The sequence below is a fragment of the Symphalangus syndactylus genome, chromosome 12 (genome assembly GCF_028878055.3).
Source record: "Symphalangus syndactylus isolate Jambi chromosome 12, NHGRI_mSymSyn1-v2.1_pri, whole genome shotgun sequence".
NCBI lineage: Eukaryota > Metazoa > Chordata > Mammalia > Primates > Hylobatidae > Symphalangus > Symphalangus syndactylus.
Window position 1 is genome coordinate 85,976,650 of NC_072441.2, and position 61,675 is coordinate 86,038,324.

Consider the following 61,675-nt stretch of genomic DNA (forward strand, 5'->3'; position numbering starts at 1 on the left):
GAAAAAAATGTATATTCTGTTGATTTGGGGTGGAGAGTTCTGTAGATGTCTATTAGGTCCACTTTATGTAGAGCTGAGTTCAATTCCTGGATATCCTTGTTAACTTTCTGTCTCATTGATCTGTCTAATGCTGACAGTGGGGTGTTAAAATCTCCCATTATTATTGTGTGGGAGTTTAAGTCCCTTTGTAGGTCACTGAGGACTTGCTTTATGAATCTGGGTGCTCCTGTGTTGGGTGCATATATATTTAGGGTAGTTAGCTCTTCTTGTTGAATTGATCCCTTTACCATTATGTAATGGCCTTCTTTGTCTCTTTTGATCTTTGTTGGTTTAAAGTCTATTTTATCAGAGACTAGGATTGCAACCCCTGCCTTTTTTTGTTTTCCAGTTGCTTGATAGATCTTCCTCCATCCCTTTATTTTGAGTCTATGTGTGTCTCTGCACGTGAGATGGGTTTCCTGAATACAGCACACTGATGGGTCCTGACTCCTTATCCAGTTTGCCAGTCTGTGTCTTTTGATTGGAGCATTTAGCCCATTTACATTTAACGTTAATATTGTTATGTGTGAATCTGATCCTGTCATTATGATGTTAGTTGGTTATTTTGCTCATTAGTTGCTATAGTTTCTTCCTAGCCTCGATGGTCTTTACAATTTGGCATGTTTTTGCAGGGGCTGGTACCGGTTGTTCCTTTCCATGTTTAGTGCTTCCTTCAGGAGCTCTTTTAGGGCAGGCCTGGTGGTGACAAAATCACTCAGCGTTTGCTTGTCTGTAAAGTATTTTATTTCTTCTTCACTTATGAAGCTTAGTTTGGCGGGATAGGAAATTCTGGGTTGAAAATTCTTTTCTTTAAGAATGTTGAATATCGGCCCCCACTCTCTTCTGGCTTGTAGAGTTTCTGCTGAGAGATCAGCTGTTAGTCTGATGGGCTTCCCTTTTTGGGTAACCCGACCTTTCTCTCTGGCTGCCCTTAACATTTTTTCCTTCATTTCAACTTTGGTGAATCTGACAATTATGTGTCTTGGAGTTGCCCTTCTCGAGGAGTATCTTTGTGGCGTTCTCTGTATTTCCTGAATCTGAATGCTGGCCTGCCTTGCTAGATTGGGGAAGTTCTCCTGGATAATATCTTGCAGAGTGTTTTCCAACTTGGTTCCATTCTCCCCATCATTTTCAGGTACACCAATCAGACGTAGGTTTGGTCTTTTCACATAGTCCCAAATTTCTTGGAGGCTTTGTTCATTTCTTTTTATTCTTTTTTCTCTAAACTTCCCTTCTCTCTTCATTTCATTCATTTCATCTTCTATCAGCGATACCCTTTCTTCCAGTTGATCGCATCTGCTACTGAGGCTTCTGCATTCTTCGCGTAGTTCTCGAAACTTGGCTTTCAGCTCCATCATCTCCTTTAAGCCCTTCTCTCCATTGGTTATTCTAGTTATCCATTCTTCTAATTTTTTTTCAAAGTTTTTAACTTCTTTGCTATTGTTTTGAATTTCCTCTCGTAGCTCAGAGTAGTTTGATCGTCTGAAGCCTTCTTCTCTCAACTCATCAAAGTCATCCTCCATCCAGCTTTGTTCCGTTGCTGGTGAGGAACTGCGTTCCTTTGGAGGAGGAGAGGTGCTCTGTTTTTTAGAGTTTCCAGTTTTTTTGGTCTGTTTTTTCCCCATCTTTGTGGTTTTGTCTACTTTTTGTCTTCGATGATGGTGATGTACAGATGGGTTTTTGGTGTGGATGCCCTTTCTGTTTGTTAATTTTCCTTCTACCAGACAAGACCCTCAGCTGCAGGTCTGTTGGAGTTTACTAGAGGTCCACTCCAGACCCTGTTTGGCTGGGTGTCAGCAGCGGTGGCTGCAGAACAGCGGATTTTCGTGAGACCACAAATTCAGCTGTCTGATAGTTCCTCTGAAAGTTTTGTCTCAGAGGAGTACCCGGTTGAATGAGGTGTCAGTCTGTCCCACTGGGGGGGTGCCTCCCAGTTAGGCTGCTCAGGGGTGAGGGACCCACTTTAGGAGGCAGTCTGTCCGTTCTCAGATCGCCAGCTGCGTGCTGGGAGAACCACTACTCTCTTCAAAGCTGTCAGTCAGACAGGGACATTTAAGGCTGTGGAGGTTCTCGCTGAGTTTTTGGTTGTCTGTGCCCTGCCCCCACAGGTGGAGCCTACAGAGGCAGGCGGGCCTCCTTGAGCTGTGGTGGGCTCCACCCAGTTCGAGCTTCCTGGCTGCTTTGTTTACCTAAGCAAGCCTGGGCAATGGCGGGCGCCCCTCCCCCAGCCTCGTTGCCGCCTTGCAGCGTGATCTCAGACTGCTGTGCTAGCAATCAGCAAGACTCTGTGGGCATAGGACCCTCCGAGCCAGGTGCGGGACACAATCTCCTAGTGTGCCGTTTTCCAGGCCCGTTGGAAAAGCGCAGTATTAGGACGGGACTGACCCGATATTCCAGGTGCCGTCTGTTTTCCCTTTCTTTGACTAGGAAAGGGAACTCCCTGACCCCTTGCGCTTCCCGAGTGAGGCAATGCCTGGCCCTGCTTCGGCTCGCACACAGTGCGCTTCACCGACTGTCCTGAACCCACTGTTAGGCACTCCCTAGTGAGATGAAACCGGTACCTCAAGCAGAAATGCAGAAATCACCCGTCTTCTGTGTCGCTGGGGCTGGGAGCTGGAGACCGGAGCTGTTCCTATTCGGCCATCTTCATCTTCTGCAGTCTTACCCCTTTATCTTAGCTTTCTGGAACTGGGAATACTGAGTCAAAATGTACTTACGTTATTTCTTGTTAACTGGCTTTCTAAATGAGCTTTACCATGTCCACTGCCACAGCAATGTATAACTTATCCAACCTTCCTACACTGTACAGTATCCAGCATTTGGGGGTTGTTGTTGCTGCAAATTTAATGACTGCAAATTGTACCTCTCTTTGCGTTTTCTGAATGCATTTATTCATTAAGACATATTTATTGAATGGCAGCTATGTGCCAGGCACTCTGCTAGGTTTGGAGGATAAGCAATGGGTTTTATGAAGCTTGCAGGCAAGTAAGCAGCAGCTACAGGGAGTGTTTGTGTATTCTATAATTCTGATATTTGTCCATTTACCCAATAACATTTTCAAGTTTTTTTGGCCAATGAACATGAATTCTTTATATCATATCTCAATTATTTGCCTTACTTGCTGCAAATATCCTAATGCAACATTAGTTGCCATTAAGGTTATGTTATTATTGTAATACATAAGTTTTTAAGTTTTAGATTTAAAATCTCTAATCTTTCTACTACTTCAATGTTTAGGAAGAAATAATTTATATTAAAAAATAGTCTTAATTTTATTTTCTATCTTGTTTTTGATAATTAAAAAATATAATTATAATTATCTGAACTTTATTCTTAAATTTGTAGGAGAGTTGTAAATATCTATTGTATTATGATGTCTATTTTTTATGTATTAAATAACATGTAATTAGATATATTTCTGGGTTTGTATTATTTTCCATTGACCTATATTTATATGGAATCTATTCTTTAATATATATAATTAAATTTCCAACATTTCTGTTTTTTTAGAAAAGAATTTACCCTTTGGCATTCTTACCAACATATTTTTCAAGGTACACTTTTGAACATTTTACTGAGTTCCAAGGAAAATTCCACAGGTACTTTGAAATTATACAGAATCTACAAATTCACTTGTGGAGAACTGATCTCTTTATAACATCTTTACTTTAATATTTCTATCCAGGCTAATGATATGTCCTTATACATTGAAGTTTCCTTTGTACAGTTTTATATATTTCCTTTTCTAGGTTAAAAAACTCTAATTATTCTTATGTTTTCACTTTTATTGCTATTGTAGATGATATTTCTTTATTATAATCTCCAAATGGTAATTAATAATATTCACAGATTTCATAATTTTTGATGTTTATGGTTAATCTTCCCAATTCATGAATATTCATACACTTCTAACTATACCACATAGATGATATGATCAAGAGCAGGGGCTGTATATTTCATAGCAATAATAGCAAACAAGCTGGTGATAAATAAATGCACTGGGAATGAATAAAGAATAAATAATACTTTTTAAAATCTTGGCTTCCTATGTGTATGCTTCCTATTTTTGTTACTAATTTAGTGTGTTGGCCAGGATCTAAAAACTATGGCAAATATTGATGATTGCAGTCATCTTGGTTCTAGCTCCAATTTGAATGGCAATTTTAGTCTTGTTTTTAAGGTGTAATATTGACTGTCAGCCTAGAACACATTTTTTTTATCATGTTGAGTAAATATTCTTCTGGCTTAAGAATACTTATTTTTGGAATGGATATTGGTTTTTAATACTTATGTCAATACTTTTGACACCTGTTGTCATTATATAATTTCTTTTGTTTGTTTTTTGTTTTTATTTTGAGAGACAGGGTCTCAGTCTGTTGTCCAGACTGGAGTGCAGTGGTGTGATAAGAGCTGACTGCAGCCTCAACCTCCCAGGCTTAAGTGATCCTGCTACCTCAGCTTCCTGAGTAGCTGGGACTACAGGTACACAACACCACACCCGGCTAATTGTTTTTGTAGAGATGGGGTTTCGCCATGCTGCCTAGGCTGGTGGCAAACTCCCGAGCTCGAGCGATCTGCACATCTCAGCCTTCCAAAGTGCTAGGATTATGAGCCACTGGGCCTAACCAATATGGTTTCTTTTATTTAGCATTTTGATGTGTTTTTTCATATAATAACAGTGAATTTCCATATAGTCTTCAATTCTGATACAAATCCTACTTGGTAGTATTTAGTGTAAAGATTAAAATGGATTAAAACATATAAATTACTAGTGAGCACTCAACAAATACTAGCATTTCTGTTATCATCATTTTGGTTTTGATGTGTTGCTAAATTCTTATTTAAGAGGCCAGGGGCTTATAGTCCAAAAACGTTTGCCCAGTCCCCTCTCAGCCTAGAGACTGCCTTAGGACAAAGAACAACAGAAGCTTTTGGGAGCATCTGAGGTTAGTGCTCAGTACCCGCCCAATCCAGGTCTAGATTCATGGTGTCCACTCACCTAGAACCAGCATCAAAGGCCACAGCAACATGAGGACCTGTCCTGGAAAACCCAAAGGAAGTTTATCTTGGAGAATGACCACACAATTCAGGTCTGAGTGCAGATGCTCTCCACAGTGGCACCCATGAGCATTGCCTAGGAGATTTCGAAAAAGGGAAGCCAAGGATACTGCTGTTTGCTAATTGCCTTTCTTCTGCCGTGGGTCCTAAGGAAATGAAGTTGTTTTCTTGTTTTTAAGTCTTCTTAAATACAGGGGGACATTATGGCTGAAGTAGATAAGCAGCCATCCAGGGACTTTAAGACCTGCTATCCTGTTAGAAAGTTTCAAGTCTCCTTAGCTTCTGTGTCTGGGGGACTTCATTCACTCATTTAACAATTATCTACTGAGTATTCACTGTGTTTCACTGGTTGCACGTGTTGACAAAAGTGACATGATCCTTATCTTTATGTAATTTCTAGTCTAATAAGGGTAGAAAGACTTTATAGAGAATAACATGTCCTCTATTTCCTATTAGAATCTAAAAACTTGATATCTTTCAAGAGTACTTCTTATCTGCCACTTTCTATATACCATTTGGTTCCTTATAGATTCTATTTTGCCTACACCTTGCAAAAACTCCTATGCTCTAAAAGCTATTGGCTCTTTCCTTGGGCAAAAATCTCAACTTCTTCATCACTATTAAATGAGTTAATATGTGAAAGCTCTTCAAATAGTGCCTGGCATATATAATACATAAATAAATAAAAAAGAGATGACTATTTGTCTCAAACTTGGCATGCACTAAACTGCTCCAGTCCACTTCCAGAGTATATACTTCCCAGCTTTTTCTCACCCAGTGGGTCCTTAGTGCTCCATCGATTTTACAAGTATCCCAGGTTTTTTCTATGACAGTTCCACGGGTGAGTGTGTGGCCAGTGCTCTGAAGCTTGTGGGTGACAATGATACCATAAGAGTGTCCGGGAAACTTCTTTGGAAAGAATGTAAAATGGTCTTCCCGGTAGTGGATTCTACGGTTGAATGACCCTGGCACTTCCTGAGATATAGACAGGCTCTGAAAACAATGTCAGGGAGACACTGAGGAGCACTATCTGTTCAGGAGCAGATGACTACCGTCCTCCTTGACCCAAATCTTATTCTTCTTTCCTTTCCCCTCATTCTCATTCCAGGTCCATCCATTAGTGCTTTTGACTGCTGAACTCAAGACATTTATTTTCTTTTCCAAAGTAAAGATTAGTTGTCTATTAGGGAGCCCATAGAGGCTCCTAAAGAGCTATTTCTTCTAGAATTAAGGAGGGTTAAGTTCTTCAATCCCAAAGGCCTGTTTATCTTCTTGGAGGTGGAGGTCACTGTTCCCCGAGCCATTCTCCACACCCCTTCCCAGACTACAAGTTCACACAAACATATAGAATCAGTATGGAGCGAGGACACTTTCTTTTTTATTATTATTATTATTATACTTTAAGTTTTAGGGTACATGTGCACAATGTGCAGGTTTGTTACATATGTATCCATGTGCCATGTTGGTTTGCTGCACCCATTAACTCGTCATTTAGCATTAGGTATATCTCCTAATGCTGTCCCTCCCCCCTCCTCCCACCCCACAACAGTCACCGGAGTGTGATGTTCCCCTTCCTGTGTCCGTGTGTTCTCATTGTTCAATTCCCACCTATGAGTGAGAACATGCGGTGTTTGGTTTTTTGTCCTTGTGATAGTTTCTGTCACATTTTTGTTAAAAACCATAAAGCAGTCTAAGACTTTACTGGAACACATTGTTACATGTAAAATGACTCAGCACATAACAGCTGTTTGCACAGGTAGAACTGACTTGTTGAATTTGATATCTACTTTTTATGAAGAGCTATAGATACAATTACTTCTACCTCAGACATTATTTCTATTATTTTACTCCTCTGATTGCAGTATGTTGTAGTTGGGAGGTGGAGAAGGGAGGTTTTTGGAAATCTAAAAAGGCCTTTTCTATGCAGTCTTGCTTAAATTTCAAGTATAGTAGTAATAATAAACATAATTGTTATCATCATCATCGCTCATATTTATTAAGCACTTACTTAATGTCATGTGTTAAGCTAAGTAATTCATTTTCTTCTCAGGAAACCCCTATAAGTTAGATTATGCTGTTATCACATGTCAGAATGTCTTCAGAGTTAAAACAAATTGCTGCATCTTGCACCTTCTTATTACTAAAGAAGAGGCACAGTATCTGGTGGATATCTTTGGAATTTGGATGCAATATATCCTCGTTTAAGTGTACCACTCTTACCCGTTTGCCGAGGAGCCCATAACACTACTATTAGTTTTGACTGAGGCTCAGGGCAAGAGAAGGCTCTGCAATAATTCCAGATTGCCTTGAAAGCTGCTTGACCACTTGAGACTTGTGGTGTGGTAGATCCGATGTAGCCTGAAATGACTGTAGCAAATATGGATGTTGTATGGTGCTTCTAAGGAGTCAGAAAAGGAAAATTAGAGCACAGACTTCTAGAATTTTAGATAAAAGTTATACTCTCTTCTGGAGATAAATGTTCTTTTAGGATATGGCATCAAGTTTGCCTAGACCTTACTAAAAACTTAATACTTAACATGGGACATCAAGTGACCACGCAATCTGCAATTCGAACTGCTCATCATGAGTGGGGTTTTATGTAGCCACAAGATTGTACACGCACAGCAGCAATACATCCTTAAATATATCGATATATATACGATGTATATATGACTGGGTTTAACCAGGCATAAGTAAGTTTTATGAGCAGGTGGCTCAGACCGCTAAGGTACCAGCTTTTACTGCATTCCCTCCTCTCCTGCATTTCACATCTATAGCCTCATATGGAATTCCTTTTAACTAGATAACTACAGAAGGAAAACCAGGGCTTGCTTCACAGATGATTTTGTATAATATGTTAGCAAAACTGGAAGTGGACTGTAGTATTACTGCAACCACAATTAGTATTGTTCTTGAAAGAAAGTGATGAAGGAAATCCTTCAAAGGGGGCAGAACTTAAAGTAGTAGCAGTAGTAATGGTCATCTACTCAGTCTGGCTTGAAACTATATTAATCTTGATTGATTCAGCCTTATAGTTGAGGTTCACTGAGCTCCCCTCCTTGGGCTAGGAAGTCTAGCTTTTGGCTAAGGAGATAAAAACAGCCCCGGGAATGAGAGACAGTTACAACTTTCAGAGCAGAGGTACTCAGAGGACTGGGTCAGAAACAGGCTGAAAGTTCTCCGCTCCAGCAAACAGGACATGTAGCAGAACACTCATTGCTTTCCCTCTACTGAAGGTGTGATAAACCTTAAATACTAGAGGAGAAGACCCATGCTTTACAAGTAAGCAATTAGGTAAATAAGACAATTTCAGAAAGTGGCAAATTATTCAAAAGAAACAAAATAGAAGTCAACATATGTGGGTAGAAAATATGAAACAACCAATAACCGTAACTAGTATTTGAGTGGCTAGCAAATTTCAGACCTAGATCCAATCTCTTTACTTGTGTTAATTCATTCAATCCTCACAAAAATCTTAAAAGATGGATATCATTGTTCCCATTTTACAGATGAGGAAACTGACGCATAGGAGGGTTGAGCAGTTTGTCCAAGGACACAGAGGGCAGGTAGAGGAGTCTGTCTGATTGCAGGGTCAAGGTAGTTCCAAGGATCCCAACAACCTCCCACTTTCTGATTCCAGCTTGTTTATGACCTTCCTGCTTAGCATTCTGACAGCTATCCATTTTCCTTTACCAGAAATTACCATTTTTACTTAAGGTTGCATAAGTTGGAGCATGTTCCCTGCTACCAAAAGAGTCCTATCAGTATTTATAAATAAAAGAGCAATTTCCACTTTCAGTAGACTTAAACCTGCACGGAGAGGAAGGCTCTTTTCTTTTCCGTATTAGCATTGGAGGCCTTTCTTTCCAATAGGTCCTGAGGGACAAAAGGAGATTGTATGAAGAAATATTTGAAGGATCCGGTGGACCTGAAGCTGAAACTAAATGGCAGGGTTGGATATTGAAAGCAGATAATGATTATAATGATATTACTTTATTCTAGGCATGGAACATGGATTTATCTATAAAATTCCTTTTGTGCATATTTGTTTTCAGGGTCCATCTCAATGGAGTTATATCAACTACTGCACCCTGAGAAGATTTATAACACGGAATTTGGTCCATCAATAACCACTTACAAAATCTGCCCTTCTCTTTGAAGATCTCTTCTGTCTCCCTCGTTGGCATTTCTCAGCAGATATGTTTATTTTGTAGGGCAGGACCTGCTCACATAAAATGGAAAGCAGATGACTGGAGTGCAGATGAGTGTAACCATTGCGCTTCCTTGGCCTGAGGTGATGGAAGACCACACTCTTGCAGCTGTTAGAGAGAAAGGGCTTAGATAGATATTGATGAGTCTCCCGTGCACTGGTCAGAGAGTCAGTCTTGCCCGGAGGTCATGAAGAAGGTACAGAAGTCACAGATTATTTTTTCTTCTGCATGGAGCTGCCAAACAGGAGAAACCAGAGATTAGCACAGAACTGTTAATTTTTCAATCTTTTCAGTTTGTAACTTTGGAGAACTTTCTCAAGAACCCACTAACCACTACTTCCTTTTTTTGTGACTACTTCTCTCTGTTCTTTTTTGACTCCATATGCTGTATGTAAAGCAGCCCTCTCCTAGCAGAAGAGCTGAAGAAACAGTAGCTGCTAAAGAAGAATCACAGTGATTGCCCACGGACAGGAAAAAGGGTAAAGATCCATTTTAAGAGTAGTTTGTGTAGATAAGTTCATTCAACTTTCTTCAATCCAAGGAAGGGAGAGATAAGAATTTATAATTGTCAGAAGAGAAGAGTTTGTAACTATGATTTTACCACAAAAAGCAGATTAAACAGAGGAAACGGAGGCATCAAAGGAACCTGTAAGACGCTCCTACATTGTCAGCTACATTCTTATTTATTTATTTATTTATTTTTTAGTAGAGATGGGGTTTTGCCATGTTGCCCAGGGTGGTCTCGAAATTCTGGGCTCAAGCAATCTACTTGCCTCAGCTTCCCAAAGTGCTGGGTTTATAGGTGTGAGCCACCATGCCCGACCTGTTGTCAGTTATATTTTTGACACACATGTCTCTTCATTCATCAGCAAGGCACTGCTTTTGTCTTGGATATTAAGAGTTTTCTCCTGTAAATGTGTAACACAGAAAATAATTAATACTTTAATCTATATACCACCATATTCGCTTTTGCAAAAAAATGAAGCTGCTCTATAGACTGAGTGGCCCAAGGGCTATAGTTCTCTTGAACAGTAACCCTCAGTCCATGATTCTGAAATGGTCTTTTTCTGTTAGCAGTTCCTATTTCTAATTCTTTCTCTCCTGGACCTAATTTTAGGAGGTTTTGACCATCAAAACACCACACTTTAGAGAACATAATTGGAGAAGTGACTTGTCTCCACATTACCTGTGATAATTTCTTCTCTTAATCTCAAACTCAGATGAAGTCTTGGTTCCATATTTAGAGAAGTTTCAGTAGAAGTCCTCATGTCTTAACCTATGGCTAAGCAAGATATCTTGGTAAATTAGCACATGTTCATAATCTATTAAATAACCTTGGTAAGTTAAAGATACCATAAACAAAAGTAAAAGGCAAAAGACATACCATGGATATCTACATCACACATACTTAATAAAAGATTACTATCCTTAGTTCATTAAAAAAAACTCATATAATTTGTTAGGAAAAGAGTATCTTAACTTGTTGAAAATGTGAAAAATTTTTATCCTAAATGGACTATTGATTAAAAAAAGAACACTCCCCGAAACACATAAGATTATATTCTACTTCACTAATAGTCAAGTAAATTAAAATTTAAACAATAAAATGTAATTTCTGTTATCATTTTTGCAAAAACAATAAAGAAATTACAGCACCTAATGTTGGAACTCATAAACTATTTCCTGCTGGTACCATACAATGTAAAAACTTTCTGGATTATGAGACGCAAAGTTCTGTATACTACTTCTCACAATAAAAGTTTATTCTGAGGAAGAGAGGAAAGGATTTCATCTCAAAGTTTTTATGAAAGTAAAAAAACAAAAATATACAGAAGAATGGTAAATTAGGCTACATATATATGATGCAGCATTATAAAGTTATTAAACTCATGTCTTAGAAGAATATTTTTAAAGCATGAAAAGTGTTCAAATATGTAAAATAAGCATTTAATACAATTGCAGTCCAGGTACATAAAATGCATACACACACATATGTAGATACATCCTGAATAACGCAGACTTTACTGACCAATGAGTACAAATATGTCCATTCATAGTTAAGCTAGAATTTCACTTCTGGAATAATATTGTAAATTCCCTTCAGACAAGCCATCTAACTGGTAACAATCAGACAAGCCATCCAACTGGTAACAATTATACGCTACATAAAATACAGAAAATGACTACCTGAGAATTCCGAAGAGTAAAAGAGCAGCCAGGGTGTAGTGGGGAGATGAAATTTGCAGAAGTGACTGGCATAGCAGTTAGTTTTCCATTTTTATTGTAGATTTGATTTGTGGATTTGTTTTTTGTAGCAGAGAAGACATATTGTAGGTTGGTAAAATTTTGGTAGCTCATTGTCTTTCTGGCCAGAGGATCTAAAAAGGGAGTCTGATTAACTGCAGTTACTAGAAGGTGGAGGGAGAATTCCATAGAGGAGAGAGCCAGAGAAGGAAGTCCCTTAATTTTCTGTGTAGTCAAATACACAAGTTCAGATTGACACCTGAGCCATATAAGCACAGGACTGTCTCAAAGCAGTACACCAAAGAACTAAATAATTGAATTAAGATTTAAACCACCACCTACAGAAGGAAAGGCAGAGCTTACACATTGAGTCTAACTGGGTTAAATGCCTGCTAAGACAAAAAACAAAAACAGCATGATGGATGTCATGGAACACAGAATCTATAAAACATAACATTAAAATGTCCAAGATAAAGTGAAAAGTACTCAACATACAAAGAAGCAGGAAAATGAATTCAATTTTTCAGAATAAAGACAATCAATAGATGCTAGCTTCAGATGTATCTGATGTTGGAATTATTTGATGAGAATTTTTTTAGTAGGCAAAATAACTGTACTCAATGAGATTTTAAAAAATATATAAAATGAATAAAAAGGCAGGAAATCTCAGCAGAGATATATAAATAGAGAACCAAACAGAAATTTTTGAAATAAGTCTGTAATATATTTTAAAAATTTACCAAATGGACTTACAGTAGAATGAATAGGACAAAGGAAAGAATCAATAAAATTAAAACTATATCAATTAAATTATTCATCTAAAATATAGAAAGAAAGTTTGAAAAATAAACAGAAACTGGGGACATGTGGGACAATATCAAGTCTATCAAAAACTGTAACATACATATATTTGGAATCCCAGCAGAAAAGGAGAGAAATTGGACATAAAATAATATTTAAAGAAATTGCAGCTGAAATCTCCTCAGATTTGGTGAAAAACATACATTTACAGGTTTGAGAAGTTCAATGAACCCTACACAGCATAAATTCAAAGAAAACCATACCAAAAACATAATCAGATTGCTAAATATCCAAGATAAAGTCCAAATCTTGATTGTAGACAGAGAAAAAACAAATTTTTAAAGAAAGGGAAAACAATTATCAAACTTGGTTTTTATATTGAGCAAAAATATCCTTCAAAAATGCATGCAAAATTTTTTTTTCAAAAAATAAGTAAAGCAAAATGTAGAGACTAATTGTCAGAAAACACTACAAGAGATTCTAAAGAAGTCCCTGTCGGAGACCAGCCTGGCCAACATAGTGAAACCCCGTCTCTACTAAAAATAAAAAATTTGCTGGGCATGGTGGCACATGCCTGTAATCCCAGATACTCGGGATGCTGAGGCAGGAGAATTGCTTGAATCTGGGAGGTGGAGGTTGCAGTGAGCCAAAATCGCACCACTGCACTCCAGCCTGGGCGACAAGAGCAAAACTTTGTCTAAAAAAAAAAAAAAAAGAAGTCCTTAGGCTAAAGGGAAATGAAATTAGAAATAATGAGGATCATCCGAAAAAATTAACAGCATTGTAAGTGGTAAATATCTAGGGAAAAATAGAAAAGACGGCATTTTTCTGTTTAAGTTATCTAAAATATAAGTACTTAACAAATTATAACAATTTTTGTGGGATTTTAAAAACATACATTGATATAATGCCTATACATCCATCCTACAAATGATTGGACATCTATGGGATATAAATGAAAGGATAGGACAACCATCTTATAAATGATTGAAGGGGTGGACGTATATACACCTATCAATTTCAAGATTCTACATTTTCAGTGGAGAGGCAGAGTATCAATTTTAAGTAGGCCATGAAAGGTTAAGAATGTATATTGTAACCTCTAGATCAACCTTTGAAAACAATACAAGGATGTATTACTAAAAAGAAAACAGATACATTAAGATGGAATACTAAAAAATTTCAAATGATTCAAAAGAGAAAAAGGAGAAAAAAATGAACAAAAAATGGTGGAGCAAATGGAAAATAAAAAATTTTTAAATTCAACCATATTAATAATTACCTTAACTATGAATAGTATAAGAATTTTAACTGAAGGAAAAGATTATCTGAATAGATTTTAAAAAGTAAGGCCAAAGTATATGATGCTTACAAGAAGCTCACTTGAAAAATAAAAACACAAACAGATTGAAAGTAAAAAAGATGGAAAAAGATATGTTATTTAAACAGTAAACGTAAGAGAGCTGAAGAGGTTACATTACTACTGAATTAATAAACTTTAAGACAAACAATATTATTAGACAAAAATAAGGTGTTTATTATAACAAAAGGGACTATTTCAGGAAGACATTATTAACGTGTGTGCATTTCTTACTAGGGTCTCAAAATACATGAAGCAAAAATTTGTGATATAAAAACAGAAATAGAATAATTCCACAATCACGGTAAAAAATTTTTAACATTCCTTTCTCAGCCATTGTAAAATGAGATAAAAGCACAAAAAATTTGAACAACACTCTCAACTTTCTTGACTTAATTAATTGATATTTATAGAACACTCTATTCCAAAATTGTAGAATATACATTATTTTCAAGTGCACATGTATGTCACCAAGAGAGACCATATGCCAGGCCATAAAACAAGTGCTGATAAATCTGAAAGGATTGAAATAATATTATGTTCTGCAACCACAAAGTAATTAAATTATAAGTCAGTATCAATAAGATATTTAGGAAAATCTCAAATACTTGAGAATTAACAACATATTTTAAAACAGCAATGTGTTGAAGAAAAACTGAGTATTGGAAACTATTTGGCACTGAATGAAATACTAAATTATGTACAAGTAATCTAGAAGAATGCTGGAAGGGAAAAGAAAAAAAATAAAAATCAGAGAAAAACAAGAAACAAATAATAAGATGGAAGGCCTAAATCTAACCATATTGATGAGGACAATATTTGTGAGACACAGCTAAATCAGCATTAGGAGGAAAACTGATAGCTTTTAATGCTTATATGCAGAAGAATGAAACTAGACACCTATCTCTTACCATATACAAAAAACAACTCAAAATGATTAAGGACTTAAATGTAAGACCTGAAACTAAAACTACTGGGAAAAAAACAAAGGGAAAATACTTCAGGACATTTGTCCAGGCAAAAATTTTATGAATGAGGCATTAAAAGCAAAGGCCACAAAAGCGAAAATAGACAAATGAGATTTCATCAAACTAAAAAGCTTCTGCACAGCAAAGGAAACACTCAACAGAATAAAGAGACAAACTATTCGTCTGTCAAATGATCAATATACAGGATATACAAGGAATTCAAACAACTCAACAGCAAAAACCAAACAAACAAAAACAATCTGATTTAAAAATGGACAAAAATCTGAATACACATTTCTCAAAAGAAGACATGCACATGACCAAACCAGCATATGAAAAAATTCTCATCATCATTAATTATCAGAGAAATGCAGGCCAAAACCACAATGAGACATCAGGTCACTCCAGTTAGAATGGCTGTTATGAAAAGGACAAAAAATAACAAATGCTGGTGAGGATGCAAAGAAAAAGGAACTATTGGTGAGAATATAAATTAGTATATCCACTATTGAAAAGAGTATGAAGGTTTTTCAAAAGACTACAAATTGGCCGGGAGCGGTGGCTCATGCCTGTAATCCCAGCACTTTGGGAGGCCAAGGCTGGTGGATCACTGGTGGTCAGGAGTTTGAGACCAGCCTAGCCAACATGGTGAAACCCCGTCTCTACTAAAAATGTAAAAATTAGCCAGGCGGGATGGTGGATGCCTGTAATACCAGTGACTCGGGAGGCTGAGGCTGGAGAATCGCTTAAACCCAGGAGGCGGAGGTTGCAGAGAGCCAAGATTATGCCATTGCACTCCAGCCTGGGAAAGAAACATCTCTGAGTGGGTTCCCTGCTTTAGCATAAATGGAACAGAATAGTACAGAAGTAGACCCACACTTATATAGGCAATTGGTTGTTGACAACAATGACAAGGTAATTCAAAGGAAAAACAAAAAACAGGTAATCTTCAAAATAGAGTGCTAAGATCATTGGATATTTGTGTGGGAAAAAAATTAACATCAACCTTGACCTCATGCTATGATAAAAATTTACTTAGGATGCCTTACATAGCTAAACACAAGAGCTAAAAAATTTACATTTCATAAGAAAATCTTTATGACATTTGGTCAGAGAAATAGTTCTAAACAGGACACATAAGGCATGAACTACAAGAAAATAATGATAAATTCTATCAAACGAAAAAATTTGAAATTACAAATTACAGTTAAGAAACTGTAAAGGCAAGTCACAAAATGGGAGAAAATACTTGGTAGGCATTTATCTGACAAAGTTATATTGTATTGTATATTTTAAAACTTCATATTTTCTTGCTTCCTCAACAACCCACAAACAGGCTGAGAGCATCCTACCCAGACAACCAGGTGCAACAGTGTGGTAAGATTGGCCCCTGCCACAAGTTTCCTTTCCCAACCTCTCTTGACCATAACCTAGTAACAGTTCAACACACCAGTAAAATTTTTCTTGTGTATCCCTTTTCTTGTGTGTCTCAACCTGAGTTCCAATAAAGGCACTTACCCTCTGGTGTTTGCCCGCTCTCTGCTCCCCACTTGCTTGGCTGAGCCTTTTTCCTTGGTGCTCTTTTCCACATCACTCCCTCTCAGCATGCAGTGACTCTGTCCCTCTAGGACCTTGAGTATAAGAAACTTGTTTTTTCCTTTGCCTCCTCTGTGTCTCCCTTGTGGTTGACCAGACTGACCATCACCGAAAGTAACTCCCGCAAACGCATACTAAGAAGACAACCCAAATTAACAAGAGGCAAAATAAAGTTTACTCAGTAAATAGTGTTGGAACAGCAGGGTACTTATAATAAAAACAAACAAACACTTTTTTTCTCACTATACACAACATAAAAAAATCACTTTAAGTGGATTATAGATTTAAGTGTAAAAGTGAAAATATAATATCTCTAGAGAACAGAGAAAGGAATTTTTTGTATGTTTTAAATTAATACATCATAGTTGTACATTTTTGGGGGTATGTGTAATATTTGATACATGTATACATTGTGTAATAATCAAATAAGTGTGATTGGGATATCCATCACCTTAAACATTTATCTTGCTTCATGTTGGAAACATTATATTTCTTCTGGATGTTTTAAAATGTACAATATATTATTTTATTTTTAAATATATAATTTATTATTTATTTTAACTAAAATTTCCCTACTTTGTGATTGAATACTAGAATTTATTCTTTCTAGCTAACTGTATTTTTGTACACATTAACCAACTTCTCTTCATACCTCTCTCTCCCCTTCCCTTCCCAGCCTCTGGTAACTATCATTCCACTCTCTCTTCATAAAATCCAATTTTTGGCTCCCACATATGAGTGAGAACATGCAATAACTGTTTATCTGTGCCTGGATTATTTAACTTGATATGATGACCTCCACTTCCATCCATGTTGCTGCAGATGACAGGATTTCATTCTTTCTTATGGCTGTATAATATTCCATTGTGTATATTTACCACATTTTCTCCATTCATTTGTTGATGGGCACTTAGGTTGATTCTATATCTTTTCTATTGTTCATAGTGCTGTGATAAACATGAGAGTGTCAGTATCCCTTTAGTATATTGATTTCCTTTCTTTTGGATATACATAGTAGCAGGATTGCTGGATGGTAGAGCAGTTATATTTTTAGTTTTTTGAGGATTTCCATACTATTCTCCATTGTGACTTTACTAATTTATATTCCCACCAAAAGTGTATGAGGGTTCCCCTTTCTCCACATCATCACCAGCACCTGTTATTTCCTGTCATTTTGATAAAAGCAATTTTATCTGGAGTAAGATAATACCTCACTGTAGTTTTGATTTGCATTCTCCTGATGATTAGTGATGTTGAGCATATTTTTCATATATTTGTTGGCCATTGTATGTCTTCTTTTGAGAAATGTCTACTCAGGTCTTTTGTGCATTTTTTAATTAAATTATTTGCTGGTTTTTTTTTCTACTGAGTTGTTTGAGCTCCTTATAATCTCTGGTTTATTAATCCCTTGTCAGATTGGTAGTTTGCAAATATTTTCTCCTATTCTATAGGTTGTGTCTTCCTTCACTTGCTGATTGTTTCCTTTGCTGTGCAGAAGCTTTTTAGCTTGATGGAATAACATTTGTCTATTTCTTGCTTCGATGGACTGTGCTTGTGAGGTTTTACACAGAAAATTTTTGCCTAGACCAATGTCCTGGAGCATTTTCCCAATGCTTTCTTCTAGTAGTTTCACAATTTCAGGTCTTAGATTTAAGCCTTTAATCTATTTTTGTGTGTGGATGGTAAGAGATATAGATCTAAGGTTCATTCTTTTGATTATAGTTAACCAAATTTCCCAGCACCATCACACAACACATATCAATATTAACCTTAAATGTAAATAGGTTAAATGCACCAGTTAAAAGACACAGACTGGCAAATTGGATAGTCAAGGCCCATTGGTGTGCTGTATTCAAGAGACCCATCTCACGTGCAAAGACCACAAATAGGCTCAAAACAAAGGGATGGAGGAAAATTTACCAAGCAAATGGAAAGCAAAAAAAAAAAAAAAAAAAAAAAAAAAGCAAGAGTTGCAATCCTAATCTCTGACAAAACAGACTTTAAATCAACAAAGGTCAAAAAAGACAGAGAAGGGCATTACATAGTGGTAAAGGGATCAATACAACAAGAAGAGCTAACTATCCTAAATATATATGCACCCAATCCAGGAGCACCCAGATTCATAAAACAAGTTCTTAGAGACCTATAAAGAGACTTAGATTCCCACACAATAATGGTAGGAGACTTTAACACCCCACTGTCAATATTAGACAGACCAACGAGACAGAAAATTAACAAAGATATTCAGGACTTGAATTCAGCTCTGGACCAAGCGGACCTAATAGGCATCTACAGAACACTCCACTCCAAATTGACAGAATATACATTCTTCTCAGCACCACATCACACTTATTCCAAAATTGACCACTTAATTGGAAGTAAAACACTCCTCACCAAATGCAAAAGAATGGAAATCATAACAAACAGTCTCTCAGACCACAATGCAATCAAATTAGAACTCAGGATTAAGAAACTCACTCAAAACCACACAACTACATGGAAACTGAACCACCTGCTCCTTAATGACTATTGGGTAAATAATGAAATTAAGGCAGAAATAAATAAGTTCTTTGAAAACAATGAGAACAATGACACAACATACCAGAATCTCTGTCACTAAATGTCCACAGGAGAAAGTGAGAAAGATCTAAAATCAACACCCTAACATCATAATTAAAAGAACTAGAGAAGCAAGAGCAAACAAATTCAAAAGCTAGCCGAAGACAAGAAGTAACTAAGATCAGAGCAGAACTGAAGGAGATAGAAACATAAAAAACCCTTAAAAAAGCCAGGATCTGGCTTTTTTAAAAGATTAACAAAATAGATTGACTGCTAGCCAGACTAATAAAGAAGAAAACAGAGAAGAATCAAATAGACACAATAAAAAATGATAAAGGGGATATCACCACTGATCCTATGGATATACAAACTACCATCAGAGAATACTATAAACACCTCTATGCAAATGAACTAGAAAATCTAGAAGAAATGGATAAACTCCTGGACACATACACCCTCCCAAGACTAAACCAGGAAGAAGCCAAATCCCTGAATAGACCAATAACAAGCTCTGAAATTGAGGCAGTAATTAGTAGCCTACCAACCAAAAAAAGCTCAGGACCAGACGGATTCACAGCTGAATTCTACCAGAAGTGCAAAGGGGGGCTGGTACCTTCTGAAACTATTCCAAACAATAGAAAAAGAGGGACTCCTCCCTAACTCATTTTATGAGGCCAGCATCAACCTGATACCAAAACCTGGCAGAGACACAACAAAAAAGAAAATTTCTGGCCAATATCCCTGATGAACATGGATGCAAAAATCCTCAATAAAATATTTTTTAGTTTTCTTTGTATAGATCTTTTGCTTATTTGGCTAAATTGATTTTTATATGTTTTATATTCTTTGTACCTATTGTAAATTTGATTTCTTTTTCAGATTGTTTGCTGTTGGCATATAGCAATGCTACTTTTCTAATATTTTTGTGTTGGTTTTATATCCTGTAACTTTACTGAATTCATTTATCAGCTATAACAGCTTGCTTGCTCTTTCTTTCTTCTTTCTTTCTTTCTTTCTTTCTTTCTTTCTTTCTTTCTTTCTTTCCTTTCTTTTTCTTTCTTTCCTTCCTTCCTTCTTTTCTTTTCCCCTTCCTTCCTTCCTTTCTCTTTCTTTCTTTCTTTTCTCTTTCTTTCTTTCTTTCTTTCTTTCTTTCTTTCTTTCTTTCTTTCTTTCTTTCTTTCTTTCTTCTTTCCTTTCTCTCTTTCTTTCTCTTTCTTTCTTTCTTTCTTTCTTTCTTTCTTTCTTTCTTTCTTTCTTTCTTTCTTTCTTCTTTCCCTTCCTTCTTTCCTTCCTTCCTTCCTTCCTTCCTTCCTTCTTTCCTTCCTTTCTTTTTTTTCCTTTTTTTCTCTCGCCTAATTACTCCGACAGGACTTCCAGTACATGTTAAATAAAAGTGGTAAAAGTGGGCATTCTTGTCTTGTTCTAGATCTTAGACAAAAGCCTTTTAATTTTTCCCAGTTCAGTACAGTGTTAGTTGCTGGTTTGTCACATGTGGTCTTTATTAGTTTGAGATATGTTCTTCTATATTTTGTTTTATAAGAGCTTTTATAATAAAAGAATGTTGAATTTTTTCAAATCCTTTTTCTGCATCTTTTGAGATAATCTTACGGTTTTTGTTCTTGATTCTATTAATTTGATATCACATTTATTGATTTTTGTATGTTGAACCATCCTTGCATCTCTAGGACAAATCCAATTTAATGATGGTGAATTATCTTTCTAATGTGTTGTTGAATTCTGTTTGTTATTATTTTGTGGAGAATTTTTGCATCTATTTTCATCAGAGATATTGGCCTGTAGTTTTCTTTTTTGCTGTGTTCTTGTCTGGTTTTGGCATTGGGGTAATACTGGCCTTGTAGAATGAGTTTGAAAGTATTCTGTCTTCTTTAATTTTTTTAAAGAGTTTGAATAAAATTGACATTAGTTTTTCTTTAAGTATTTGGTAGAATTCAGCAATGAAGCCATCAGGTCCTGAGCTTTTCTTCGATGGGAGACTATTATGGCTTCAACCTCATTACTCATTATTGGTTTATTTGGTTTTCTATTTTTTCATGGTTCTGTATTTGTAGGTTGTATGTGTCCAGAAATTTGTCTGTTTTTTCTAGGTTTTCCAATTTGTTGATGTGTAGTTGTACATCATAGTCTCTAACAATACTTTGTATCTTTTGGTCTCAATTGTTATGTCTCCTTTTCAATTTCTGATTTTATTCTTTTGGGTATTTTCTCTTTTTTTATAGTCTAGGTAAAGGTTTATCTTTTTTTGTTTATCTTTTCAGAAAGGTGTCCAGGCATGGTGGTTCATACCTGTAATCCCAACACTTTGAGATGCTGAGGTGGTAGGATCACTAGAGCCCGGGAGTTTGAGACCAGCCTGGGCAACATATTGAGACCCCATCTCTAAAAGAAAAATAATAATAGCCAAGTGTGGTGGCCCATACCTCTGGTCTCAGCTACTTGGAAGGCCAAGGTGAGAGGCTCTTGAGCCCAGCAGATATAGGCAACAGTGAGCTGTGACTGGACCACTACACTTTGTTGCCTGGGCATCAAAGCAAGACCTTGTTTCAGAATAAAAAACAAAAAACAAACAAACAAACAAAAAAACCAAAAAGATAACTTTTCATTTTGTTAATCTTCTGTATTTTTTTAGTATCAATTTCATTTATTTCTCCTTTGATCTTTATTGTTTCTTTTCTTCACTAATTTTCTGTTTGGTTTGTTCTTGCTTTTCTGGTTTCTTTACATGCACTGTTAGTTGTTTATTTGAAGTCTTTCAAGTTTTTTGATTTAAGTATTTCTTTATATAAACTTCCTTCCTAATATAGCTTTTGCTGTATTCCATGGACTTTGGTATGTTGCATTTCCACTTTAATTTATTTCAAGAAATTTTAAAATTTTCTTCTTAATTTCTTCTTTGGTCATTGAAGAGCTTATTGTTTAATTTCCATGTGTTTGTGAAGTTTTCAAGGTTTCTCTTGTTATTGATTTCTAGTTTTATTCCATTGTGGTCATAAAATATGTTTGATATAATTTCTGCTTTTTTGAATTTGTTAAAACTTATTTTCTGGCCTAAGAAATGGTCTATTCTGGAGGATGTTCCAGGAACTGATGAAAAGAATGTGTATTCTGTAGCAGGTGGGTGAAATGTTCTGTAAATGTCAGTTGGTCCTATTATGGGCCTATTATTATGTCTAGTGTGTAGTTTTACTCTGGTGTTTCTTTGTTGATTTTCTGTTTGGATAATCTGTTCACTACTGAAATTGGAGCGTTAATGTCCTCTACTGCTAATATATTGAAGTCTATTTCTCCCTTTAGATCTATTGTTGTCTGCTTTATGTACTCGGGAGCTCCAGTGTTGGGTGCCTAGATGTTTATAATTTTTATATCCTCTTGTGGAATTGACCACTTTATCATTATATAGTGACCACCCTTTTCTCTTTTTACAGTATTTAAGTTAAAGTCTATTATATCTTGTATAAGTGTAACTACTCCTGCCTTTTTGTTTGTTTGTTTTCATTTGCATGGAATATCTTTTTACATCTTCTCACTTTCAATCTATAGGTGAAGTGAGTTTCTTGAAGGTCACATATAAATGTGAAGGTCACTTCCTTTTTAATCCACCCAGCCACTCTATGTCTTATAATTGGAGAATTTAGTTCACTTATATTTAATGTTAGTATTGATAGGTAAGGACTTATTACTGCCATGTTGTTACTTGTTTTCTAACTCCTCCCTTCCTTCTTTTCTTTTGTACAGTATTCCTTTGTGCTTAAATGATTTTCCATGGCAGCATGTTTTCATTCATTGCTTTTTATTTTTAATATATCTATTATAGGTTTTTCCTTTATGGTTACCATGGGGCTTGCAAAAAACATCCTACAGTTATGGCAAATATTTAAGACTGATATCAACTTAACTTTGATCACCAAAAAGATAAAAGAAAGAAACAAAAAAATCTATACACATTAACTCCCTTCTTGCCCCCCACAGTTTGGTTTTTTGATGTACATCTTACATTTTTTATATTGCATGTCTCGTATGATTTTTAAAGTTATTATTCTTAATGGTTTTGTCTTTTAGTCTCTTACTAAGTATACACGTTGTTCAAATACAACAATTGTATTAGCATAGCAATCACATTAGCATCCTTTTCTTTTGGTTTAAAGAATTCTCTTCAGCATTTTTTTTTGTAGACAGTTCTAATACTGATAATTTTCCTCAGTTTTTGTTTGAGAAAGTGTTGCACTTTCATTTCTTTTCTTTTCTATTGCTTTCTTTCTTTCTTTCTTTCTTTTTTTTTTGAGGTAGTGTCTCACTCTGTTGTCCAGGCTGGAGTGCAGTGGTGTGATCTTGGCTCACTGCAACTTCTGCCTCCCTAGTTCAAGCAATTCTCCTGCCTCAGCCTCTTGAGTAGCTGGGACTACAGGCGCACCCCACCATGCCCAGCTAATTTTTGTATTTTTATTAGAGACAGGGTTTCACTGCATTGGCCAGGCTGGTCTCGAACACCTGACCTTGTGATCTGCCCACCTTGGCCTCCCAAAGTGCTGGGATTACAGGTGTGAGCCACCGTGCTTGACCTTCTCTTTCATTTCTTATTGATAACTTTGCTGGGTACAGGATTCTTGGTTGGCAACTTTTTCTCTCAGCACTTTGACTATAATGTCCCACTTTCTCCTGTCCTGTATGATTTTTGCTGAGGAAGTCCCCTGCCAGACATATTGTTTCTCCCTCATATGCTATTTACTTCTTTTCTTTTACTGCTTTCAGGATTCTCTCTTTGTCTTTGACCTTTGAGAATTTGATTGTAATATGTCTTGGGGTATTCTTATTTGAGTTGAATCTGGTTGGTGATCTTTGAACTTCCCACACCTGATATTTATGTCTTTCTACAAGTTTGGAAAGTTTTCTGTTATTATTTATTTCAGTAAGCTTTCTGCTTCTTTGTTTTCTCAGTTCCCTCCTTCACTCCAATAACCTGAATATTTGCTTTTTTGATTTGGTCTCAAAGCTCCTTTAAGTTTTGGTCATTGTTTTTTTCTTTTTTCTCTTCTATTTTCAAATAGTCTGTTTTCAAGCTCACTAATTCTTTCTTCTGCTTGACTAATTCTGCTGTTGATGCTCCCTATAGCATTTTTTATTTAATTTGTTGTAGTTTTCAGCTCTATAATTTCTGTTTGATTTTTTAAAATTATTTCAATTTCTCTGTTAAATTTCTCTGATAAGTTACTGAGTCAATTCTCTGTTTTCCTGAAGTTTTTTGAGCTTTATTAAATGAGCTATTTTGAATTGTTTCTTTGAGAGATCACACATCTCCATCACTTTAGATCAGTCTCTGGCACCTTATTTTATCTATTTGGTGAGGTCATACTTCCCAGAAGGTTTTTTATCTTTGTGGAAGTGTGATGATATCTGCACATTGATATACTGGGTATTTATTTTAGTCTTTGCAGTGTGACTTTGTTTGTGCCTGTCCTTCAAAGGACCTTTCAGGGAGTCCACGTTGATGGGCTATTGTTATAAAATAGCTTTATCCTTCTTGGGGCCTCCAGGAGGAAAAAGTTTGGAACAAATTTGAAGCACATATAGACTCCCCTTGAATTCCTTAATCCTTCTAAAGGCCACACCCATATTTCTGGATTGTATTTTGCACCTTCCAATCTGGAAACAAGACATACTGGACCCTATTACAAAATTAAAATATATATCTATATTTTCCTTTTTAAGAAGAAGTAAATTTTTCCTCAGTGAATTAGTTTGCTAGTTGAATTCATTTGCCTAACATTAAAAACTGCAAAGTAGATTGCATTTTTATATGTGTTATACTTTCTGTTGTCTAAGCTATTGATACCAAATAGAAAAGCCATAAAATTTGAAATACACTTGATACTTCAATATTTGAGTAATTTTTAAGGCTTTCAAAGCATTCTAGTGTTGTTTACATAAAGTCATGAACAATGGCTGATGTAAAATGAGTGATGTTGATAAATTGTGTCAGTTGATGTTTATTGGTCATCAGTGAACTTATTTCTTAAGATTCATTTTTCTCAAAGCTAAAAAAGTTCATTGTAATATCAAGTGATACAGGCTAACAATTTCAGTTATTCCTTTCTACCTCAGAGGAAATTATAAATAAAAGTAATTCTGTCCATTTTCCCAAAACTTAAGCACAGAGGGGGGTTTTGTTTTATTTATCTTTTGAATGCTAGTTACTCAATGTATGTCAGTCAATTGAAGAATAGATGAGGAATCTTTTGAGCAATGGGAGGAATGTCTTTTTTGAGCCTACTGGTTGGTTGATGCTTTGCATCTGTACATCTACTGCCAGCTTAGTGCTGATGCTTCAGTAGCTTTCAAATAGTGAGTGCTGAAGTTAAGGAATAAAACTGAGATGGTACAGGTGGGGGGAAGTGATTGATCCTGTGACAGAGGAGGTATTTTGGAGACCACAACTTTTGTGCAGATCTACCTGTATGTATGTATGTATGTATGTATGTATCTATCTATCTATCTATCTATCTATCTATCTATCTATCTATCTATCATCTATCACCTATCATCTATCTATCATATCTATCATCATCATCTATCTTCTTTATCATTAATAATCTATCACCTACATATCTATGTGTTTATTTAATCAGACTATTTAGAAGCTCACTCTCCATTAAATAGAATGATTTTTTGAAAAGCTTGTTGGTTGTGATGTATATTTCATGAAGAAATAGTATATATGTTGATAAACAGAGACACAAATTACTGCAGAGACACAAATATTTCTACTAACATTGACATCTCAGGAAAGCAAACCTCTGAAAACAGATTTGATAAAGATTCTGTACTTTGAGCAATTTTAAACACAGTGAATAAGAATTTTTTTGCAGGTAACATTAAAATCCTGACAATGGAAAAGTCATTTTGATGCAAATTGCATACAAAATGATCACTGAGGGAAGAAATAAAAGATCAATGAACAATGCAAAACCAAGACAATGAAAGAAGAGAATCTGCATTTTGTTTATTGGGAAGGGTTAGAGGTTCATAATAGAACAATCTTGAATATCATTTACACATGCTTAAGCCAGTTGTTTAGTAAACTGCATAACATTCTCCTTCCATAAAATTGTTTGGTCCTTTTGAATTCTAGTATCATCCTTGTAACTAGAAGGCAATGTAGTGTGACAATGTAGAGCACAGATTTCAGAGTTGGTCAAATCTGGTTTTGGATTTTGCTTTACTTTGTATATGATAAACTATTGGATAAACTGTTTAAACTACCTGCGCCTCAGTCTCATCTTTAAATAGATATTATAATACTGAACTCTTGGAATCTTTTGTGAGTCTATGAGTCATGCACTATACTCACAGCACTTATGTACATAAAAACTCAATATAGTGCATGACTCATAGTGTGTGCTCAACTTTGGTAGGTTTGGGGCTTGGCTTTATCCATTCAGAGAAAAATGACCAGATTGTGTGGAGTAAAATTCATGATAGACTAATTTATAGAAAGGACTATTCTTTTTCTCTTCTTTTCTTTTCTTTTTTTTTTTTTTTTTTTGATGGAGTTTTGCTCTTGTTGCCCAGGCTGGAGTGCAGTGGCAATATCTTGACTCACTACAACCTCTGCCTCCCTGGTTCAAGCAATTCTCCTGCCTCAGCCTCCAGAGTAGCTGGGATTACAGGCAGCCACCACCACGCCCGGCTAATTTTTGTATTATTACAGAGACAGGGTTTCACTTTATTGGCCAGGCTGGTCTTGAACTCCTGACCTCAGGTGATCTGCCCAACTCGGCCTCCCAAAGTTCGGGGATTACAAATGTGAGCCACTGTGCCCAGCCAAAAGAGCTATTCTTTTCAAGTATAATTGAGAATTTTTTCCCAATGAACAGAGGAGTTGTGTTGGCAACTCTGGACACCCTCTTCTCAGTCAAGAGTCTTGGAAAAAATAGAAAGTCTTGGGAATATTGCTTGAATAACAGAATGGCTCTGATTATATGTTTATTTTCCTTTGAAATCTGATTTTATAATTTCTAATATCAATTTCAGCTATATTAAATATATGAGATGGAGACATTTTGTTATCATTAATTATCTCAGGTAAGAACCAGGATATATTTTGTTCTTTAAATTTTTTTAGTTTTATATTTTTTCTAACTTTTATTTCAGGTTCAGGGGTACATGCACAGGTCTGCTATATAGGTAAATTGCATGTCTTAGGGGTTTGGAATACAGATTATTTTGTCACTTAGGTGATAAACATAGTACCCAACAGGTTCTTTTTCAATCCTTAGCCTCCTCCCAACCTCCACCCTCAAGTAGGCCCTGGTGTCTGTTGTTCCCTTCTTTGTGTCCATATGTACTCAAAATTTAGCCCCCACTTATAAGTGAGAACAGGTGGTATTTGGTTTTCCCTTCCTATGTTTGTTTACCAAGGATAATGACCTCCAGCTCCATCCATGTTGCTACAAAGGACATGATCTCATTATTTTTTATGGGTGCATAGTATTCCATTATTATATGTACCACATTTTTATTTTTATCCAGTCTACTGTTGATGGGCATTTAGGTTGATTCCATGTCTTTGTTATTGTGTATAGTGCTGCAGTGAACATACATGTGCATGTGTCTTTCTGGTGGAATGATTTATATTCCTTTGGGTATATACTCAGTAATGGGACTGCTTGTTCAAATGGCAATTCTGTTTTAAGTTATTTGAGAAATTACCAAACTGCTTTCCACAATGGCTGAACTAATTTACATTTCCACCAGCAGTGTATAGGCATTTTCTTTTTTCCACAACCTCACCAGCATCTGTTATTTTTTGGTTTTTTAATAATAGCCATTCTGCCTAGGGTGAGATGGTATCTCATGGTGGTTTTGATTTGTATTTCTTTAATGATTAGTGATGTCTAACACCTTTATATGCTCATTGGCCATGTGTATGTCTTCTTTTTAAAATAACTGTGATATTTTTCTCTCTTAGTTCAAGGTTTCCCTTATTTCTTATTTTTGGATGTTATTATTTATTGTTTATTTTCTGTATGTGAACTTCTAGAAATGTAATCATCTTTATTATTGTCATAAATATTATCTCCTTTTTAAAAACAATTGAATTTCCGACAACTTACAACTGGCATGTATGGATATAATTAATTTTTATTAATTTATCGACACTTTTCAACACTGTATCCTTTTTGTTTGACTTTTTTGGACTTTCTAGTTATATAATTATATAGTGATAACAGTCTACATATTATGGATGTGCCATAATTTATTTAACCAATTTTCTGCTGATGTAATTTATACAGAACCAACTTTTTCTTATCAACAATCTTGTGTAGAATTAAAGGGCTAAAGGGATGCACATTTAAAAATATTGTTGCTGATTGCCAAAAAAGACTTAGTAATGACTCTTCCACCTGCAGAGTGAGGAATTGTCTGTTTCCCAAAACTTTTGTCAACATAGCACTATAAGAAATCAAAGTTTGAATAGATAAAGAATAATAAATACTGTTCATTATCAACCAGAAATAACCACTTTCAACAGTTTGATGAGTGTCTAAATTTATATTTATAGCCACATCTATATATTTATTCAAATCCCTTTTGATTGTTTTTACAAGAATGGATCAATTTATAGAAACTATTCCAGAACACACCTGTAAAAAATTATGTGATGCAAAACCATTGATATAGTTTTGTTCTCAAACTCAAATCTCATCTTGAATTGTAATCCCCATAATTCCCATGTGTCAAGGGAGGGACCTGTTGGGAGGTGATTGGATTATGGGGTCAGTTTCTCCCATGCTGTTCTCGTGATAGTGAGTGAGTTCTCACAAGATTTGATGGTTTTGTAAGGCAGTCTTCCCTGCTCTTGCTAACTCACTGTTTCCTGCTGCCATGTGAAGGTCTTTGCTTTTCTTACATCTTCTTCCACGATTGTAAGTTTCCTGAGGCCTTCCCAGCCACGTGGATCGGTAAATCTAGTAAGTCTCTTTTTTTAATAAATTACCCAGTCTTGGATATGTCTTCACAGCAGTGTGAAAATGGACTAATGTATTAAGTTGGTACTGGGAGTGGGGTACTGCTATAAAAATACCCAAAAATGTGGAAGCGACTTTGGAACTGAGTAATGGGCAGAGATTGGAACAGTTTGGAGGACTCAGAAGGAGACAAGAAGATGTGGGAAAGTTTGGAACTTTCTAGAGGATTGTTGAATGATTTTGACAAAAATGCTGTTAGTGATGTGGACAATGAATTCCAGGCTGAGGTGGTCTCAGATGAAGATGACGAACTTATTGGGTACTGGAGTAAAAGTCACTCTTTCTCTGCTTTAGCAAAAAGGCTAGTGGCATTTTGCCCCTGCTCTACAGATCTTGGGAACTTTAAACTTGAGAGAGTTGATTTAGGGTATGTGCTGGAAGAAATTTCTAAGCAGCAAAGTGTTCAAGAGGTGATAGAGCATAAAAGTTTGGAGAATTTGCCTTCTGACCATGTGATAAAAAAGACAAACTTGTTTTCTAGGGAGAAATTCAAGTCAGAGGCAGAAATTTGCACAAGTAATGAGGATCCAAATGTTAATTGCCAAGACAATGGGGAAAATGTCTCCAAGTCTGTCAGAGGTCTTCAGAGAAGCCCCTCTCATCACAGGCTGGTAGGCCTATGAGGAAAAGATGGTTTCATAGGCCAGGCCCAGGGCCTTGCTGATTTGTGCAGTCTCAGAACTTGGTGTCCTGCATCTCAGCTATGGCTAAAGGGCTAACATACAGCTTAGGTCATTGCTTCAAAGGGTGCAAGCCCCAACCCTTAGTGGCTTCCATGTGGTCTTGGGCCTGCAGGTGCACAGAAGTTAAGAATTGAGGTTTGGGAACCTCTCTCTAGATTTCAGAGGATGTATGGAAACTCCTGGATGTCCAGGCAGAAGTCTGCTGCAGGGATGAAGTACTCATGGAGAAGCTCTGCTAGTGCAGTGCAGAAGGGAAATGTGGGGTTGGAGCCCCCACACAGAATCCCTACTGGGGCACTGCCTAATGGAGCTGTGAGAAGAAGCCCAGCATCCTCTAGACCCCAGAATGGTAGGTCCACTGACAGCTTGCATCGTGCACCTGGAAAAGCTGCAGACACTCAATGACAGCCATGAAAGCAGCTGGGATGGGGGCTGTACCCTGCAAAGCCACAAAGGCAGAGCTGCGCAAGGCCATGGAAGCCCACTCTTTGCATCAGTGTGTCCTGGATGTGAGACATGGAGTCAAAGGGGATTATGTTGGAGCTTTAAGATGTAATGACTGCCCCACTGAATTTTGGACCTGCATGGGGCCTGTAGCCTCTTTGTTTTGGCCAATTTCTCCCATTTAAAATGGAAGCATTTATCCAATGCCTGTACCTCCATTGTATCTTGGAAGTAACTGACTTGCTTTTAATTTCACAGGTTCCTAGTTGGAAGGTACTTGCTTTGTCTCTGATGAGACTTTGGACTTGGCTTTTTGTATTAAGGCTGGAATGAGTTAGGACTTTAAGGGACTGTTGGGAAGGCATGATTGTATTTTGAAATGTGAAAACATGGGATTTGGAAGAGGTCAGGGGCAGAATGATATGGTTTCACTCTGTGTCCCCACCCAAATCTGATCTTCATAAAATTAAAATAATCTTTTTAATATGCGTTAGCCACAACACCTAAGCTTCTCATGTGGGTTTCCCTTTGGTAAACCATGAGTGAGAATAGGCTCTGATGTAAAGATATACTAAAAGGGTAAGTGTGAGAAAGACAGTGGAAACTGGTACTTTTTCCAATGGTCTTTTATTTTCAAAGGCTCCACTAAAATTACTGTTTTTTAGATTTCTGGGCTATGGGTTTTTTGTTGTGAATTCAAAGGGAAAAGTCAAGTACAGCAATGCATGAGAATAATTCATTTTGCAGGGCAATCAGAATTTGCACTTTTGTTATATCTGAGATGTACAGTTAGGACTCACTCCTCCTTCCACTCACATACACTGATTTGCACAAGGCTAAGTGTTACAAAGACATGGAAAATCTTGAACTTTGTCCTTTCCTGGGTTCAGAATCTAGAAAATGGATAAACAATGATAAGAGATGACAGGTCCCTTAGAGAAAGTTCACTATAAGGCACAAAGGGGCTTGGAAGGGAATTCCAAATCAGCAGCAGGGTTAGAAAGGAGGAGAGCCTCCATGTACAGCCTGGTGGTTGGTACCCAAAACCGGTTTACATATTTTTACCATAGAGAAAAAAACAGCAGAGCGTATCACATAGGAGACAGAGACATTTGCCTCCTACCTCTTCAAGGGACCTTAAAATTTTAATGCCAATATGAACTGGCAGAGATCAGCATCTCAGTATAGGCAGGACATAGTGCCCTGCTCTCAAAGGCCAGGATAAGGATAACAGAGGCCAGTGGGAGCAGTGTGGATTGATCATCACATTTTTTGAGGCCAGCAGCTGCAGCTTAGCTGGCTTTGCTGGTCGTCATGGAGGACAAAAGTGCCTTCTGGTGAAACTCAGCTTCCATAGTGATGGAACCTAAGGGTAGCAGGGTTTATGGTGACCCTGTAGTGTATCTCCAGAAATGGTGATTGTTTGAATGCATGTAAGACATTCCCTAGGGACTCCAAGAAATATTGATTAGAGGAAGATGTGGTGCTTTGAAAGGGACTTGGTGTTCCTACATGAACCAAGCAAAGGCCTAGAATTGGCAACATTCAGAGATTAATGTTAATATAATCTCAATTGTCTCTAAGACCTGAGGTGTTCAGAGATATTTGGAAACATCAGGATTTCAGAATGGAGGTGAAGTCACTAAAAATTGTTGGTATATTTTTATTTTTGTCATATTAAAAATTCAACACACTGTGGAAAGAGTTTTTGATAGTGATAGCTAGGAAAACATTAAGCCAGATATTTTACACAAGTAAATACTAAACAGCAATAAAAACAAATGAACTATAGCAACACGCAACAATATGGATGAATCTTAGAAATACAACATGAAAAGAAAATACTAAAAAAAATTATCTACAACAATATGGTCTTTAACTTGTAGTTAAAACTAATATAAAAACATATTTAAGGAAAACATATAGATACATTAATATGATAGAAATAGGAGAGCATGGGAATGAACATGAGATTTAGAATGGTTTTTTATCAGATGGAATGAGGTAGAGGAAGAGAATGGGAGAAGCCACATAGATACAGTAGGTTATTGTCTCGGGGTTAATGGGTGCTTGTAAGAATAAAATTGACTGACTAGAAATCTATCATGTATGGAAAATGATGAGACTATGTCATGAAGCAAAGATTACAATTAATGTGATTCTTTACACATAAGGTCTTTGCAGTGGGGATAGAGGTCACATATTAAACTAGCAGAGTCTTTAATGAAATGCTGAGGTTATTTTTCATCATAACTAGGGTAATTTGGTTGGGAATGTCACCCTGTAAGTACAAAAATACACTTCAGATAGAGTCACCTTAAAATCTTGTTCTATAACTTCTTTTGGCTGTTCCCAATACGGTAGCAAGGATACAGCATATACACCAAAACATCAGTAATGCCACTACCAGCCACAAAAAAAAAAGGAAACAAAATATTTGGAGCAAATTGTTTATACAGAGAGCACATTAACAGCTTTCCATCACACTTGGATCCAATGGTCATGATTGCGCCCTTGTAACCCTGGCTAGACCATTTCTCTCTCCTCCTCTATTCGACAGCCCTAGGAGCTGAGGGCAGTCCTGCCTTGCCACGTGTCTCCACTGTGAAAATAACACAGTGCTTGCTCAGAGGCTGCCCGCTTTTTTCCTGGGGAACACACAAACTCAGGCACAGAGGAGATTTGCAGACCTTTTGTGCAGCCTCACATCCCTTGCAGCCCAGCCTCATAGGAGGCAGAGTCTGGAGAGATGGATGATGTGTGGTTGGAGAGAACAGAAAATAAAAAATGGTGCAGGCTGTTTCCTGTGGGCCACTCTGGGTAAGGGGCTAGTGGTCTGAGGCCAGTAATACACGTGGTACATTCTCATAGTTTTCTTCATCATCTTCATGGGGCCTGCCTCTGCTGCTAGCCTCCCCTGCAGAGTCATCTGGGTGTGTCTTCTTCAATTCTGAATAGAGGGCTGTAAGTTCCTGGTAGAAAAAAACACAAAAGGTAAGTACCTAAATACAGGAGAGGAAGGCCAGAGAGGAAAGAAAGGCAAGAAATGTGACTCACCTCATGCTCTTGATGCATCGTTGGACAATTAGCTGTTGGGTAGGAGTAGCAAAGAAAAGTATTAAACTGTGGGCAGTATATTCCAACTTACAACCTATGCACACTGCGTTTCAAGCCAGTCTTCTTGATTTGCTTAATCTCTTGCTGTTTCCTCTGCTGGATTCTTCCAAACCCACATAGAAAAAGTACTCCAAGCCAATCTTTTTGATTTGCTTGATCTCTTGACTGTTTCCTCTGTTGGATTCTTCCAAACCCAAATAGAAAAAGTACTGCCCCAAGCACAAACACTAAAAAAGACTTTCCTCTGCCCACCAAATGCCCAGAACTATTTTCACGACAATTTCCTTCTTGCTCCTCTGCTCATTATAACCCCAGAGGGGCACCCACCCACAATCCATTGCAGACTTCTATGGCTGTATTGATCCTCTGGGAGAAGGAGGCAGATATGAGTCACTTCACGTGCACAGGGAAATTGGAAGAGGCCAGAGAGGAGATTGGCATTCTAAGGCCACATGACAATTTCCCAGGAAGCCAAAGAGTTGCATTGGAGCATTGAGAAAATTTAGTGTGTGTGTGTTTTCTACCTTTCCAAGGGGCTCTTTGTATCTCTTTTATTTATTTGTGCAGCCAATAAGCATTCATTAAGCAATGCCTTCTATTAGGCATTAGGTAAGGCATAAGGAGATAGAAATGACAGAAACTTCTGGACAACATAGTGAAACCCTGTCTCTACTAAAAATACAAAATTTAGCTGGGCATGGTCATGCATGCCTGTAATCCCGGCTACTTAGGAAGCTAAGGCAGGAGAATCCCTTGAACCCAGGAGGCAGAGGTTGAAATGAGCCAAGATCGCACTGCTGCACTCCAGCCTGGGTGACAGAAAGAGACCCCATCTCACAAAAAAAAAAAAAAAAAAAAAAAAAAAAGAAAAAGAAATGACAGAAACTCAGTTCATGTGATCAAGAATCCTATAATTTTGAAGAGGAGAAATGGACATAGAAATAAATGCAACAAGCATTATGGGCACCAAGACATAAATACATATTGAACTATGTTGTTGCCATAAAGAATAAATGGCTCCTCTCAGATTAGAATATGGAAAGGGTAGTTGGCATCAGTGTGAGTTTCACTGTGTTACCTGATCTATGTCTTGAAATATGAGTATGGATCACCAAGTAGACTAGAGGCAAGGACATTTCAGGACCAGTAAGAAACAAGAGCACCAAGCACGAAGATGCCAAGAGTTCAGTATGGCTAGAGGAAGAACATTAGGCAAAGCTTGCAGGAGGAGCCAGCATGCAGAAGGCAAAGATCATGCTTTGGAATGGGTGTCATTGAGGGCAGTTAATCTAGGCACTGATGTGAACAATAGAGCACCTTAAAGGGATCATGCTGGAAATAGATTGTGGGAAGGCTGGAGGAGAACAGTAGTAGAAATAAAGAGACCAGTTAAAAGAATGACAATTGTCTCCACATTTGATTATTCACTCATTAATTCAAACAATATTTTAGGGGGCCTATAGTTTTCCAAGCGTTGAGCTAAATGCTGTGAATACATTAGTGAAAAAGTCACAGTGTCTGTCCTCAAAGAATTTATGGGATCATGGTGGCAGTGTGTAAATGTAAGAAGAAATGATTAGATTCTACAACTGACAATATAGGAGGCAAGTAATGCCTTGCATGTTGGGCTTGTATTTGAAATAACTCTGATCAAAGACCCCTTGCCGGTTTCAACAAAACACTGCCACCTCACCTCTATTTGCCTGAAAGGCATCTCACCTGAGTTTTCTTTTGTATGCTGGATGCTCCAGATCTGGGAATAAATCAGGTTGCTATCTCCAGGATTTACTGTGAGAGAAGATACCATAGTTGGTTGCAGTCGAGAGCTCATAGACTCTACTTCCTAATCATCAAATTTATTACCAACTTCTATTCCCAGCGTAATGCTAGGAATGTCATTTTTAAATTTGTGACAGGGCCATGGGCTGTCGCTCAATCCCTCTTCCCTCCCTGGCTCCTCCCTGGAGCCTTCTGCCCCCTAGGGAGTCCTCACCATTGCTGTACATTGGCTCCAGCTCCATCGGGGCTAGTGGTTTAGAGTGAGTGGGCTCTTGAGGATCTATCCTGGAAGGCCTAGATGAGGAAGGCTCCTGACACTCACTAGGACTATGACTGTGACAGAGGGGGAGAGAAAATGGATTAAAAAGTATCTGTGGGTTACACAGAATTTCAGGGAAATCAGTATTCAGGAAGTCCTCCAGTCCAGCATGATTCAAGTAAAAATATTGTGTCTGCTTCTGCTTGGATCTTTTGATAAAGTATCAGAAGACGTATGGCACAAGATGAAGCCCAGGGAAGCATTACAAAACAGGACGGCCAAGGCAAGGCCAGAGGGCCAGTAGCCTCAGGGCCTCTTTGAAAGGCAAAAACTCATATTTGACTAATTTTAAATGTTATTTTTGAAGATGTAAATGATTAAACACTGATACGCAAAGACCTCTGCATTCTTACAGAACTTAAACCTTGTCTTTTTTAAAAGGTCCCTTTCATTTTTCCACCTCATATTACAATAATCTACCTTTCCTGCAAGATGCCATGCGAGCTCTTCAGGTAAAGTGGATTTTTTTCCAATTTCATTTCCTTCTGCAGTTAATATTGTGAATTGAACATTGCCAGCATTTAATAATAATTTCCCAAATGAGTGGAAGAATGAGGAAGAAGGAAATGAATGCACTGTAGCCCTATGAAAGGTAATGCCATTAAGACATTAGTGGTCAAGTCTCTGCTGGAACACATTTAAGGGAGTAGCTAAATTAACATAGATAGCCAATAACATGTATTGTGTTTAAGTAGAGACAGTGAATATCGTTCACAAATATAAGTGAAAGTGACATTCACTTATATCTACTTTTTTATTTTGTAAGAACATAAAAATGCTACTAGGAAATCCATCCAAATTAAAAAAAAACATAAACAAGTCTTGTGCATATAAATAAATCATGAAAATGTTGGCAGCACAAGAAGCAGAGACCTCACCTAGATGTTCCAGTGGCAGAAAGTCCTCCTGCAAAACAAACAAAGGAAGGTTGGTGGTAACTGAGCTGTGTAGATAATGAACTCTCTGTTAGAACATTTTTTTTCCTAGAAATCAGATTCATTCTAGATCTAAGCTGTGGCAAATCTCAAGGATTATCCAGCTCCACCCCCCTATGTTATGTTATAGGTGAGGAAGGTGGAGTCTTGAAAGGCATTTGCCCAGAATCACAGTTATTCTGAATCATTTTTCAATCAGTAATAGGTGAATAGCAATTCTAAGTAGTTGTGACTGAGTAGGTCACAACCTGGGTCGGGTGCTCCCCTCAAACCCACTTCTTCATCCTGACTGCAGCCCTACGAGGTGGAGAAAAGGAGAATGAGGCCTAGAGGGGCCAAGTGATGCTCAAAATTGATACAGAATTCCTTCACTAATATGAATCAATGGGACTACCATGATAAGCTCTACCTTCTCTTTCTCTAACTGTGACCCCTCACCCCTGCAAGTCTATTCCAGCAACACTGAACTGCAAATTGTTTGGGTATGTAATGGCTTTTCCACACCTCTTCTCTCCTTCTCTTTCACTTGGCTAACTCCAATTTATCTTTCTTCCAGAGCTGTCCCTGATGCCAACAGGCTGGATTAAGTAAACTGTCTCCATGCACATAAGACCATGTAATATTAAAATTACTATATTGTTTTGTAATTATTTATTTCTATTTGCCTCTAATTCTCTCTTTCATGAAAGGATGTGCTAGTTGAGGCTGTAAACCTCATCTTAAATTTTTTTTGTATTCCTAATATCATGCTTAGCAGTTAAAAATATTCAACAAAGATTTGTTAAACAACTGAACAAAGTATGTACTTTGAGGACTTAACAATAACAAATTGACAATTTTCTAATAGGTGATTACCTGTTAGAAGTCTATCCTTGAAGCCAAATCTATCAGACTTAAAAATATGGCAAGTTTCCATCATCACCGAAATATTGAATCTTTCAGGCTTGCCCCAGTACAAGCCTTATCCAGGTTCCCATCCTTGTCCTTTGCCTTTTTAAAATCTGTGGCTCTAATCGGTCTCATTGGCTTAGAGAACACAAGTCATTGCTCAAAATAAACATACCAGCCTTGACTCTCATGAAAAATAACTGAGTAAGTTATGCTTACTATCTGGGTGACAAGATCTGTACCCCAAATCTCAATATCATGCAGCATAACCATGTAACAAATCCACACATTTACCCCTTACATCTAAAATAAAAGTTGAAAATTTAAAAAAAATTATGGCTATTGTACTAACAAAGGAAATAAAGTAGAATTAAAACATCAATTATTCCAAAAATAAGTCAAAGTAAAGCAAAAAATAGATGTGACAAATAGAAAGCAAATAGCAAAATAGACATAAAACTTAATCATATCAATAATTACACTAGTGTAAATGGTCTAAACATCTCATTTTAAAGGCAGACTGTAATATTAAACTAAACAAAACCTGCAAGAATTAGCTGCATGCTATCTATTAAAAAATAACTTTAATTATAGGGGTACAAATAGGCTAAAAGCAAAATGATGGAAAAAAATCGCATGCTAACACTAATTATATTAATATATTAATATTAGACAAAGACTGTTTCACAGTAAGTGATTCAACCAGGGATACAGAGGGTCATTTCATAAGGATAAAGTGGATAATTCAACAAAAACATGAAAATTCCGAACACTTATCCACCTAATAATGAACAATTCCAAATTCCGGAAGCAAAACTTGATAGAATTGTAGAAGAAATGGATAAATTCACAATTACAGTTAAAGATTTTAATTCCCCTATCTCAATAATTGATAGATCAGGTAGACAAAAAATCAGTAAGGATATAGAGGAACTGAGAAACATTATCAATCAAATTCACTGGTAGACAGTCATACTGTAAGAAATGTTAAAAAAAAAAAAAAAGTCCTTCAGGCAGAACAAAATTGATACCAGGTGAAAATACGGCTATACAAAAAGGAATGAAAATTTCTGGAAGTGGTAACTAAGTGAGTATTCCTTTGAGACCAAATCATAAAAAGGCATTTCTAGAAATGAAAGCTAACAACTAATATTCCTCATAAACATGGATGTAAACATCCTTCACAAAATTTTAGTAAATCAAATCAACAATCATGACCAAGTTGGGTTGACCCCAGAAATATAAGGCTGCTTCGACATTCAAAATTCACCTTATCAATAGACTAAAAAAAATCTCATTATTATCTCAATAAATGTAGAAAAATCATTTTACAAAAATTTATTTGTGTAAAATCTTTCAGCAAATTAGGAATAGGAGGGACTTCCTCCACCAGATAAACAGCGTTGAAAAAAACCCATGGCTAAAGGAATCTGTAATGGGGAGAGATTGAATACTTTCCCCCTAAGATCTGGAATGTCATAAGAGTATTTTCTCTCACCACTTGCACTCAACATTGTACAGGAGGTTCTAACCAGTGCAATTAAGCAAGAACAAGAAGTAGAAGAAATTAAGATTGGAAAGGAAAGAGTTAAACTATCTTTCTTTGCAGACAACATGATCATCTATATAGAACATCTGATGAAATCTACCAAAGAGATACTGAACTAATAAGTGAGTCTAGCAAGATTTCAGGATATAAAATTAATATTAAAATTAGTTGTGTTTCTACATATTAGCAACAATTGGGAATTGAATTTTTAATCTCATTTTTGGCATTCTTTATTTATGTTGTCCAATTTCACTATATTTAGCTGGTATTCAAATATATCTCAGAGTTTATGGTCACCTCTATGATGATTTATTTATTTTTTGTTACAAATGAAGGACTTTCTTAGGGAGATAGAACATGAGTTAATTAATTTTTTAATTTTTAATTGGAAGCAAAACTCTGCTACCTAATATAATCTCAAATTAAACACGAGATAAAAATTTCATTGAGAAGTTTATTCTATTGTTTTTGCTACAACTGCCTACAGAGTGACAGTGAGTAGTGGAACTGAGGGCCTAGTACTTGGAAGGGAATGATTGACCTTTATAGGGTGCACCAGACAACTTCAAATTATTATAGCAATGGCAAAATCACATCACAAGGTAGGACCTAGCACCCACCTGGTTTCCTTCGGGCCCTGGCATAATGCAGCAGAGCAGCAGCAGCAGCAAGGCCGAGGATGCTGAGCACCAGCCCCGTGACTCCCACAGCAGTAAGGCCTGTTCTGCTCCCGGAAGTTCCTGAGTGGAGGGAGCTGTACTTGAGTTCCAGGGGCACAGGTTTTGGATACAGACAAAATCATGCAAGTAGGGTGGGTATGTTCCTGTTTCTGGTTCCTCCTGTAGCATCATTTGTAACTTTCAAAACTATGGCACAGGAAAGGTATTTGCCCGCATCTAAGATTAAAATGTATTTCCTTTCCCTCTCCCATATAAAATCAGTACCAATCTCCAGGAGTCCCAAGCCTTGGTGTGCATGTTTAAAACCTCCTTGGTGCTGGTAGAATTTGTACAATCCATCAGATAACTATTTTATTTACCATAATAGTGACCTCTAGCCCAGGTACTACTAACTCACCTGTAACATTGAGTGTCACCACTTTACTGTGCTGGGCCCCCAGGCCATTGTCAGCCTCACAGGAGTAGTTTCCAGAATGCTCTGTAGTCAGAGAGAGGTTGAAGGATGCCCCTCCTCCAGAGTGGGCCGAGCTGTTCGCCAAGGTGTCATCCTCGTGATAAAACCAGTACAGGATCGGGAGGGAACCTCTCAGGGACTCACAGTGAAGCTCTAGCAGGTCCCCCACCATAGCCTGGGCCCCGGGAGCCCTGAGGGTGAGGACGGGGCGAGACACCGGAACTGAGGGAGGAAAAATAGTTCACTGGCAGTTTTACTTAAGTAGGTATACAAGAGAACTTAATAAAGGAATATGCAGCATAGTTGAGTTGCGGGAACATGCACCTGGATTCTGGAGAACCTGGGCTTCAATCCTGTCTCTATCCTTTATTAGCTCTATAAGCTTGATTTTTAAAGAACTTTTAAATTTCTCTAAGTCTTAGTTTATTCCTCGGTAAAACTGAGCTAATGATACATTATATCTCAAGCTATTGAAATAAAAATCATATTGTATGTAAAGTACTATAAAAATTGGTTATTATTATTGATAAAAATATAACTAAAATCAAGCTTTCTAAAATTCCTGCATCTGAATCTTAGTTCTAAGACTGAGACTTCCATACCTATCTGAAGGCAGGACCCATTACTCTCTACCTAATCACCTTGCTTTATTTTTCTACATAGCATTTAGCACTACCTAACATCTGTCTATCTATGTATCTATGTATGTATGTATGTATGTATGTATGTGTGTATCTGTCTGCCTATCTATCTATCTATCTATCTATCTATCATCTATCTATCTATCTATATCATCTATCTATCATTGTTTTATATGATTCCCCAATAGGATGGAGAATTATCTGTTTGTTCGTTGCTGTATTTATAGCTCTTGGAACTTTGCCTGGCATATAAAATTTATGCTCAATAATTGATGATTGAATGGAAAACTGAAGTGAACCAAACTGTCACAAAAATATCCAGATATAGCTCTAGCAACAATGATTTCCATTTTAATGAACAATTAAAGAAATGGCATGTGGGAAGAATAGAAAGCCCTTAATGTGGAATGTTAACTGTAAGATTGCTGGTTCTGCAAAGTTGTGAGGAAAACTGGATGAACTAATCTGTGTGTAGTGCTTTAGATATAAGCTGTGTGCTTTATTGGCAATGGTAGCTTGATAAGGATCTTAAGCTCTGCTTTCCATCGCAGATTGGCTAAAGGGAATGAGTGTGAATGTGGAAACTATTCACTGAATGGCAATGATTACACTTGAAAATGAACCATCTGCTGGCTGCAAGAAAGATAGCACCAGCTGCCTCATCAGGATAGAGGTGCCAAGTGCTGATATTGGAAGTGTAGATTTCCTGCTAAATTGAAACCGACTGTTTGAATTTGTCCCTTCTGTATAGCCTCTAAATGTGAAGTGACCTGGACGGGATGCAGAGGGCCTCGGGGGTGAATCTTTTGTATGGTGCTTTGTGATCTCACTGTGCCTTTCACCCATGTCTCTGGGTGTTCGTATTCTGGGAAGAGAGATTTCCAACCTCTTGCATCCCCCCCTCTACAGATCATGGGACCTCTGGTTCTGAATGTATATTCCCCTAAAATCAAAGAATTTGAAGACTGAAAAAGACCATGGTTACTGTCAACTTAAGTGGTCTCCAAGATGAGCTATAAGACACCAGATTGAAGTGTAAGAATATGAGAATGTTTAAGAGTATTTCTTTTTGAGCTTGAAATTTAAAAAGATATTCAGCTTTACTAATATTCATGGTGGTGCTCTTGCTCAGGTAGATGTCACACTGTGTATTGGGATAGGACAGGGTTTCTTATGAAGGCAGGGCCACCCAGGCACAGAGGGTGGGACAGCAGTGCCTTGGCTTATTAGTTAACTTTCAGCATATGGAACATAATGCCCTTTTAATTGGCTACTTAAGTGTTTTTACAGATGATTTTAATTTAAACCATAAAATATATTTTTTAATTTTTTAATTTAATTTCTTTATTCTTTTTTTTTTTTTTTTTTGAGACAGGGTCTCACTCAGTTGCCCAGTCTGGAGTACAGTGGTGCAATCATGACTCACTGAAGCCTTGACCTCCTGGGCTCAAGTGATCCTGCTGCTTCAGCCTCCAGAGTAGCTGGGATTACTGGATCGTGCCACCACGCCTTGCTATTTTTTTGTATTTTTAGTAAAAACAGAGTTTCGCCATGTTGCCCAGGCTGGTCTAAACTCTTGGGCTCAAGCAATCCTTCCTTGGCCTCCCAAAGTGCTGGGATTACAGGCATGAGCCAACATGCCTGGCCAAATCATAAAAGATTTACAATGCTTTGTGATGAGATTGGGGAATGACCTCGAACTTTTTTGTATCACATGAAAGTTCACTTACTTTGTGGCAAAGTTCTAAAAATAGGAATTAAATGTGAAGATAAGTTATCTGTTTTTCCATGAAGAAAGATTAGTATTTAATTTTTGTTGACTTTTTGGTGATCAGTGGCTACTGACAATATTAATACTTAGCAAACACTTTAAAAAGTGACCTTTAACAGTACTCATATTGTTAATGCTTTTCTAAACTCATGCTGTGGAGATAATATTTTGGAAAATAGTTGCTTAAAAATATTTACATTTCTATGTGGTCTTATTACCAGAAAATGTAAGTATGTCAACTTTAAAAATTTATATCTGCACCTTTAAAAATCCATGGAAACAACATGGCAACCAAAGTTTAAACACGTTCGGTAGAAATTCAACATGCAGTGGCTGGGCGTGGTGGCTCATGCCTGTAATTCTAGCATTTTGGGAGGCTGTGGCAGGTAGATTCCCTGAGCTCAGAAGTTCGAGACCAGCCTGGGCAACATGACGAAAACCCGTCTCCACTAAAAATACAAAATTTGCAGGGCGTGGTGGCCTGCCTCTGTAATCCCAGCTACTGGAGAGGCTGAGGCAGGAGAATCGCTTGAACCTGGGAGGTGGAGGTTGCAGTGAGCTGAGATAGTGCAACTGCACTCCAGCCAGGGCAACAGAGTAAGACTCCACCTCAAAAAAAAAAAAAAGGAAATTCAACATGCAGCACTTCCCACTTACTTTACAAGAACAATTAATGAACATCAACAAAAACATAAACTTATTAACCACATTTCAATGAAAACCCTTGCATAATTAGACTATGGGATTGAAAAATGAGTATCATGGAATTGAAAGAGCAGCAGTGATGATCTGCTTCCACTTGGATGTAGATATATTGGTAAGATAAAGCTTTAAGCCGTAACAGACACTAAAACTAATAGGAATGAGGTCAAACTCAGAACCAAACCTCAAATAACTGTACCATCATAAGTAAACTAAGATTTTCAAAGTAAATGAAGCATATTCAATTATAATAATTTTAGTCAAATATTCTAAATCAAAGATTTTAAAGTATTGTTTATTTCATTTTCCCTTCCTTCCTTCCTTTCCTTCCTTCCTTTCCTTCCTTCCTTTCCTTCCTTCTTCCTTTCCCTTCCCTTCCCTTCCCTTCCCTTCCCTTCCCTTCCCTTCCCTTCCCTTCCCTTCCCTTCCCTTCCCTTCCCCCCTTTCTTTCTTTCTTTCTTTCTTTGTCTCTTTCTTCCTTTCGTTGACATGGTGTCATTCTGTTGCCCAGGCTGGAGTGCAGTTGGGCAATCTTGGCTCACTGCAGTCTCAACCTCTTCGGTTCAAGTGGTCCTCCCACCTCAGCCTCCCAAGTGTCTGAGAGTACAGGCACATGCCACCATGCCCAACTGAATTTTGTATTCTTTTGCAGAGACAAGGGTTTCTCCATGTTGCCCAGGCTGGTCTCAAACTCCTAAGCTCAAGTGATTTGCCCACCTCGGCCTCCCAAAATGCTAGGATTACAGGCATGAGCCACTGCACCCAGCCCCTTATTTAATTTCTATTTTTCTGTTTGTTTGGTAATGTGCCCATTACAGTTAATACAGTAGTACACGTATATAAATAATACACAAATATATGTTATTAATATACACATATGTGGGGTGTGTGTTAAATACTTTTGATGGAGAGTGGTGTGAGATCCAGAATTCTTGTACCCCCATGATTTGCTGACTCAATTACTTTATAAGGGAGGAAAATAAGCACAAGACTAGTAAGAAGACTTATTCAAGGTTAAACAAGTGATATTTTCTTGTTCAAGACTCGAGTCTCTGTTTCAGCACACTGTCTGGCATTCCCAGATTTTAATACCTCCTTAAATCATTACCCAAGTTTGGCCTATAGGAAGGATTATTAATAACCAAAATGTCATAAGTGTTCTAATAGTCTGGAATCACTGGAGAACAAGAGTCTATGGCAAAATCCAGAGAATGTACGGGTTTGTGTCACCGGGAATTATTACCATATCTCTCTTATTTTGCCACCTTCTCCTAGGTCCCAGTGCCCTCTCCCATCCTTGAAATGCTGAGCACTTTGGGATAACCATGACTTGACTGGAGGTTCCCTTCTAAATGATTGGGCACACTGCTAATTGTTCTTAGGGGCCGGACATGGGAAATACGAGATGCCCTGGTGCCTCTGCTGAAGGAAAATTTTGTTAGGGGATACTGAGAACATCAGATTAAATGAGACCCAATCAGAAGGCATTTGAAAAAAGTGAGAAGGTTAGCTAGGTCATTAGAATCTGGAGGCCATGAAGGAGGCCAGCTGCTGTGATCCTAGTGGCTGACAGAGAACCCACAGAAGTGGGTATCCATGAAGAGAGACACTTTAATGATCCAGGGAGCCAAGTGAGAACTTAGATTGAGATAGGGGCAGAAAACTGTGGCAAGGGATGATCCAGTCATTTTTTCCTGGGCAAAGGAATTCAGAAATAAAGGCTTTCTGTGCCATTTTCCTTTGTCAGTAATTGCTGACCCATCACATATTTGATATTCTGGTAAGCCTTCATGCCACTACCAGAAAAAAAAAATGAATGGGGTATATGGATGGCTGTTGATGACAATTACAGAGGAATAAAAAAAAAAGGAATGGTCTAAGTTACTAAATGTGTAATCACAAGGAAGAATCCCAGAACTCCCAGGTGGAGTCAGAAAGAGTAGGAAGTCTATTGGGATATCAACCAGCAAATAGCCCAGTGGAGCTATGTCTGAGAAGACATGATCTGTTGTATTGGCTGTTAACTGCTGTGGGTATATCTTGCTTACCTGTGACCCTGAGACTCACTCCATGACTGTGCTGGGCCCCCAGGCCATTGTCTGCATCACAGGAGTAGTTTCCAGAATGTTCTGCAGTCAGAGAGAGGTTGAAGGAGGCTCCTCCTCCAGAGGGGGCTGAGCTGTTCCCCAAGGTGACATCCTCATGATAAAATCGGTACAGGATCGGGGGAGAGCCTCTCAGGGACTCACAGTGAAGCTCCAGCAGGTCCCCCACTGCAGCCTGGGCCCTGGGAGCCCTGAAGGTGAGGACGGGGTGAGATACCGGAACTGAGGGAGACAAAAAGGCTGTCAGAGGATTCTGATGTTGTGACAGATGCACAACCTCTCTCAAGGAGCCTAGCAGTGGATACGTCCCTTGTCCCTTGATTGTTTCTGTTTCCCCACTGATCACATTTTTCTCATCTAACAATCAGAAGCATTTCCCCAAAACAGTGAGAGGTAATCCTGGGTAATTTTGTTTTCATCACCACTCAGTCTTCCCCACAAGAAGCAAGGTGCTTCAACTTATTTTGCCATCTTTCCATTTCTCAGATAGCTTTTAAATCTCTCTCTCTCTCTGTCTCTCTCTCCCCCTCTCTCCCCGCCCCCTTTGCCTCCCTCCCTCCCTATGCCTCTTTTAGGAGATCCTAGTGGCTGACAGAGAACCTAAACCCTGGCCTGCAACTCGAGGCTGTGTGAAAGGAATCGGAATTTACTTCTCACGGTGACTCGAACCCATGTGCTGAGGATGGGGCCGTGAACGTTATCAGCTGCACAGTAGTATCTCCCTGCATCACTCTCCGTCACTGTGAGAACATGCAGCTCTGCCAACAGGGAATGCTGGGTCTTTCTACCCAGGCTTCTTACTCTTCCTTCTTTGTGCCAGGAGAATGTGACAGTCCCTGAACCTTGGGCTACTGAGCAAATAAGGGCCATATTTTCTCCTTCAATCAGCTGCCCTCCGGTGGGCCGGATCTCTAGATTCACATCAGACACAGGGACTCCTGGGGGAACACAAGATGGCATGTGAAGGTCCTGATGGCAGGGACATCAAGGTCAAGGGGAAGGCTGGAACTACTATGAATAGGCCAATAGCAGCAGGTGCAGCAGGCAGAAGCCCAAAGTAGGAAATAAGAAATTAATTGTGTATACAATTATAAAGGAAGCAACATCCCTCTCACTCCCACGACAATTCCCATCCTTGAGAAATGTGGGCACCAAGTCTATAATCTCCATAAACCCAGTGTTTTCTGGTCACATTGTATATGCATTTATCTCTAAGGAATCTTTAATGCATCAATAAACCACAAACTAAAAGAGAACACTGGAGATCCTCTATTTTGAAGATCAAAATAGAATCCAAACCCTTCTCCTATTCTTCAAGACTTCTCCAGATTTACATCCATGTCTCCATATCTTTCTCTGACTATTACAGTTCTTCCCCTTTTCTGACTATTTCGTTGTGAGTTTAGGTCACCAAATGGAAGCACCACAGGGGCCTCCTAAAACTGCATGTGTTCAGCTGTGCTTCTAGTTGTCTCTTGATTCGTGAGAGAACCGATCTTGTACATCTCTGTAACCCCAAAGGGTTGGGCACTCAGTAACTGATCAATAATTACTATTACCTGACTCAAGTGGAAGAAAATGGTCTAACGCTGTTAGACCAACGTTGAGCTTAAAGAGAGAAGATTACCAGAATAGCTGGATACTCCTCTCTGTTATGTCCACCATCCTAGGGGTGCAGGAGATATCACTGGCCTTCCTCTCCCCAGCTCTGACTCTGGAAGAGCAGCCCCTTGGACACTCACTCTGTACATGTATCTGAGATCTCAGGCTCCTTTTTTTGATGCTGTGAGTCACTGACTCTGCCTCACACCAGTAAGACCCCGAGTCTTCAGTCCACATGGCAGGGATCTGGAGTTTGGGGGACATGCTCCAGCCCGATCCGAGGGTCTGGCTATCTCTGAAGAAGGAGAATTGCAGCTGGACATTTGGCCTCTGTGGAGAGAGCTGGGTCTCACAGGTCAGAGTCATGGGACTCCCCTCTATGGGCGTGGAAGAGCTGGCTGTCAGCACAGGATGTAGAAACAGCTCTAATGAAAAGAAACAACATAGTCCCCAGGGTGGTGAGGCTCAGAGTTCCTAGAGACATGCACTTGTGTTCTCAGCACCAGCCATCAGGAGATAGAGAAGCATGCAGAAGGAACCATCTCCCTCCCATGGCTGAGCCATAGGAACCTCTTTATGAAATTCCCAATGATAAACACCTTCCCTTTATCCTCAGTTTCCCTACCAAACCCAGTAATACACAGGAATCTAGCCATTACCTTGAACTCGGATATTTATGGGGCTTGAAGTTTCTTTTATGTCAAATATGTGAAACTTCCTATGAGTAGCAGTACAATGATATTTGCCATTATCCCTGGAGACTGAATTCACTGTGATCTCAGCTAAATTATAACTATTAGGAAGCTGTTTTCCATCCTTGTAGTAAACCTTTTGATGAGTGTTTTTGTCGTCTTTCCCCCGACATCTCAGAATGACATTGTCTCCTTCAAAGACAGGTTGTAAAGCCTGCAGGATCAGCCAGTCTGCAAAGAGCACAGGAGCACACTCAGTTTATCCCCTGCTGCTTCTGCCTTCACTCTCATTTCTGCCCATGAGGCAAGAGCCACAGTTCTATACACACCTGCAAATGGCCCCCACCCACATTGCCACGTGGCCCCAGTACCTGATTCTTCCTTGCTCTACAAGAGTGAACCAATTCCCAGAAAACGTTCTTGAGAAATCCTCATGTCTTTTCACAAAACAGGAATCCCAGACCTGAACCCCTTTTTGCCTGATGACTCCACACTTCTTTGGAGGGAGATGGATAGACAATCCAGCATCATGCTGCTGCCCTATCTCTTTATTTTCCCCACTGGGGTCAGCACATCAAATATCCCCATGTCTGCTTACAACTCTGCCTGGGATCCCTGCATAAACCCAGCCCTCAGACATTCTGCCTGGTGGCTTGACTTTAAACAATCCCCTTCCATTCCTCACCAGATGAAAATTCCACACGCATGGCATCACTGAGGGAGGATCCTTGGGTCTTACACTGGTAATTTCCAGACTCTGTAATTTGGATCTTGTTATGTTTTATTTTCAACAACTTCTCATCGCGATACCAAGACGTATCTCCCTGGGCTGGGGAATGTGATATTCCCCAGCATATGACAGCCACTTTTTCTCCTTTGAAGGCTGTGGACCATGGAGGATCGAGGAGAAGTACAGCTTTTGGAGCCACCCCTAAACAGGAAATAGAAAGATGAAGGCAGGGGAAGGTCAATGGGAGGTGGGCACAGCACAGGGGGAGCCCAACCTACAGTCAGGAGTTTTCCTGGACTAATTTCCAGTCAGGACCAGGGTGGAAAATGGAGCAGAAATAACCTAGGGAAATGCCTGGGAAAGAATCTGTTCTTCCTCATCCATTTCCTGGAGGTGGGCAGATGGGTATTATAGGGGAGAGGTCTCGGGTTCCTGGCATAGCCTCAGAAAAGCTCAGGAGATGTGATTTGCCATTGGGCAAACACTGCGAAGGCCTCAGAATGTGGCTGATTCTGAAATTCTCTTGTCCTATACATTTCTGTCCAGATAAAGGTGAACCTGGGATGTATATACCTCAGAAGTAGTTTCTAGACTCCAGAAAATTACTTCCTACTTGTTAACACTTAAAATGAATAAGATTTTCTCACTTGTATTACTTTTATATCTTTCTTAGTTTTGAAAGTCTATGGGGAAAGCAACTTTACTCTCCATTTAAGTTGGACAGAGTAAACAATGGAGGGATATAAAGAATTTAAATGGAGGAGGATGGGCTGCCTGAGAAGTCAGACTTGTGTATGGAATTGCAACTGACTGACAGGCATGGAAGTGAGGTGTGGCAGTGGCATGAGCTCTTTTTGGAGATTTATAAGGATTCTGCTGTAGCATCTTCCTCCGTCGATGGGAGCTATTTCTATGTCCTTTGATAGCAGCACTAGCTTGGACATTCAGAGGGAGATGTATTAGAGGATATGGAGACCAGATATGAGATTCCTTCATCATCAGCCTCTTGCCTCTGCCCTTTGCTCTGCAAATGTTTCCTTTCTCTACTCTGAGGAATCCTGGTAATGTAGGGAAAAAAAAAAAACCTGGAGACTGAAAAAGTCGGTGGAGGCTCTGTTCACCCAATATAGTAGCAGATGTGACCCCAGAGCATTAACATTGCTGATGGGATGCATCCCTGCAAGGGTTAGGGCAGGCTGTGTGGGCTGAGGGGACCAATATCCAGAGACCAGAGGGGCAGAGAGAAGGAGAAACTTACCTGATTGTTCTCTTCCAGGAGCTGTGAGGGAGCAGAAAATGACAATCAGACACTCTCTGAAACATTTTCTAACAACCTAACCACAACCGCTTCTTTTGTTTTTCCGTGTCGTTTCTTTGCTCCCTTTCTATATCATCCAGAGCCCCTAAGCCAACAAAAAAATGGCCTATAATTTGTTTTAAAACGTGATGGCTTGTGTCCAAGGCCTGACCTCATCTGTGCTATTATTTACTTGGCCACGGCACACTTTATTCTCTTCTTCTCTTCTCTGAGTGCAGAGGCAGACAAGGACTTACAGAAATGGTTTATCCTCCTTTCGTTCCTTGGGCTTCATATTGTTCCCCTCACTTTTTCAATCTCTGATTAAATTTTGGCTTAAAACTTCTAGAAAAGAGTGATGTTTCTCAGTAGACCTTCCTTCACATGCCTAGGTTTTTAGAAGTAACTGTTTATCCAAAAAATTATTTAGTCTGAGGCTTAAGAGGGAGGGTGGGATATAGAGTTGTGCAATGGCAGAAGGAAAAATCCAAGTTTCCTATGAGGTGAGAAAAGCAGTGGGTGAGAAACCAAGGGCAGGATATCTGGCTTGCTCTGATGGTTGCATTTGGAGCCTCTTGGTTGTCCTGGGAACCCAGCTCTGCTCACTTCCCATCCCTTGCTATCTGTCTCTGAACCGCAAGTAGAAGCAGAGACAGAAGCTCCTTGAGTTTTTCCCTGGTCACCTTTAGGAACTGAGGCCGTGGTCCCATTATAGCCCATCTACTCACTCAGGATCAGCAGGAGCAGCCACAGAAGCATGGGCACCGGCCGGGCAGAGGGTAGGGAAAGTCTGTCTCACCAAAAGCTTGACTTATCTCCAGGAAGGAGGGCAGGAAGCTACTACTCAGATGAGACCTGCAAGAATCAGAAAAGGGAAGAAGAGCTTAGTGTCATATCTTGCTTTGGGCTCTGAAAATGTGAACATGGCTACCTTCCTAAATGCTGTTTGTATCTCAATCCTGGTAGTGATACATTTTTAGAAGTTGGGGCTCATCTTCCAACAGCTACGGTCTCTCAGGAGTAATGTCTCCAAGGCTGTGCCTGGGTTCTCTAGAAATGTCAAGTTGTGGATTTGCTAGTATTCAAATAATTCTTTCTGTATTTTTCATATGGGAAACCCCTTCACTACCTTGTCTTCACACAGCCTTTAGTTCTGCATGTAGCTCCTAATGTAGGCAAGCTTAATGAGCGTGGGTGGTGTGAGTCACACAGTCAAGATGTCAAGCATACGCCTTTTTGACTTTCACATAAGTTGTTATGAGGCTTCTGAACAGGAAAATAATACAAATTTACAGATTAGGGACTGCCCGTAATCTCACCCAGATCTGCAAATTAGGAGATAAATCAGCAAGCGTACCATCGTTTTTAAAGCCAAAGCCCTTCTCAGAAAGGCCTTCCCTCACTTTGCAATTAAAGAGGTTCCACCCCATTATTTTGTTTCAGGTCCTTTGTGTTTTTTTCACAGTGTTTATAACAGTTTGCAATTATTTTCTGTATTTCCTTGTTTGCTTTTGTGTCTTCTTTCCCACTAACATTTAAGGGCCACTTTTCTTACCCCTTATGTCCCCTGCACCTCTAACTGTTCTTTCTTGAAAGCATGCCTTTAGTAAATATTGTTTGAGGGACTGTTGAATAAAAACTCTGAACCACTGTTTCTCAACCATTTTTTCATTATTGCTCCCCTAAGGATCTTTTTTAGACATTTTTGTTTTTAGCCATCCCCTTTTTCCATGAAAATTTAATACCACAAATATACTATTTATGTGTTTATGTGCTGCATGTATAGCTGTGTTTGATACATTAAAAAATTAGTTTTTTTTCATCTTCCCAAGAGTCAATTCTTGCCCCTTTGAGGGTGATATAACTTCTGTTAGGAATGCATGTTTTAGACTTAGAGGTAAGCCATTCTTGGGAGTCTACCTACCAGGATAAAGTTGTCATCATTCAGAGACCTTTATATTAGAAATGGAAGATGATCTCAGATCAAATGTCCCATCCTCAGGGTGCCCAACCTTGGCAGGTAATGGATAGAGGGTCCTCTTTTTTAACAAATATTATTATGTTCTTTCTCCCATAGAAGTCACCAAATTTTATCTTTCTCTATATGTTTATTGACTGTATAATACCTATTTTTCTCATTAGATAGTATTACAAGGTTTGGGAACAAGCCTGGTTTGTTCTTCATTTTGTTTCAATGCCTAACAGAGCACTTGTCACATACCAATTTGTCAATAAGGAGTTGCCGAATGAACAACCAACAAACAGTAAGGAACAGGAATGACAATGGAAGAGGATTGGATGTGTTTCAATGTGTTCTTAGTCACTCCTGGTTAGGGATTTCTCCAATATTCTCGAGAAGATATATTGGTTACATCAATTTATTTAAATTAAATTAAATTATTTATTAAAATTGTACCCAGTTAATCTATACTACAGGGTCTTTGTAAACTAATAACTGTAGAGTATGGTGCCACTTCTACTGAGAGATATTCTCTGACCTCCCATATTTGGGCTGGGTGTTCCTCTCATGTGCATCAATAACACTTGGATTTCCTTCACTCCAGAGCTGATTGCAGTGAACTGAAACATCCTGTCCCTTTGATGGTATTCCTCAATGATCTAAGTATCTTTAGGGAAGGGAGTGATTAGGGCTTGTTTTTTACTTCTCTGAGGACAGCATGATCATCAACAAAAGGAAGGCTCAGTGGGATATGGATAGTTTCGAGATTCAGTGTGTCAATTCAGACTAATTCAAAACATGAATAAGCCTCAAATTCACTTCTTGCTCAAGGGTGAAGATGTTGTTGATGACTCTGAAGTATTATTTCCTGTGGTTGGAAAGATATGCTCATAAAAGAGTATTTTGAATTTAATTGCTCATCTGTAGCCAAAAGTGTTACATTTTTCTACCTCTCTCTCTGAAGACAGGGACTATGTCATATTCACATTATTCTAGCACCTAGCACAGTGCCTGACACTCAGTAGAGGATTGCCAGATAAAATACAAGGTTCTCATTTAAATTTGTATTTCAAATAAAAAACAAATAATTTTTACTATAATTATGTCCCATACAATACTTGTGATATGTATGAGTTCATTTGCACGCTGCTGATAAAGACATAACAAGACTGGGCAATTTACAAAATAAAGAGGTTTATTGGACTTACAGTTCCACATGGCTGGGGAGGCCTCACAATCATGGCAGAAGGCAAGGAGGAGCAAGTCACATCTTACATGAATAGCAGCAGGCAAAGAGAGAGAATGAGAGCCAAGCAAAATGGGTTTCCCTTTATCAAACCATCAGATCTCGTGAAACTTACTCACTACCAGAAGAACAGTATGGAGAAAACTGTCCCCATGATTCAATTATTTCTCACTGGGTCCCTCCCACAACACATGGGAGTTATGGGAGTACAGTTCAAGATGAGATTTGGGTGGGGACACGGAGCCATATCAGGATATTTATATTTAATTACATTTAAAAAGTAGTCACTGTTTATCTGAAATACAAATGTAACTAGGAGTCCCATATTTTTATTTGCTAAATATGGCAAATCTAATTGAACAGAATAACTTTTCATTGGCATGAATACATTAATGAATGGTTGTGTTGGGGGGACATCTATTTTCTTCCATGTGCATGCAACTCCTACTCCTGTTCCTCCTTCTGCTCCTTAACTCACTCCACCCTGGAAGAAGTGACGTGCCTTATGTCATTGGTAAATTTGGCAAGAATAATTGAGTCATGCTAAACTGATTATTATTATTACTATTATTTTTTGAGAAAGAGTCTCACTTTGTTGCCCAGGCTGGAGTGCAGTGGCACGATCTCGGCTCACTGCAAACTCTGCATCCCGGGTTCAAGTGATTCTGGTGCCTCAGCCTCCCGAGTAGCTGGGAGTACAGGCACGTGCCACCACGCCCAGCTAATTTTTGTGTTCTTAGTAGAGACTGGGTTTCACCATGCTGGCCAGGATGGTCTTGATCTCCTGACCTCGTGATCCACCCACTCGGCCTCCCAAAGTGCAGGGATTACAGGCATGAGCCACTGCACCCGGCCCCATGCTAAACTTAACTCCATGCTCTTCCCCCTGGATGCAACTCTACTGGCAGAAGGGTTTATGAACAAGCATATGCCTTCCCCTGTATGGAGATTTAAGTGGGGAAGGAGTGGGGGAGTCTAAAGTTCCAGAGCAAATTTTCAGAGACACAAACAATTGGGGCATGGGTTTAGATGTAAAAGAACTAAAAACAAAAGAACAAATGTATGAGAGCTATATATTTACAAGGAGAGGCTTTTGGTGGGAACAAATCCTGTCGTTCTCAGCCTTGGTATTTGTTTAGTAAGAGAGAAGGGCATTTTCCAGATTGTAGAGGCCTATTCTGAGCCACCTTTTATACTTAACTACTGAGCCTGGGCAAGGTGCTTGCAGTCTTAGGGCATATGGTTTTGTGACACAACTTGTGGTAGCTTTGTTCATAGGTCAGTGGCTGTTTCTATAGAGGTGGGACTGTACCCATGAATGTCAATAAGCGAAAGGCACAAGAACCTTGTGAGGGCCTTCAAGATCGTTGCGAAGCCCTTGTAAGCAGGGACAGACAAGGCAAGGGCTTACATATGGGCAGTAAGTGCTTGGAAGGACACAAGTGCTGCCTGGCAACAGAACTTTGGGGGCTGCAAGATGGTTCAACAGAGGACCACAGTAGGCAGAGTCACATTTTCTAGGTAGTCATAGCTGAAGCAGATAGTCTTCTGTTTTGTTTTTTTGCGGGGGAGGAGGGGCAAAAATAGAAATCTCTAAAGCGTTTTTAGGCACTGGTGACTGGAATAATATTTTTGGCTCTAAGATTCCTTGTATGCTACAAAACACCAATAAGAATCTAGTTTTAAATTGCTAGAATGAAGCCTAGAAAAGCTTCCCATATCTCAGTCACCCCAAATCTCACCCTGCTTTCAGGTCCAAGCAGCAAACTGGATGGATCACTCTTGAATTCATGTGACATTCTCTAGGCTCAAGGGTGGAAAACATTTAAACAATTACTGACATAATTACATAGTTATTGTAGGTGGCTTAAATTTTTAATTCTTTCATATAGAGATGGGGCCATGCTCCCCAGACCGGTCCTGAACTCCTAGACTCAAACAATCCACCCACCTCCGCCTCCCAAAGTGCTGGGGCTACAGGTGTGAGGAAACACACCTGGTCAGTTATATTTTCTAACTGAACTAAATGTAAATACAAAGGGAAAATATTACCTAGGAGGCACTCTTCTTAGGCCAGTACAATTCCATATCAAGCAGAGGTTGGTCTGCTCACTTGAGAGGGTAGATGCTGTGTGACATAAGAGATCCCTCACTGAACTCAGAGCTGAGGTGTCAGAAGCACTTCACTCAAAGAGGAAGTGAAAATCAAGAAAGACACAAAATGTTATTTTAACGTAGGTTCCTTCAATGTCTAGTTTATTGAGAGTTTTTAACATGAAGAGATGTTGAATTTTTTTGAAGGCCTTTTCTGCATTTATTGAGATAATCATGTGGCTTTTGTCTTTAGTTCTGTTTATGGGATGAATCACATTTATTGATTTGCATATGTTGAACCTTGCATCTTAGGGCATAAGAAACCCACAGCCAATATCATACTGAATGAGCAAAAACTGGAAGCATTCCCCTTGAAAACCGGCCCAAGACAAGGATACCCTCTCTTACCACTGCTATTCAACATAGAATTGGAAGCTCTGGCCAGGGCAATCAGGCAAGAGAAAGAGCTAAAGGTATTCAAACAGGAAGAGAGGAAGTCACACTACGTTTGTTAGCAGATGACGTGATCCTATATCTAGATAACCCCATCATCTCAGCTCAAAAGCTTCTTAAGCTGATAAGCAACTTCAGCAAAGTATCAGGATACATAATCAAAGTGCAAAAATCATGAGAATTTCTATACACCAACAATAGACAAGCAGAGAGCCAAATCATAAATGAACTCCTACTCACAATTGCCACAAAAAGAATAAAATACCTAGGAATACAGCTAACAAGGGAAGTGAAGGACCTCTTCAAGGAAAACTACAAACCACTACTCAAGGATAGCAGAGATGACACGAAGAAATGGAAAAACATTCCATCCTCATGGATAGGAAGAATTGATATCACGAAAAAACAATTTATAGATTCAATGCTATGCCCATTAAATTACCATTGACATTCCTCATGGAATTAGAAAAAAAGATTTTAAAATGTGTATGGAACACAAAGAGTCAAATAGACAGGACAATCCTAAACAAAAAGAACAAACCTGGAGAAATCACACTACCCGACTTCAAATTATACTGCAAGACAACGGTGACAAAAAAGCACAGTACTGGTATAAAAACAGATACACAGACCAACGGAACAGAGTAGACAGCCCAGAAATAAGACCACACACCTAAAACCATCTGATCTTTGACAAACCTGACCAAAACAAGCAATGGGGAAAGGATTCACTATTTAATAAATGGTGCAGAGATCACTGGCTAGCCATATGCAGAAAATTGAAACTGGACCCCTCCTTACATCATATACAAAAATTAATTCAAGATGGATTAGTAACTTAAATGTAAAACCCAAAACTATAAAAATCCTAGAAGAAAATCTAGGCAATACCCTTCAGGACATAGGTGCGGGCAAAGATTTCATGACAAAGACACCAAAAGCAATTGCAACAAAAGCAAAAATTGACAAGTGAGATCTAATGAAACTAATGAGCTTCTGCTCAGCAAAAGAAACTGTCATCAGAGTGACCAGACAACCTACAGAATGGGAGAAAATATTTGCAATCTATCCATCTGACAAAGGTCTAACATCCAACATCTACAAGGTACTTAAACAAATTTACAAGGGAAAAAAATAAAAAACAACCTCATTAAAAAGTGGGCAAAGGACATGGACAGACACTTGTCAAAAGAAGACATATATGCAACCAACAAACATGAAAAAAAGCTCAACACTACTGATCATTAGAGAAATGCAACTCAAAGCTACAATGAGATACCATCTCACACCAGTCAGAATGGCTACTATCAAAAAGTCAAAAAACAACAGATACTGGCAAGGTTGTGGAGGGAAAGGAAAGCTTTTACCCTGCTGGTGAAAGTATATATTAGTTAAGTCGTTGTGGAAGACAGTGTGGTGATTCCTCCAAGACCTAGAGGCAGAAATATTATTTGATCCAGCAATCCCATTACTGGGTATATACCCAAAGGAACATAAATCATTTGATTATAAAGATACTTGCATGCATATGTTCATTGCAGCACTATTCACAATAGCAAAGACATGGAATCAACCTAAATGCCCATCAATGATAGACTGGATAAAGAAAATGTGGTACATATACACCATGGAATACTATGCAGCCATAAAAAGGAATGAGATTATGTCCTTTCCAGGTACATAGATAGATCTGGAAGCCATTATTCTCAACAAACTAATGCAAGAACAGCAAACCAAACACTGCATGTTCTTGCTTATAGGTGAGAGCTGAATGATGAGAACACATGGACACATAGAGGGAAACAGAACACACTGGGTCTTGTTGGAGGGTGGGGGGTGGGAAGAGAGAAAGCATCAGGAAAAATAACTAATTAATACTAGGCTTAATACCTGGGTGATGAAATCATCTGTACAACAAATTCCCATGACACATGTTTACCTATGTAACAAGCATGCACATCCTACACATGTACCCCTGGACTTCAAATGAAAGTTGGGGAACAAAGAAGCTACTCAATTACAAAGTAGGGCATCCTCAGAAAGCGGGAGAAGGAATGCTGCTACCTCATATGCGATGCTTGCTTATATAGGATATTAAAGCTAATAATAGTGTACTTTATTGTAAAGGCTTGTGATCAGCCTGTGACAGGCTATAAGTATTTTTGTGTTTCTGTGTAATTATTGATTTCAGTAAGAATTTATGAGTGTACTACTATCTTTGAAGTGAAACTTATTCTTAAACTAAAAATGCTTCCTGTTCTTAAAAAAAAGTCACAAAATGAATGGTTCCCACCCATCCTTAAAGTAGTAAATGCTTTTAGTGTCAACGTTAACCTTGCAGTGTGAATTTCCTCACAACTCAGTTTAAGTTTAAAGGCTCTGAGTCCACTGGCATCAGCTGGCACCAACTGACTGGCACTCTGCTGAAGCTAAACAATGAATTTCTTTATCTACTTTTCTTTCTTCATATGTGAATGAATCTCCATCAGGGTATGTAGAGACATTAAATAAGGGTTCTAAGAGCGTAAGCCTGCTTAGCATTATTGCTCTAGAGTTGGGGGTTGGCTTTCTAGAATTCAGTGGTTATGGGGCCTGTGCTGTGATAATCTTTTATCCCCTATTAATTCTTTGAACTTGTTAAAACTGTGGCTCATGAGAGTCTTGGCATTGAACCAACACAATCTCCAAGGTTCTGAAAGAAATGATTCAATTCAGCTGTGAGACGGTACAGACAGCAATTGCTAAAACAAACTTAGCTTAATCCAGACATTGAGAACTTACACTTAGTTGAGATTAAGCAGAATATAATAAATTGGGGGTCAGAGGTTACTTTAAATTCTTAAAGACAATTTGATTTAAGGCTTTAGTTAATTGGATTTTACTGTGTCTGGAATTTTTCCTACAAAAGGATTTAATCTTTGGACTTCAATTTCTTCCTAGGGATATTAACAAGGGGAAAAAAAGGCTTGTAGTAAAATTTGTGGCATCTCAACACTGTCATAATTTTGCTATTGGGGGATCTCATTATTTAATCTTATTGCAGAACCTCTGAACTGCTTATTGGACTTAATCTGGCATGAAAAATGTAGAGCAAAATTTTAGCCTTGGATTCCAATAGATTTTTGTGCTATATAGCTAACATATTTTTCTGAGTTTTCTTAAAAATTCTACACCACTGCTCACCAGTGGTCCCATGAGGATACCCACAAGGGCAGGGTTGGTCCTGGGGAGCAGCTTTGTGAGCATGGGTGACAACTTTCGGAAATTCTGATAGCTACTGTTAGCAACATAAAGAGAAATGAGATAAGATCCCTAAAAAAAGAAAGTATACAAGATTTTATGAAAAGTGATAGATATGATAAAGTTGTATACACAAATTTCTATGTGAAAGCCAAATATGAAAATAAGTACCTTATTAAACAAGGTAGTCACATGATATAAATATTTGTCAGTGAAAAGGTTCCACATGAGTGGAGAGACGAAAGAAAGTCATAGGCATTGCACGAACCCCAAGTCGTCAGAGTCGGAGTCATACTCCAAGTGGTCAACGAAGGTCTAGATCTGTGGGTAGAAGAAGGAGCTTTAGCATTTCCGCAAGCCGCGGGAGCCACACCCCCAGCCGCCGGAACCGTACCCCCAGCCGACGGAGCCGCACCCCCAGCCGCTGGAGAAGATCAAGGTCTGTGGTAGGAAGACGAAGCTTCAGTATCTCACCAGTCACATTAAGGCAATCAAGAACACCCTTGAGAAGATGGTTTAGCAGATCTCCCATCCGTCGTAAAAGATCCAGGTCTTCTGAACCAGGCAGACCATCTAAACGTCTGACAGATTTGGATAAGGCTCAATTACTTGAAATAGCCAAAGCTAATGCAGCTGCCATGTGTGCTAAAGCTGGTGTCCCTTTACTGCCAAACCTAAAGCCTGCACCTCCACATACTATAGAAGAGAAAGTTGCTAAAAAGTCAGGAGGAGCTACTATAGAAGAACTAACTGAGAAATGTAAACAGATCGCACAGAGTAAAGAAGATGATGATGTAATAGTGAATAAATCTCATGTTTCGGATGAAGAGGAAGAAGAACCTCCTTTTTATCATCATCCCTTTAAACTCAGTGAACCCAAACCCATTTTTTTCAATCTGAATATTGCTGCAGCAAAACCAACTCCACCAAAAAGCCAGGTAACATTAACAAAAGAATTCCCTGTATCATTTGGATCTCAATATTGGAAAAAAGAAGCGGATAGTGTTTATGGAGAATGGGTTCCTGTAGAGAAAAATGGTGAAGAAAACAAAGATGATGATAATGTTTTCAGCAGCAATTTGCCCTCAGAGCCTGTGGACATCTCTACAGCAATGAGTGAACAGGCACTTGCTCAGAAAAGACTCAGTGAGAATGCAATAACAATAAACTGGAATAAATGCATGAATAAATCTCTAGCATCTCTAGCTTAAGCATCTGAGTGAATGGTGATGGGGACACCTGAGGGAGTACATGTAGTTAAAAAAAAAAGAGGTCAGGTGCGTTGGCTCACACCTGTAATCCCAGCACTTTGGGAGGCCAAGGTGGGCAGATCATCAGGTCAGGAGATCGAGACCATCCTGGCCAACATGGTGAAACCCCATCTCTACTAAGAATACAAAAATTAGCTGGGTCTGGTGGTGCATGCCTGTAATCCCAGCTACTCGGGAGGCTGAGGCAGGAGAATTGCTTGAATCCAGAAGGCAGAGGTTGCAATGAGAAGAGATAGCACCACTGCACTCCAGCCTGGGTGACAGCAAGACTCTGTGTTGAAAAAAAGATTGCTTCAATTTTGGATGTGTTAATCTGGAGGTACCATTAAATACATGAATGATAATGTTCAGTGAATGTTGGCTATTTTGGTCTAAGCTCTAGAGTAAGGAGAGAAATCTATTTAATGAAGGGAAAATCAAATGCTCTGAAAAACATCTGATCTCAAAATAATCCTACCACTGCACAGAGGTATCAAGTGTTAAGCTTTCAAATGTTGTTAGGATCATAAAGATGGGATGTCTCATTCTAAGATGAAGTACAAGTGAGATTAGATCTCTACCCTATCTGGCCATGCAATGTCTACGACTTTCTTTTTTTTTTTTTTTTTTATTCCAGAGAAGTTAGTATTTGGGCCTTAAGCTTTTGAAAATAAAGTTTAGAAACATAGCATATGAATACCATTGAATACACATAAAATATTCTACTGGACCCTAAAAATTAACATAAACTTGAACTTTCTCATAGTCAACAGAATAGTGGCTGGTTGCCAATTTTATTAGATAAGTTGGTTACAGCATGTTGATTATCATTTTACATCTATCTAGGTATAGCTGAAATTCAAAATGCACATCAAAGTAAAACTATATCACAACTCAATGCCATACTTAATGTACTTGGCCTCTGCAATAGTAGAATTCTAGTCAGACTTCATTTTTTACTCCCTTCTTATGACCCAAGTGGCTTTAACAGGAATGCAGGACTTAGTGCTGATCATCACACAACATACCACTTTCTGTTTAGAACCTCTACAAAATTTTGAAGGGAGATGGTTGCATTAGCCCTGTGGAACAGATCTTGCTTGATCACCTCAATAACACTGGCCCAGTATCTGTCCAGCAGAACCCATTGTGAAATAATACAAGGTGCACAGCCCTTCACTGATTACAGGCAAGTGTTACAGTAGCCCAGCCATAAGGAAGAGGAGTTACATCATAGTACAAAATACAGTATAAAAGCGTTATTTAACATTCCACACTGAAGATTACTCTGATGCCTTCAAACAATCGTTTGGATGTTAGCCACTTAAACAAATACATCACTAAGCTAAACAGTATAAACATACCAAAACCCTGTATGGTTAAATACAATTTCCATGGTACAAAAATCAAAGCCTGGAGATGTTTTTACAGATTGCTTTTTACACAATGTCTTAAATTGCCAAATATTTACAACATTAAAGAGGAAATACACTGTGATGCAGAGTAAAATTATCTGAAATGATTATTATAAAACCTCAATCTATACGTGAGGCACTCCTGAAGCAAGTGGCATTAGCCATGAGGTCCTTTGGTACAAGGCCCATTGCTTGAAGAACCACAGTAGCTGCTGTGGCTTTAGCATGCTTCTTATTAGGGCTGTGTTCTAACTTTTTATTAAATTCATTCTATTGTATGAATGCATCACTTTTATTTGTCCATTGTACTGTTTATGGCCATTTGAGTAGTATCAAGTTTTTGCATTATTACAATGATATTATGGATATTGTGAACATTTTGGTATATATAAGCATACACATACAGAAATTGAATGTTGGGTCACAGGGTAGTATATATATATATATATGCATGTCAGCTTTAGTAGATGATGTCAAAAAGTTTTCCAAAGTGGTTGAACCAATTTACATTCATCCTAGTTCTCATTGCTCCTGTTAAATTTAGCCATTGCTATCAGAGTGTAGTAGTAGCTCATGATTTTATTTTGTATGTCTCTTACTATTAAATGAGGTTGACCATCTTTTTACAGCTTTTTGGCTTTGGATTTTCTTTTTTTGTAAAGTGCTCAAGTCTTGTGGTGATTTTTCTATTGAGTTGTTTGTCTTTTCTTTATAAATCTGCAGTTCTTTATGACTTGTAGTTTTAGATAC

General features: G+C 38.3%; 2 protein-coding genes across 8 annotated transcripts; one reads left to right on the top strand and one right to left on the bottom strand.

Annotated features, from left to right (window-relative positions):
- Window positions 1-30,614: 30,614 nt before the first annotated feature.
- Window positions 30,615-54,624, bottom strand: FCRL3 (Fc receptor like 3). Of its 7 annotated transcripts, XM_063624920.1 has the most exons (17): window positions 54,526-54,607; window positions 54,216-54,280; window positions 49,996-50,122; window positions 49,229-49,249; window positions 47,926-48,171; window positions 47,208-47,471; window positions 46,689-46,973; window positions 45,597-45,884; window positions 44,890-45,168; window positions 39,671-39,949; window positions 39,214-39,333; window positions 36,100-36,127; window positions 35,117-35,235; window positions 34,843-34,911; window positions 33,064-33,095; window positions 32,868-32,978; window positions 30,615-30,899 (listed from the first exon to the last, which is right to left on the bottom strand). In XM_063624920.1, exons 3-17 carry the CDS (start codon window positions 50,024-50,026, stop codon window positions 30,843-30,845), a joined length of 2,229 nt encoding a protein of 742 aa, XP_063480990.1. In that variant the 5' UTR covers window positions 50,027-50,122; window positions 54,216-54,280; window positions 54,526-54,607; the 3' UTR covers window positions 30,615-30,842. The 7 variants fall into 7 exon arrangements, with proteins under 7 accessions (XP_063480990.1, XP_063480989.1, XP_063480995.1 ...); XM_063624919.1 differs by lacking the exons at window positions 54,216-54,280; window positions 54,526-54,607 and adding an exon at window positions 50,199-50,424; XM_063624925.1 differs by lacking the exon at window positions 46,689-46,973 and having other exon boundaries at window positions 30,615-32,978.
- On the top strand, window positions 52,026-59,471 carry LOC134734873 (protein SON-like). The gene is made up of 3 exons (XM_063628231.1): window positions 52,026-52,100; window positions 53,752-53,893; window positions 58,492-59,471. Exons 1-3 carry the CDS (start codon window positions 52,026-52,028, stop codon window positions 59,469-59,471), a joined length of 1,197 nt encoding a protein of 398 aa, XP_063484301.1.
- Window positions 59,472-61,675: the final 2,204 nt, after the last annotated feature.

Bases quoted from the DNA above. Each gene is read 5' to 3' on its own strand.
- FCRL3 (XM_063624920.1), bottom strand. From the start codon at position 50,026: ATGCTTCTGTGGCTGCTCCTGCTGATCCTGA. The intron at 48,172-49,228 runs GTAAGTTTCTCC...TTTCCTGTTTAG, and splicing joins TCCTGGAAGAGAACAATCAG to GGGTGGCTCCAAAAGCTGTA. The intron at 30,900-32,867 runs GTACCACGTGTA...TCCATTTTCTAG, and splicing joins ATGAAGAAAACTATGAGAAT to ATTCTGAACCCAGGAAAGGA.
- LOC134734873 (XM_063628231.1), top strand. From the start codon at position 52,026: ATGAATAAGCCTCAAATTCACTTCTTGCTCAAGGGTGAAGATGTTGTT. The intron at 52,101-53,751 runs GTTGGAAAGATA...CTTTGTTCATAG, and splicing joins CTGAAGTATTATTTCCTGTG to GTCAGTGGCTGTTTCTATAG. The intron at 53,894-58,491 runs GTAAGTGCTTGG...GTTCCACATGAG, and splicing joins CAAGGGCTTACATATGGGCA to TGGAGAGACGAAAGAAAGTC.